General features: G+C 48.5%; 2 protein-coding genes across 3 annotated transcripts; both read right to left on the reverse strand.

Annotated features, from left to right (window-relative positions):
• Positions 1 to 9,792: 9,792 nt before the first annotated feature.
• Positions 9,793 to 35,130, reverse strand: LOC123392529. The gene is made up of 10 exons (XM_045081826.1): positions 35,072 to 35,130; positions 30,159 to 30,228; positions 29,340 to 29,504; positions 24,413 to 24,478; positions 23,597 to 23,761; positions 18,698 to 18,763; positions 17,877 to 18,041; positions 12,999 to 13,064; positions 12,179 to 12,343; positions 9,793 to 10,052 (listed from the first exon to the last, which is right to left on the reverse strand). Exons 1-10 carry the CDS (start codon positions 35,091 to 35,093, stop codon positions 9,794 to 9,796), a joined length of 1,209 nt encoding a protein of 402 aa, XP_044937761.1. The 5' UTR covers positions 35,094 to 35,130; the 3' UTR covers position 9,793.
• A 4-nt stretch (positions 35,131 to 35,134) lies between these two features.
• LOC123392530 lies at positions 35,135 to 53,203 on the reverse strand. Of its 2 annotated transcripts, none has more exons than XR_006607255.1 (7): positions 53,023 to 53,196; positions 52,209 to 52,373; positions 46,485 to 46,649; positions 41,579 to 41,644; positions 40,763 to 40,927; positions 35,838 to 35,956; positions 35,135 to 35,237 (listed from the first exon to the last, which is right to left on the reverse strand). XR_006607255.1 is itself a non-coding variant. In XM_045081827.1 (7 exons), exons 1-7 carry the CDS (start codon positions 53,187 to 53,189, stop codon positions 35,196 to 35,198), a joined length of 885 nt encoding a protein of 294 aa, XP_044937762.1. In that variant the 5' UTR covers positions 53,190 to 53,203; the 3' UTR covers positions 35,140 to 35,195. The 2 variants fall into 2 exon arrangements, 1 of the variants encoding a protein (XP_044937762.1); XM_045081827.1 differs by having other exon boundaries at positions 35,140 to 35,237; positions 35,838 to 35,952; positions 53,023 to 53,203.
• Between the last annotated feature and the right edge of the window lie 17,205 nt (positions 53,204 to 70,408).

A 70,408-nucleotide genomic window follows, 5' to 3' on the forward strand; every position in this document is an offset into this window, starting at 1 on the left:
TAAGTCTCAGAAGGAAAAAATGGGGGGGAAAATTCCAGCATGTAAAGCTAGGTAAAGAATCCTCCAACTGGACATCAAATCATTGTCCATCACGGAAAAGTTGATTAATTGGACATGATCCAACAATCAGAATTGGAAGTCTGTACTGTCTGCAACACCTTGTTAAGGAGAACCAAAAGAAAAGCTACAAACTGGAAGAAAATATGTGTAAAACACATACGTGATGAAGGACTCCCGTCTGAAGTGTAGAAATTCAAAGGTTCACCCCCCAAATAAGCAAGCAATCCAGTCAGCAAAAGGAAAAAAAAAATGGGCGAAAGACCTCAAAACTTCACCAGAGTATACAGATGGAAATCACATAAAAAGCTGCCATTGGTGCAATTCAAATGTAAAGTCCACTGAGCTCTCCCTGCACACCTATCACAAGGATTCAACCCAAACGCACCGGAGAGGGAGAGAGAGACCCCACTACCAGATGCAAGGCAGGATGTGCAATGACTGGATCACTTGTGCATCGCTCGTGACAATGGTAGAGGTTAGAGCTAACTCTTGAAAACAGTTAACAGTTCCTTTGCTTTGTCAAAGCCTTGATTTCAATTCCAGTACAACATGCAGCGTCCTATCAATTTCGGATGCCCAATACAGGGACTCAACCCTTCCTTGCACACAGTTGCTCTGAAAACCAGACTCGCAACCACCATAGGACCCAGTCATTGCACTCTTGGCACTGGTCGGAGAGAAATCAAAACTTACGTTGGCTCAAAAAGCTGTACATGAATGTATCTGTGTCCTGATGGAAGCAGTGGGGCTGCCAAGGGGGTAGAAGGCACTGGAGTGGTTGGATATGGACACTGGACAGGCTTGTAAGAGATGGTCTCATCTTGCTTCTTTGAGGGCCCCTTCCCACTCATGGTGGTCCTGGGGACAAGGAGAAAAGGAATGTCAACGATTTCAAGATGTTCAAACCTGCCAAGCATTAGAACACCATCTCTTCGACACTACTTCATTCTCTTCTGAATCCTCAGTCTCCCAAAGCAGACAGGAGGCATCTGGTCCAAGAGGGGTTCCAGGCAGCGTCCCTTCCACAGGCCATCTCCCCTCTAGCCCACAAGTCCAAAGACCAGGCCCCAGGCTTTCAACTCATCTAATGGCTGTGCCTTCTCTAGGGGCACCAAGGAACTTCTGGGCTCCTTCTCTGCCTTCTAGGAGGCTCTACGGGGCTGGGTCGCGTGCTCTCCGCCGACTTGTGCCACCCGGCCAGTTGTCTCCTCCTACATTTGCCACATATTGGCACGGGAGGACCAAGTGAGGGGACGTCCTCTCGGAGAGATACATGGCGAACAGAATCGAGGTCCTCTGTCTTACATTGTTTCCTCAAATCTCTCAGTACTTTCTAGCTCCGCTTGATTTCCGACCCCAGGAGAGGGGGGTGGGTCCGAAGCCTAACAGTTGGCTTCCCATTTCTGTCTTTCCTGAATGTTTTCCCCACACCAAAGGACCTAAAACAACATTGATAACCTGATATGGTGTCTGTGGGCCAGCCATCCAGGTGCAAGTAGCCAGGTACCTGGGGCCCAGGATCTCTCCCAAGGCTGCTGTCAAGATGTCATCTGGGTCTTGGGTCATCTCCACGCTTCCTGGGCAGAAAAACCTGCTTTGGAGCTCATAATGGTGGCTGTGAGCGGCCAGGGTCCCCCATGACCGTAAGTAGGAAATATTCTTTCTTTGCCACATGGGCCTCTCCAGAATACAGCCCACAAGGAGCAGCCGGCTTCCCTGGGAACAGATGAGGGACGGAGGGAGGGAGGCCGGGCGGGCGGGCAAGCCCAAGGGGAGACCAGGTTCTTTGTAAACTAACCTCAGAAGTGACATCCTATCACTTTTGCCATATTCTGTCCTTTACAAGAGAGTCAGCAGTTCCTGACTCTAATCAAGAGGCAGAGTCGGGGACACAAAACGATGTGTACCAAAGATGGGAATCGTTGGAGACCCTTCAAGGCTGCCCTCCATACTTTGGTGGGACTTGACCTCAGCTAGCCACCGCTAGAATCTTGGCATCCCTACTAGGACGTGAACTAGGAGAACATTTGATCCAGCCTTTCTGGGATCCTTACGGCAGCTTGCCTACAAGTACCTCACACAAGGGTGCCTGTGTGGCTCTGTCAGTCCAGCGTCTGACTCTTGATTTCGGTTCAGGTCGTGATCACATGATCTGGGAAATCCTGCCCAACGTCCCGTTCTGCCCTCGAAGTGGAAGCCTGTCTAGGAATCTCTCTCTCTCTCTCTCTCTCTCTCTCTCTCTGCCCCTCCCCTGCATGCATGTGTGTGTCCCTTTTCCCTCTCTATCTCTCAAAAAAAGAAGAAGAAGAAGAAGTAGTAGTAGTAGTAGTAGTAGTAGTAGTACCAGGAGAAGTTATGTGCAGCCGTTGATAATTAGACAGCCCTGGTTACAATGGGAGCACTGACATTCGCTAGCTGTGTGATCTTGGGGCAAGTTGTTTCCCCTCTCTGAACCTCAGTAATTTAGGGCACACTGGGTTATCGGGACAATTAAGGGACCCACCAAATGCTCTTCAAACCCTTCATTGCTTGGCATAGAATCCCTTAATAAAACCAATTCTGAGGCGCAGTAGGATCAGCAATTTGAGATGTTTATTTCTTTCTTTTTTATTTGATGCTTCACGTTGAAAAAATATTCTCTCACACTCCTATGGCTATAGGGAATGTGTAGCATCAGATAAATAATGGGCTGGGTCTCATAGAAAAGGAGCAATGGGTATGGCTTCAGGGGTAAGCACAGGAGCTTTTTTGTGCTCTGGCTGTGAGTGTTGGTGGCTGCTGGGAAGGGGAATCAGACCAGCAGGGGACCCGAGAACTTGGAGTCTGGCCAGTGCACCCTTGCTCCTTTCTTGGGCTTCTGGGGTTTCAGGGGAGCCTTGGGCCCTTGAGGGTATTTGGAGGCTGTGCCCGGAACAGCAGGAGCAGGAGCAGGAGCAGGAGCAGGAGCAGGAGCAGGAGCAGGAGCAGGAGCAGGAGGTCTCCCGGAGACAGGCTGGACCTTGGGCCCAGAGTGGGCCAGCTTCTGCCTGAGGCAATGGTTTTTTCTGCCTGGAGCCTTCGGAACTCCCTCTGTGCCCACAGGACAGCCTTCTGGCTCTCCTCACATGTGTTCTCCACCAGGAGGCGCTCCCGGTCATGCAAGGAGGAGATCTTCTGCCATTCCCCATGCAGGTCCTGGGCCATGTTCCTGTAGAGGCCTAAGTTCCACAGGGCAGCATCCGTCCTCCTGCGCACCTTGGCAAGGTCGTTCTTCAGTTGCAGGCAGCGTGCCTTCTCCTCCCTCATCTTCCTCTCCACGTGTTTGATGTGCTCCTCGCACAGCTTAGGCTCTGCCTCGAGCTTCAGGCACAACTTGTGAATCTCACTCTCCAGGAGGGTGTTTCGAAGGTGAAAAGATCCTTGCTCAGCATGGTGGATTGCTTTGTTCCCTGTGAGCTCTTCGTTCCGTGGACGTGCCTTCTTCAGTGCCCGGGAAGGCTTTCCTTTGCTCCCGGGGCTCCCGCCTGAGGGCCCATGGTCCGTGGAGGAGGAGCCAGGCCGCACCTGCCTGCTTGAGCCCCGACCTTCCAGATGATGTCTAAGAGGCTCTAGCAGATGCATCATCTTCAGGAGGATCTGGCTGAGGGTGTGGCCTTGGCTCTGGCCCTCAGCCCTGGCCTGCCGCCGCACTCCTCCCTCACCAAGTTCTGGCCTGCCTGCCTCCCCTGCCTCTTCCTGCGCTGTCTGTCCACAGCTGCCAATGTCCGGAACCAGCGGGTCTGCACTTCCCTGCAGATCAGGGCTGTCCTTGATGCCTTCTGGTATTTTCCTCACAGGGGGTTCTCCATCTCCCTGGGCTGCTCCACAGATGGGACTTTCATTAGTCAGCTGCTCAGGGCTCTTCCACAGCCTTTCCCGAACCCCCTTCAGCAATTGCGTAGCGTTGTCCACGGAAAAAATATGCGGCACCTTCATTCAGGGCAGCCAGAGCAAGAATCTGTAATGGGAGAGGACGGGCCGTCTGCTCAGAGGATGCCACGGCTCCACAGGCTTGTGCGCGTCCGCTTCGGTGTTCTCCATGCCTTTTCGAGAGACTGCCTTCTGGGCACAAGGCCCCTTTCTTCTTTGGAAGCTGAGTCCACTCCTTACTAGGGAACATCACCGCTGCAGTGCCCACCAGCATCTCCCAGCCAAATCCAGAGACTCGTGGCACATGTGGCAAACGTTCGTCCATCACCAACCCAGCAGCCCACAGCTGCTCCAGGACAGCCCACAGCGGCTCCAGAACTGTGTGGGGAGACATTTGGATGGCCAACAGCTGGCTCCGAAGAGCCTTGTGGCTTTGTCTGCGATCACCAGTGTCCTCTGGACCGCTAGTAACTGCTTGGAACCCCTAGGAGGGTTCCGTCTCCGACACAAACCAGTGCCTGGCAACAGGAGCTGAAGGGACTAGGGGTGGGGGAGGTGCACCTGAGTCTCCAATGCCAATCAGGGCCTGGCAACAAGCGCCCAAGGTACTTAGGGTAGGGGAGGTGAATCACTATATTGTAGACCCGAAAACAAATACAACCCTTGGAATTAAAAGGTGAAAAATTTAAAAAAATAAAAATAAAAACCATACTAGCCATCAAAGGCAGAAAGATAACAAATACCCAAACACTTAAAAAGGAACATTCAGGATTATCAAAGGGAAAAGATAAAATCTCAACGCATGGAACTGAAGGAAAATGAAAACACAGCATAGTAAAATTTGTGGGACACAGTTGAATCAATGGAGAGCAAAATGTATAACCCTCAGGGCATACATAAGAAAGCAGGAGGAGCATCTGGGTGGCTCAGTCACTTAGTCCCACTACTGAGTTTGACTCGGGTCATGATCAGCCACGGGGCTGTGAGACTGAACCTGCTTTGTACCAGTGCTGTGCATGGAGGCTGCTTAATATCTCTCTCTCTCTCTCTCTCTCTCTCTCTCTCCTCTTTCCCTGTCTAAAAACAAAACGAGTCTCAAAACAATAAGCTCTCAGTTTTAGAACCTAGAAAAAGGAGCGAAGATGAAACTAAAGAATAAAACTGAAAGAATCCTTCTACCCCATTTCAACATCTAGAGCTACAGTATGCAACAGGGTGTGGTGTTGGTGAAGGGATAGACAAGTGGAACAGAAGAAAGATAGGTTATTGAAATTGGATCAAGCACCCAGAATGAGACCTCCTGCCAATATGTCCAATGGGGTTTTGACAAAGGTAAAAAGCCGTTCAATGAAGGAGTGACAGCGTTTTGAATCAATGGTGCTAGAGCCAGTGGACTTCCATAGGCAAAGAAGAAGAAGGAGAAGAAGAAGAGGGAGGGGGAGAGGGAGGAGGACGTGGAGGATGAGGAGGACGAGGACCACAATCTAAGTCTCAAACCCTAGACCAAACGTAACTCAGGGCGCCTGGGTGACTCAGCCGGTGAGGCAGCCAGCTCTTCATTTTGGCTCTTGTCATGCTCTCCGCTCCGCTTCCCGGGACAGAGTCAGCCTCCAAGCGCCCTGAGCAGTCTGCTTGAGGATGCTCATTTCCCTTCTTCCTCCACCCTACTCCCTGCTCATACACAAGATCACGCAAAAAAAGAAAAAAAAAAAAAAACTTAAATATTTACTCAAAATGAACCAACACCTTACATGTAAAATAATAAGTCTCAGAAGGAAAAAATGGGGGGGAAAATTCCAGCATGTAAAGCTAGGTAAAGAATCCTCCAACTGGACATCAAATCATTGTCCATCACGGAAAAGTTGATTAATTGGACATGATCCAACAATCAGAATTGGAAGTCTGTACTGTCTGCAACACCTTGTTAAGGAGAACCAAAAGAAAAGCTACAAACTGGAAGAAAATATGTGTAAAACACATACGTGATGAAGGACTCCCGTCTGAAGTGTAGAAATTCAAAGGTTCACCCCCCAAATAAGCAAGCAATCCAGTCAGCAAAAGGAAAAAAAAAAAAAATGGGCGAAAGACCTCAAAACTTCACCAGAGTATACAGATGGAAATCACATAAAAAGCTGCCATTGGTGCAATTCAAATGTAAAGTCCACTGAGCTCTCCCTGCACACCTATCACAAGGATTCAACCCAAACGCACCGGAGAGGGAGAGAGAGACCCCACTACCAGATGCAAGGCAGGATGTGCAATGACTGGATCACTCGTGCATCGCTCGTGACAATGGTAGAGGTTAGAGCTAACTCTTGAAAACAGTTAACAGTTCCTTTGCTTTGTCAAAGCCTTGATTTCAATTCCAGTTAACATGCAGCGTCCTATCAATTTCGGATGCCCAATACAGGGACTCAACCCTTCCTTGCACACAGTTGCTCTGAAAACCAGACTCGCAACCACCATAGGACCCAGTCATTGCACTCTTGGCACTGGTCGGAGAGAAATCAAAACTTACGTTGGCTCAAAAAGCTGTACATGAATGTATCTGTGTCCTGATGGAAGCAGTGGGGCTGCCAAGGGGGTAGAAGGCACTGGAGTGGTTGGATATGGACACTGGACAGGCTTGTAAGAGATGGTCTCATCTTGCTGCTTCTTTGAGGGCCCCTTCCCACTCATGGTGGTCCTGGGGACAAGGAGAAAAGGAATGTCAACGATTTCAAGATGTTCAAACCTGCCAAGCATTAGAACACCATCTCTTCGACACTACTTCATTCTCTTCTGAATCCTCAGTCTCCCAAAGCAGACAGGAGGCATCTGGTCCAAGAGGGGTTCCAGGCAGCGTCCCTTCCACAGGCCATCTCCCCTCTAGCCCACAAGTCCAAAGACCAGGCCCCAGGCTTTCAACTCATCTAATGGCTGTGCCTTCTCTAGGGGCACCAAGGAACTTCTGGGCTCCTTCTCTGCCTTCTAGGAGGCTCTACGGGGCTGGGTCGCGTGCTCTCCGCCGACTTGTGCCACCCGGCCAGTTGTCTCCTCCTACATTTGCCACATATTGGCACGGGAGGACCAAGTGAGGGGACGTCCTCTCGGAGAGATACATGGCGAACAGAATCGAGGTCCTCTGTCTTACATTGTTTCCTCGAATCTCTCAGTACTTTCTAGCTCCGCTTGATTTCCGACCCCAGGAGAGGGGGGGGTGGGTCCGAAGCCTAACAGTTGGCTTCCCATTTCTGTCTTTCCTGAATGTTTTTCCCCACACCAAAGGACCTAAAACAACATTGATAACCTGATATGGTGTCTGTGGGCCAGCCATCCAGGTGCAAGTAGCCAGGTACCTGGGGCCCAGGATCTCTCCCAAGGCTGCTGTCAAGATGTCATCTGGGTCTTGGGTCATCTCTCCACGCTTCCTGGGCAGAAAAAAACCTGCTTTGGAGCTCATTCTGGTGGCTGTGAGCGGCCAGGGTCCCCCATGACCGTAAGTAGGAAATATTCTTTCTTTGCCACATGGGCCTCTCCAGAATACAGCCCACAAGGAGCAGCCGGCTTCCCTGGGAACAGATGAGGGACGGAGGGAGGGAGGGGCCGGGCGGGCGGGCAAGCCCAAGGGGAGACCAGGTTCTTTGTAAACTAACCTCAGAAGTGACATCCTATCACTTTTGCCATATTCTGTCCTTTACAAGAGAGTCAGCAGTTCCTGACTCTAATCAAGAGGCAGAGTCGGTGACACAAAACGATGTGTACCAAAGATGGGAATCGTTGGAGACCCTTCAAGGCTGCCCTCCATACTTTGGTGGGACTTGACCTCAGCTAGCCACCGCTAGAATCTTGGCATCCCTACTAGGACGTGAACTAGGAGAACATTTGATCCAGCCTTTCTGGGATCCTTACGGCAGCTTGCCTACAAGTACCTCACACAAGGGTGCCTGTGTGGCTCTGTCAGTCCAGCGTCTGACTCTTGATTTCGGTTCAGGTCGTGATCACATGATCTGGGAAATCCTGCCCAACGTCCCGTTCTGCCCTCGAAGTGGAAGCCTGTCTAGGAATCTCTCTCTCTCTCTCTCTCTCTCTCTCTCTGCCCCTCCCCTGCATGCATGTGTGTGTCCCTTTTCCCTCTCTATCTCTCAAAAAGGAAGAAGAAGAAGGACTAGTAGTAGTAGTAGTAGTAGTAGTAGTAGTAGTAGTAGTACCAGGAGAAGTTATGTGCAGCCGTTGATAATTAGACAGCCCTGGTTACAATGGGAGCACTGACATTCGCTAGCTGTGTGATCTTGGGGCAAGTTGTTTCCCCTCTCTGAACCTCAGTAATTTAGGGCACACTGGGTTATCGGGACAATTAAGGGACCCACCAAATGCTCTTCAAACCCTTCATTGCTTGGCATAGAATCCCTTAATAAAACCAATTCTGAGGCGCAGTAGGATCAGCAATTTGAGATGTTTATTTCTTTCTTTTTTATTTGATGCTTCACGTTGAAAAATATTCTCTCACACTCCTATGGCTATAGGGAATGTGTAGCATCAGATAAATAATGGGCTGGGTCTCATAGAAAAGGAGCAATGGGTATGGCTTCAGGGGTAAGCACAGGAGCTTTTGTGCTCTGGCTGTGAGTGTTGGTGGCTGCTGGGAAGGGGAATCAGACCAGCAGGGGACCCGAGAACTTGGAGTCTGGCCAGTGCACCCTTGCTCCTTTCTTGGGCTTCTGGGGTTTCAGGGGAGCCTTGGGCCCTTGAGGGTATTTGGAGGCTGTGCCCGGAACAGCAGGAGCAGGAGCAGGAGCAGGAGCAGGAGCAGGAGCAGGAGCTGGAGCAGGAGGTCTCCCGGAGACAGGCTGGACCTTGGGCCCAGAGTGGGCCAGCTTCTGCCTGAGGCAATGGTTTTCTGCCTGGAGCCTTCGGAACTCCCTCTGTGCCCACAGGACAGCCTTCTGGCTCTCCTCACATGTGTTCTCCACCAGGAGGCGCTCCCGGTCATGCAAGGAGGAGATCTTCTGCCATTCCCCATGCAGGTCCTGGGCCATGTTCCTGTAGAGGCCTAAGTTCCACAGGGCAGCATCCGTCCTCCTGCGCACCTTGGCAAGGTCGTTCTTCAGTTGCAGGCAGCGTGCCTTCTCCTCCCTCATCTTCCTCTCCACGTGTTTGATGTGCTCCTCGCACAGCTTAGGCTCTGCCTCGAGCTTCAGGCACAACTTGTGAATCTCACTCTCCAGGAGGGTGTTTCGAAGGTGAAAAGATCCTTGCTCAGCATGGTGGATTGCTTTGTTCCCTGTGAGCTCTTCGTTCCGTGGACGTGCCTTCTTCAGTGCCCGGGAAGGCTTTCCTTTGCTCCCGGGGCTCCCGCCTGAGGGCCCATGGTCCGTGGAGGAGGAGCCAGGCCGCACCTGCCTGCTTGAGCCCCGACCTTCCAGATGATGTCTAAGAGGCTCTAGCAGATGCATCATCTTCAGGAGGATCTGGCTGAGGGTGTGGCCTTGGCTCTGGCCCTCAGCCCTGGCCTGCCGCCGCACTCCTCCCTCACCAAGTTCTGGCCTGCCTGCCTCCCCTGCCTCTTCCTGCGCTGTCTGTCCACAGCTGCCAATGTCCGGAACCAGCGGGTCTGCACTTCCCTGCAGATCAGGGCTGTCCTTGATGCCTTCTGGTATTTTCCTCCTCACAGGGGGTTCTCCATCTCCCTGGGCTGCTCCACAGATGGGACTTTCATTAGTCAGCTGCTCAGGGCTCTTCCACAGCCTTTCCCGAACCCCCTTCAGCAATTGCGTAGCGTTGTCCACGGAAAAAAAATATGCGGCACCTTCATTCAGGGCAGCCAGAGCAAGAATCTGTAATGGGAGAGGACGGGCCCGTCTGCTCAGAGGATGCCACGGCTCCACAGGCTTGTGCGTCCGCTTCGGTGTTCTCCATGCCTTTTCGAGAGACTGCCTTCTGGGCACAAGGCCCCTTTCTTCTTTGGAAGCTGAGTCCACTCCTTACTAGGAACATCACCGCTGCAGTGCCCACCAGCATCTCCCAGCCAAATCCAGAGACTCGTGGCACATGTGGCAAACGTTCGTCCATCACCAACCCAGCAGCCCACAGCTGCTCCAGGACAGCCCACAGCGGCTCCAGAACTGTGTGGGGAGACATTTGGATGGCCAACAGCTGGCTCCGAAGAGCCTTGTGCCTTGTGGCTTTGTCTGCGATCACCAGTGTCCTCTGGACCGCTAGTAACTGCTTGGAACCCCTAGGAGGGTTCCGTCTCCGACACAAACCAGTGCCTGGCAACAGGAGCTGAAGGGACTAGGGGTGGGGGAGGTGCACCTGAGTCTCCAATGCCAATCAGGGCCTGGCAACAAGCGCCCAAGGTACTTAGGGTAGGGGAGGTGAATCACTATATTGTAGACCCGAAACAAATACAACCCTTGGAATTAAAAGGTCAAAAATTAAAAAAAAATATAAAAACCATACCAGACATCAACGGGAGAAAGATAACAAATACCCAAACACTTACAAATGAACATTCAGGATTATCAAAGGGAAAAGATAAAATCTCAACGCATGGAACTGAAGGAAAATGAAAACACAGCATAGTAAAATTTGTGGGACACAGTTGAATCAATGGAGAGCAAAATGTATAACCCTCAGGGCATACATAAGAAAGCAGGAGGAGCATCTGGGTGGCTCACTTAGTCCCACTACTGAGTTTGACTCGGGTCATGATCAGCCACGGGGCTGTGAGACTGAACCTGCTTTGTACCAGTGCTGTGCATGGAGGCTGCTTAATAATCTCTCTCTCTCTCTCTCTCTCCTCTTTCCCTGTCTAAAAACAAAACGAGTCTCAAAACAATAAGCTCTCAGTTTTAGAACCTAGAAAAAGGAGCGAAGATGAAACCAAAGAATAAAACTGAAAGAATCCTTCTACCCCATTTCAACATCTAGAGCTACAGTATGCAACAGGGTGTGGTGTTGGTGAAGGGATAGACAAGTGGAACAGAAGAAAGATAGGTTATTGAAATTGGATCAAGCACCCAGAATGAGACCTCCTGCCAATATGTCCAATGGGGTTTTGACAAAGGTAAAAAGCCGTTCAATGAAGGAGTGACAGCGTTTTGAATCAATGGTGCTAGAGCCAGTGGACTTCCATAGGCAAAGAAGAAGAAGGAGAAGAAGAAGAGGGAGGGGGAGAGGGAGGAGGACGTGGAGGATGAGGAGGACGAGGACCACAATCTAAGTCTCAAACCCTAGACCAAACGTAACTCAGGGCGCCTGGGTGACTCAGCCGGTGAGGCAGCCAGCTCTTCATTTTGGCTCTTGTCATGCTCTCCGCTTCCCGGGACAGAGTCAGCCTCCAAGCGCCCTGAGCAGTCTGCTTGAGGATGCTCATTTCCCTTCTTCCTCCACCCTACTCCCTGCTCATACACAAGATCACGCTCTCAAAAAGAAAAAAGAAAAAAAAACTTAAATATTTACTCAAAATGAACCAACACCTTACATGTAAAATAATAAGTCTCAGAAGGAAAAAATGGGGGGGGAAAATTCCAGCATGTAAAGCTAGGTAAAGAATCCTCCAACTGGACATCAAATCATTGTCCATCACGGAAAAGTTGATTAATTGGACATGATCCAACAATCAGAATTGGAAGTCTGTACTGTCTGCAACACCTTGTTAAGGAGAACCAAAAGAAAAGCTACAAACTGGAAGAACATATGTGTAAAACACATACGTGATGAAGGACTCCCGTCTGAAGTGTAGAAATTCAAAGGTTCACCCCCCAAATAAGCAAGCAATCCAGTCAGCAAAAGGAAAAAAAAAAATGGGCGAAAGACCTCAAAACTTCACCAGAGTATACAGATGGAAATCACATAAAAAGCTGCCATTGGTGCAATTCAAATGTAAAGTCCACTGAGCTCTCCCTGCACACCTATCACAAGGATTCAACCCAAACGCACCGGAGAGGGAGAGAGAGACCCCACTACCAGATGCAAGGCAGGATGTGCAATGACTGGATCACTCGTGCATCGCTCGTGACAATGGTAGAGGTTAGAGCTAACTCTTGAAAACAGTTAACAGTTCCTTTGCTTTGTCAAAGCCTTGATTTCAATTCCAGTTAACATGCAGCGTCCTATCAATTTCGGATGCCCAATACAGGGACTCAACCCTTCCTTGCACACAGTTGCTGAAAAAACCAGACTCGCAACCACCATAGGACCCAGTCATTGCACTCTTGGCACTGGTCGGAGAGAAATCAAAACTTACGTTGGCTCAAAAAGCTGTACATGAATGTATCTGTGTCCTGATGGAAGCAGTGGGGCTGCCAAGGGGGTAGAAGGCACTGGAGTGGTTGGATATGGACACTGGACAGGCTTGTAAGAGATGGTCTCATCTTGCTTCTTTGAGGGCCCCTTCCCACTCATGGTGGTCCTGGGGACAAGGAGAAAAGGAATGTCAACGATTTCAAGATGTTCAAACCTGCCAAGCATTAGAACACCATCTCTTCGACACTACTTCATTCTCTTCTGAATCCTCAGTCTCCCAAAGCAGACAGGAGGCATCTGGTCCAAGAGGGGGTTCCAGGCAGCGTCCCTTCCACAGGCCATCTCCCCTCTAGCCCACAAGTCCAAAGACCAGGCCCCAGGCTTTCAACTCATCTAATGGCTGTGCCTTCTCTCTAGGGGCACCAAGGAACTTCTGGGCTCCTTCTCTGCCTTCTAGGAGGCTCTACGGGGCTGGGTCGCGTGCTCTCCGCCGACTTGTGTGCCACCCGGCCAGTTGTCTCCTCCTACATTTGCCACATATTGGCACGGGAGGACCAAGTGAGGGGGACGTCCTCTCGGAGAGATACATGGCGAACAGAATCGAGGTCCTCTGTCTTACATTGTTTCCTCGAATCTCTCAGTACTTTCTAGCTCCGCTTGATTTCCGACCCCAGGAGAGGGGGGTGGGTCCGAAGCCTAACAGTTGGCTTCCCATTTCTGTCTTTCCTGAATGTTTTCCCCACACCAAAGGACCTAAAACAACATTGATAACCTGATATGGTGTCTGTGGGCCAGCCATCCAGGTGCAAGTAGCCAGGTACCTGGGGCCCAGGATCTCTCCCAAGGCTGCTGTCAAGATGTCATCTGGGTCTTGGGTCATCTCCACGCTTCCTGGGCAGAAAAACCTGCTTTGGAGCTCATTCTGGTGGCTGTGAGCGGCCAGGGTCCCCCATGACCGTAAGTAGGAAATATTCTTTCTTTGCCACATGGGCCTCTCCAGAATACAGCCCACAAGGAGCAGCCGGCTTCCCTGGGAACAGATGAGGGACGGAGGGAGGGAGGCCGGGCGGGCGGGCAAGCCCAAGGGGAGACCAGGTTCTTTGTAAACTAACCTCAGAAGTGACATCCTATCACTTTTGCCATATTCTGTCCTTTACAAGAGAGTCAGCAGTTCCTGACTCTAATCAAGAGGCAGAGTCGGTGACACAAAACGATGTGTACCAAAGATGGGAATCGTTGGAGACCCTTCAAGGCTGCCCTCCATACTTTGGTGGGACTTGACCTCAGCTAGCCACCGCTAGAATCTTGGCATCCCTACTAGGACGTGAACTAGGAGAACATTTGATCCAGCCTTTCTGGGATCCTTACGGCAGCTTGCCTACAAGTACCTCACACAAGGGTGCCTGTGTGGCTCTCTGTCAGTCCAGCGTCTGACTCTTGATTTCGGTTCAGGTCGTGATCACATGATCTGGGAAATCCTGCCCAACGTCCCGTTCTGCCCTCGAAGTGGAAGCCTGTCTAGGAATCTCTCTCTCTCTCTCTCTCTCTCTCTCTCTCTCTGCCCCTCCCCTGCATGCATGTGTGTGTGTCCCTTTTCCCTCTCTATCTCTCAAAAAGGAAGAAGAAGAAGGACTAGTAGTAGTAGTAGTAGTAGTAGTAGTAGTACCAGGAGAAGTTATGTGCAGCCGTTGATAATTAGACAGCCCTGGTTACAATGGGAGCACTGACATTCGCTAGCTGTGTGATCTTGGGGCAAGTTGTTTCCCCTCTCTGAACCTCAGTAATTTAGGGCACACTGGGTTATCGGGACAATTAAGGGACCCACCAAATGCTCTTCAAACCCTTCATTGCTTGGCATAGAATCCCTTAATAAAACCAATTCTGAGGCGCAGTAGGATCAGCAATTTGAGATGTTTATTTCTTTCTTTTTTATTTGATGCTTCACGTTGAAAAATATTCTCTCACACTCCTATGGCTATAGGGAATGTGTAGCATCAGATAAATAATGGGCTGGGTCTCATAGAAAAGGAGCAATGGGTATGGCTTCAGGGGTAAGCACAGGAGCTTTTGTGCTCTGGCTGTGAGTGTTGGTGGCTGCTGGGAAGGGGAATCAGACCAGCAGGGGACCCGAGAACTTGGAGTCTGGCCAGTGCACCCTTGCTCCTTTCTTGGGCTTCTGGGGTTTCAGGGGAGCCTTGGGCCCTTGAGGGTATTTGGAGGCTGTGCCCGGAACAGCAGGAGCAGGAGCAGGAGCAGGAGCAGGAGCAGGAGCAGGAGCTGGAGCAGGAGGTCTCCCGGAGACAGGCTGGACCTTGGGCCCAGAGTGGGCCAGCTTCTGCCTGAGGCAATGGTTTTCTGCCTGGAGCCTTCGGAACTCCCTCTGTGCCCACAGGACAGCCTTCTGGCTCTCCTCACATGTGTTCTCCACCAGGAGGCGCTCCCGGGCATGCAAGGAGGAGATCTTCTGCCATTCCCCATGCAGGTCCTGGGCCATGTTCCTGTAGAGGCCTAAGTTCCACAGGGCAGCATCCGTCCTCCTGCGCACCTTGGCAAGGTCGTTCTTCAGTTGCAGGCAGCGTGCCTTCTCCTCCCTCATCTTCCTCTCCACGTGTTTGATGTGCTCCTCGCACAGCTTAGGCTCTGCCTCGAGCTTCAGGCACAACTTGTGAATCTCACTCTCCAGGAGGGTGTTTCGAAGGTGAAAAGATCCTTGCTCAGCATGGTGGATTGCTTTGTTCCCTGTGAGCTCTTCGTTCCGTGGACGTGCCTTCTTCAGTGCCCGGGAAGGCTTTCCTTTGCTCCCGGGGCTCCCGCCTGAGGGCCCATGGTCCGTGGAGGAGGAGCCAGGCCGCACCTGCCTGCTTGAGCCCCGACCTTCCAGATGATGTCTAAGAGGCTCTAGCAGATGCATCATCTTTCAGGAGGATCTGGCTGAGGGTGTGGCCTTGGCTCTGGCCCTCAGCCCTGGCCTGCCGCCGCACTCCTCCCTCACCAAGTTCTGGCCTGCCTGCCTCCCCTGCCTCTTCCTGCGCTGTCTGTCCACAGCTGCCAATGTCCGGAACCAGCGGGTCTGCACTTCCCTGCAGATCAGGGCTGTCCTTGATGCCTTCTGGTATTTTCCTCACAGGGGGTTCTCCATCTCCCTGGGCTGCTCCACAGATGGGACTTTCATTAGTCAGCTGCTCAGGGCTCTTCCACAGCCTTTCCCGAACCCCCTTCAGCAATTGCGTAGCGTTGTCCACGGAAAAAATATGCGGCACCTTCATTCAGGGCAGCCAGAGCAAGAATCTGTAATGGGAGAGGACGGGCCGTCTGCTCAGAGGATGCCACGGCTCCACAGGCTTGTGCGTCCGCTTCGGTGTTCTCCATGCCTTTTCGAGAGACTGCCTTCTGGGCACAAGGCCCCTTTCTTCTTGAAGCTGAGTCCACTCCTTACTAGGAACATCACCGCTGCAGTGCCCACCAGCATCTCCCAGCCAAATCCAGAGACTCGTGGCACATGTGGCAAACGTTCGTCCATCACCAACCCAGCAGCCCACAGCTGCTCCAGGACAGCCCACAGCGGCTCCAGAACTGTGTGGGGAGACATTTGGATGGCCAACAGCTGGCTCCGAAGAGCCTTGTGGCTTTGTCTGCGATCACCAGTGTCCTCTGGACCGCTAGTAACTGCTTGGAACCCCTAGGAGGGTTCCGTCTCCGACACAAACCAGTGCCTGGCAACAGGAGCTGAAGGGACTAGGGGTGGGGGAGGTGCACCTGAGTCTCCAATGCCAATCAGGGCCTGGCAACAAGCGCCCAAGGTACTTAGGGTAGGGGAGGTGAATCACTATATTGTAGACCCGAAACAAATACAACCCTTGGAATTAAAAGGTGAAAAATTAAAAAAAATAAAAATAAAAACCATACTAGCCATCAAAGGCAGAAAGATAACAAATACCCAAACACTTAAAAAGGAACATTCAGGATTATCAAAGGGAAAAGATAAAATCTCAACGCATGGAACTGAAGGAAAATGAAAACACAGCATAGTAAAATTTGTGGGACACAGTTGAATCAATGGAGAGCAAAATGTATAACCCTCAGGGCATACATAAGAAAGCAGGAGGAGCATCTGGGTGGCTCAGTCACTTAGTCCCACTACTGAGTTTGACTCGGGTCATGATCAGCCACGGGGCTGTGAGACTGAACCTGCTTTGTACCAGTGCTGTGCATGGAGGCTGCTTAATAATCTCTCTCTCTCTCTCCTCTTTCCCTGTCTAAAAACAAAACGAGTCTCAAAACAATAAGCTCTCAGTTTTAGAACCTAGAAAAAGGAGCGAAGATGAAACTAAAGAATAAAACTGAAAGAATCCTTCTACCCCATTTCAACATCTAGAGCTACAGTATGCAACAGGGTGTGGTGTTGGTGAAGGGATAGACAACTGGAACAGAAGAAAGATAGGTTATTGAAATTGGATCAAGCACCCAGAATGAGACCTCCTGCCAATATGTCCAATGGGGTTTTGACAAAGGTAAAAAGCCGTTCAATGAAGGAGTGACAGCGTTTTGAATCAATGGTGCTAGAGCCAGTGGACTTCCATAGGCAAAGAAGAAGAAGGAGAAGAAGAAGAGGGAGGGGGAGAGGGAGGAGGACGTGGAGGATGAGGAGGACGAGGACCACAATCTAAGTCTCAAACCCTAGACCAAACGTAACTCAGGGCGCCTGGGTGACTCAGCCGGTGAGGCAGCCAGCTCTTCATTTTGGCTCTTGTCATGCTCTCCGCTTCCCGGGACAGAGTCAGCCTCCAAGCGCCCTGAGCAGTCTGCTTGAGGATGCTCATTTCCCTTCTTCCTCCACCCTACTCCCTGCTCATGCACAAGATCACGCTCTCAAAAAGAAAAAAAAAAAAAAAACTTAAATATTTTTACTCAAAATGAATCAACACCTTACATGTAAAATAATAAGTCTCAGAAGGAAAAAATGGGGGGGGGGGAAAATTCCAGCATGCAAAGCTAGGTAAAGAATCCTCCAACTGGACATCAAATCATTGTCCATCACGGAAAAGTTGATTAATTGGACATGATCCAACAATCAGAATTGGAAGTCTGTACTGTCTGCAACACCTTGTTAAGGAGAACCAAAAGAAAAGCTACAAACTGGAAGAAAATATGTGTAAAACACATACGTGATGAAGGACTCCCGTCTGAAGTGTAGAAATTCAAAGGTTCACCCCCCAAATAAGCAAGCAATCCAGTCAGCAAAAGGAAAAAATAAAAATGGGCGAAAGACCTCAAAACTTCACCAGAGTATACAGATGGAAATCACATAAAAAGCTGCCATTGGTGCAATTCAAATGTAAAGTCCACTGAGCTCTCCCGCACACCTATCACAAGGATTCAACCCAAACGCACCGGAGAGGGGAGAGAGACCCCCCACTACCAGATGCAAGGCAGGATGTGCAATGACTGGATCACTCGTGCATCGCTCGTGACAATGGTAGAGGTTAGAGCTAACTCTTGAAAACAGTTAACAGTTCCTTTGCTTTGTCAAAGCCTTGATTTCAATTCCAGTTAACATGCAGCGTCCTATCAATTTCGGATGCCCAATACAGGGACTCAACCCTTCCTTGCACACAGTTGCTCTGAAAACCAGACTCGCAACCACCATAGGACCCAGTCATTGCACTCTTGGCACTGGTCGGAGAGAAATCAAAACTTACGTTGGCTCAAAAAGCTGTACATGAATGTATCTGTGTCCTGATGGAAGCAGTGGGGCTGCCAAGGGGGTAGAAGGCACTGGAGTGGTTGGATATGGACACTGGACAGGCTTGTAAGAGATGGTCTCATCTTGCTTCTTTGAGGGCCCCTTCCCACTCATGGTGGTCCTGGGGACAAGGAGAAAAGGAATGTCAACGATTTCAAAAGATGTTCAAACCTGCCAAGCTTTAGAACACCATCTCTTCGACACTACTTCATTCTCTTCTGAATCCTCAGTCTCCCAAAGCAGACAGGAGGCATCTGGTCCAAGAGGGGTTCCAGGCAGCGTCCCTTCCACAGGCCATCTCCCCTCTAGCCCACAAGTCCAAAGACCAGGCCCCAGGCTTTCAACTCATCTAATGGCTGTGCCTTCTCTAGGGGCACCAAGGAACTTCTGGGCTCCTTCTCTGCCTTCTAGGAGGCTCTACGGGGCTGGGTCGCGTGCTCTCCGCCGACTTGTGCCACCCGGCCAGTTGTCTCCTCCTACATTTGCCACATATTGGCACGGGAGGACCAAGTGAGGGCACGTCCTCTCGGGAGAGATACATGGCGAACAGAATCGAGGTCCTCTGTCTTACATTGTTTCCTCGAATCTCTCAGTACTTTCTAGCTCCGCTTGATTTCCGACCCCAGGAGAGGGGGGTGGGTCCGAAGCCTAACAGTTTTGGCTTCCCATTTCTGTCTTTCCTGAATGTTTTTTCCCCACACCAAAGGACCTAAAACAACATTGATAACCTGATATGGTGTCTGTGGGCCAGCCATCCAGGTGCAAGTAGCCAGGTACCTGGGGCCCAGGATCTCTCCCAAGGCTGCTGTCAAGATGTCATCTGGGTCTTGGGTCATCTCCACGCTTCCTGGGCAGAAAAACCTGCTTTGGAGCTCATTCTGGTGGCTGTGAGCGGCCAGGGTCCCCCATGACCGTAAGTAGGAAATATTCTTTCTTTGCCACATGGGCCTCTCCAGAATACAGCCCACAAGGAGCAGCCGGCTTCCCTGGGAACAGATGAGGGACGGAGGGAGGGGAGGCCGGGCGGGCGGGCAAGCCCAAGGGGAGACCAGGTTCTTTGTAAACTAACCTCAGAAGTGACATCCTATCACTTTTGCCATATTCTGTCCTTTACAAGAGAGTCAGCAGTTCCTGACTCTAATCAAGAGGCAGAGTCGGTGACACAAAACGATGTGTACCAAAGATGGGAATCGTTGGAGACCCTTCAAGGCTGCCCTCCATACTTTGGTGGGACTTGACCTCAGCTAGCCACCGCTAGAATCTTGGCATCCCTACTAGGACGTGAACTAGGAGAACATTTGATCCAGCCTTTCTGGGATCCTTACGGCAGCTTGCCTACAAGTACCTCACACAAGGGTGCCTGTGTGGCTCTGTCAGTCCAGCGTCTGACTCTTGATTTCGGTTCAGGTCGTGATCACATGATCTGGGAAATCCTGCCCAACGTCCCGTTCTGCCCTCGAAGTGGAAGCCTGTCTAGGATCTCTCTCTCTCTCTCTCTCTCTCTCTCTCTCTCTGCCCCTCCCCTGCATGCATGTGTGTGTGTCCCTTTTCCCTCTCTATCTCTCAAAAAGGAAGAAGAAGAAGGACTAGTAGTAGTAGTAGTAGTAGTAGTAGTAGTAGTACCAGGAGAAGTTATGTGCAGCCGTTGATAATTAGACAGCCTGGTTACAATGGGAGCACTGACATTCGCTAGCTGTGTGATCTTGGGGCAAGTTGTTTCCCCTCTCTGAACCTCAGTAATTTAGGGCACACTGGGTTATCGGGACAATTAAGGGACCCACCAAATGCTCTTCAAACCCTTCATTGCTTGGCATAGAATCCCTTAATAAAACCAATTCTGAGGCGCAGTAGGATCAGCAATTTGAGATGTTTATTTCTTTCTTTTTTATTTGATGCTTCACGTTGAAAAATATTCTCTCACACTCCTATGGCTATAGGGAATGTGTAGCATCAGATAAATAATGGGCTGGGTCTCATAGAAAAGGAGCAATGGGTATGGCTTCAGGGGTAAGCACAGGAGCTTTTGTGCTCTGGCTGTGAGTGTTGGTGGCTGCTGGGAAGGGGAATCAGACCAGCAGGGGACCCGAGAACTTGGAGTCTGGCCAGTGCACCCTTGCTCCTTTCTTGGGCTTCTGGGGTTTCAGGGGAGCCTTGGGCCCTTGAGGGTATTTGGAGGCTGTGCCCGGAACAGCAGGAGCAGGAGCAGGAGCAGGAGCAGGAGCAGGAGCAGGAGCAGGAGCAGGAGCAGGAGGTCTCCCGGAGACAGGCTGGACCTTGGGCCCAGAGTGGGCCAGCTTCTGCCTGAGGCAATGGTTTTCTGCCTGGAGCCTTCGGAACTCCCTCTGTGCCCACAGGACAGCCTTCTGGCTCTCCTCACATGTGTTCTCCACCAGGAGGCGCTCCCGGGCATGCAAGGAGGAGATCTTCTGCCATTCCCCATGCAGGTCCTGGGCCATGTTCCTGTAGAGGCCTAAGTTCCACAGGGCAGCATCCGTCCTCCTGCGCACCTTGGCAAGGTCGTTCTTCAGTTGCAGGCAGCGTGCCTTCTCCTCCCTCATCTTCCTCTCCACGTGTTTGATGTGCTCCTCGCACAGCTTAGGCTCTGCCTCGAGCTTCAGGCACAACTTGTGAATCTCACTCTCCAGGAGGGTGTTTCGAAAGGTGAAAAGATCCTTGCTCAGCATGGTGGATTGCTTTGTTCCCTGTGAGCTCTTCGTTCCGTGGACGTGCCTTCTTCAGTGCCCGGGAAGGCTTTCCTTTGCTCCCGGGGCTCCCGCCTGAGGGCCCATGGTCCGTGGAGGAGGAGCCAGGCCGCACCTGCCTGCTTGAGCCCCGACCTTCCAGATGATGTCTAAGAGGCTCTAGCAGATGCATCATCTTCAGGAGGATCTGGCTGAGGGTGTGGCCTTGGCTCTGGCCCTCAGCCCTGGCCTGCCGCCGCACTCCTCCCTCACCAAGTTCTGGCCCTGCCTGCCTCCCCTGCCTCTTCCTGCGCTGTCTGTCCACAGCTGCCAATGTCCGGAACCAGCGGGTCTGCACTTCCCTGCAGATCAGGGCTGTCCTTGATGCCTTCTGGTATTTTCCTCACAGGGGGTTCTCCATCTCCCTGGGCTGCTCCACAGATGGGACTTTCATTAGTCAGCTGCTCAGGGCTCTTCCACAGCCTTTCCCGAACCCCCTTCAGCAATTGCGTAGCGTTGTCCACGGAAAAATATGCGGCACCTTCATTCAGGGCAGCCAGAGCAAGAATCTGTAATGGGAGAGGACGGGCCGTCTGCTCAGAGGATGCCACGGCTCCACAGGCTTGTGCGTCCGCTTCGGTGTTCTCCATGCCTTTTCGAGAGACTGCCTTCTGGGCACAAGGCCCCTTTCTTCTTTGGAAGCTGAGTCCACTCCTTACTAGGAACATCACCGCTGCAGTGCCCACCAGCATCTCCCAGCCAAATCCAGAGACTCGTGGCACATGTGGCAAACGTTCGTCCATCACCAACCCAGCAGCCCACAGCTGCTCCAGGACAGCCCACAGCGGCTCCAGAACTGTGTGGGGAGACATTTGGATGGCCAACAGCTGGCTCCGAAGAGCCTTGTGGCTTTGTCTGCGATCACCAGTGTCCTCTGGACCGCTAGTAACTGCTTGGAACCCCTAGGAGGGTTCCGTCTCCGACACAAACCAGTGCCTGGCAACAGGAGCTGAAGGGACTAGGGGTGGGGGAGGTGCACCTGAGTCTCCAATGCCAATCAGGGCCTGGCAACAAGCGCCCAAGGTACTTAGGGTAGGGGAGGTGAATCACTATATTGTAGACCCGAAACAAATACAACCCTTGGAATTAAAAGGTGAAAAATTTAAAAAAATAAAAATAAAAACCATACTAGCCATCAAAGGCAGAAAGATAACAAATACCCAAACACTTAAAAAGGAACATTCAGGATTATCAAAGGGAAAAGATAAAATCTCAACGCATGGAACTGAAGGAAAATGAAAACACAGCATAGTAAAATTTGTGGGACACAGTTGAATCAATGGAGAGCAAAATGTATAACCCTCAGGGCATACATAAGAAAGCAGGAGGAGCATCTGGGTGGCTCAGTCACTTAGTCCCACTACTGAGTTTGACTCGGGTCATGATCAGCCACGGGGCTGTGAGACTGAACCTGCTTTGTACCAGTGCTGTGCATGGAGGCTGCTTAATAATCTCTCTCTCTCTCTCTCTCTCTCTCTCTCCTCTTTCCCTGTCTAAAAACAAAACGAGTCTCAAAACAATAAGCTCTCAGTTTTAGAACCTAGAAAAAGGAGCGAAGATGAAACTAAAGAATAAAACTGAAAGAATCCTTCTACCCCATTTCAACATCTAGAGCTACAGTATGCAACAGGGTGTGGTGTTGGTGAAGGGATAGACAACTGGAACAGAAGAAAGATAGGTTATTGAAATTGGATCAAGCACCCAGAATGAGACCTCCTGCCAATATGTCCAATGGGGTTTTGACAAAGGTAAAAAGCCGTTCAATGAAGGAGTGACAGCGTTTTGAATCAATGGTGCTAGAGCCAGTGGACTTCCATAGGCAAAGAAGAAGAAGAAGGAGAAGAAGAAGAGGGAGGGGGAGAGGGAGGAGGACGTGGAGGATGAGGAGGACGAGGACCACAATCTAAGTCTCAAACCCTAGACCAAACGTAACTCAGGGCGCCTGGGTGACTCAGCCGGTGAGGCAGCCAGCTCTTCATTTTGGCTCTTGTCATGCTCTCCGCTTCCCGGGACAGAGTCAGCCTCCAAGCGCCCCCTGAGCAGTCTGCTTGAGGATGCTCATTTCCCTTCTTCCTCCACCCTACTCCCTGCTCATGCACAAGATCACGCTCTCAAAGAGAAAAAAAAAAAAACTTAAATATTTACTCAAAATGAATCAACACCTTACATGTAAAATAATAAGTCTCAGAAGGAAAAATGGGGGGGGGGGAAAATTCCAGCATGTAAAGCTAGGTAAAGAATCCTCCAACTGGACATCAAATCATTGTCCATCACGGAAAAGTTGATTAATTGGACATGATCCAACAATCAGAATTGGAAGTCTGTACTGTCTGCAACACCTTGTTAAGGAGAACCAAAAGAAAAGCTACAAACTGGAAGAAAATATGTGTAAAACACATACGTGATGAAGGACTCCCGTCTGAAGTGTAGAAATTCAAAGGTTCACCCCCCAAATAAGCAAGCAATCCAGTCAGCAAAAGGAAAAAAAAAAAAAGGGCGAAAGACCTCAAAACTTCACCAGAGTATACAGATGGAAATCACATAAAAAGCTGCCATTGGTGCAATTCAAATGTAAAGTCCACTGAGCTCTCCCTGCACACCTATCACAAGGATTCAACCCAAACGCACCGGAGAGGGAGAGAGAGACCCCACTACCAGATGCAAGGCAGGATGTGCAATGACTGGATCACTCGTGCATCGCTCGTGACAATGGTAGAGGTTAGAGCTAACTCTTGAAAACAGTTAACAGTTCCTTTGCTTTGTCAAAGCCTTGATTTCAATTCCAGTTAACATGCAGCGTCCTATCAATTTCGGATGCCCAATACAGGGACTCAACCCTTCCTTGCACACAGTTGCTCTGAAAACCAGACTCGCAACCACCATAGGACCCAGTCATTGCACTCTTGGCACTGGTCGGAGAGAAATCAAAACTTACGTTGGCTCAAAAAGCTGTACATGAATGTATCTGTGTCCTGATGGAAGCAGTGGGGCTGCCAAGGGGGTAGAAGGCACTGGAGTGGTTGGATATGGACACTGGACAGGCTTGTAAGAGATGGTCTCATCTTGCTTCTTTGAGGGCCCCTTCCCACTCATGGTGGTCCTGGGGACAAGGAGAAAAGGAATGTCAACGATTTCAAGATGTTCAAACCTGCCAAGCTTTAGAACACCATCTCTTCGACACTACTTCATTCTCTTCTGAATCCTCAGTCTCCCAAAGCAGACAGGAGGCATCTGGTCCAAGAGGGGTTCCAGGCAGCGTCCCTTCCACAGGCCATCTCCCCTCTAGCCCACAAGTCCAAAGACCAGGCCCCAGGCTTTCAACTCATCTAATGGCTGTGCCTTCTCTAGGGGCACCAAGGAACTTCTGGGCTCCTTCTCTGCCTTCTAGGAGGCTCTACGGGGCTGGGTCGCGTGCTCTCCGCCGACTTGTGCCACCCGGCCAGTTGTCTCCTCCTACATTTGCCACATATTGGCACGGGAGGACCAAGTGAGGGGACGTCCTCTCGGAGAGATACATGGCGAACAGAATCGAGGTCCTCTGTCTTACATTGTTTCCTCGAATCTCTCAGTACTTTCTAGCTCCGCTTGATTTCCGACCCCAGGAGAGGGGGGTGGGTCCGAAGCCTAACAGTTGGCTTCCCATTTCTGTCTTTCCTGAATGTTTTCCCCCCACACCAAAGGACCTAAAACAACATTGATAACCTGATATGGTGTCTGTGGGCCAGCCATCCAGGTGCAAGTAGCCAGGTACCTGGGGCCCAGGATCTCTCCCAAGGCTGCTGTCAAGATGTCATCTGGGTCTTGGGTCATCTCCACGCTTCCTGGGCAGAAAAAAAAACCTGCTTTGGAGCTCATTCTGGTGGCTGTGAGCGGCCAGGGTCCCCCATGACCGTAAGTAGGAAATATTCTTTCTTTGCCACATGGGCCTCTCCAGAATACAGCCCACAAGGAGCAGCCGGCTTCCCTGGGAACAGATGAGGGACGGAGGGGGGGAGGAGGCCGGGCGGGCGGGCGGGCAAGCCCAAGGGGAGACCAGGTTCTTTGTAAACTAACCTCAGAAGTGACATCCTATCACTTTTGCCATATTCTGTCCTTTACAAGAGAGTCAGCAGTTCCTGACTCTAATCAAGAGGCAGAGTCGGTGACACAAAACGATGTGTACCAAAGATGGGAATCGTTGGAGACCCTTCAAGGCTGCCCTCCATACTTTGGTGGGACTTGACCTCAGCTAGCCACCGCTAGAATCTTGGCATCCCTACTAGGACGTGAACTAGGAGAACATTTGATCCAGCCTTTCTGGGATCCTTACGGCAGCTTGCCTACAAGTACCTCACACAAGGGTGCCTGTGTGGCTCTGTCAGTCCAGCGTCTGACTCTTGATTTCGGTTCAGGTCGTGATCACATGATCTGGGAAATCCTGCCCCAACGTCCCGTTCTGCCCTCGAAGTGGAAGCCTGTCTAGGATCTCTCTCTCTCTCTCTCTCTCTCTCTCTCTCTGCCCCTCCCCTGCATGCATGTGTGTGTGTCCCTTTTCCCTCTCTATCTCTCAAAAAGGAAGAAGAAGAAGGACTAGTAGTAGTAGTAGTAGTAGTAGTAGTAGTAGTACCAGGAGAAGTTATGTGCAGCCGTTGATAATTAGACAGCCCTGGTTACAATGGGAGCACTGACATTCGCTAGCTGTGTGATCTTGGGGCAAGTTGTTTCCCCTCTCTGAACCTCAGTAATTTAGGGCACACTGGGTTATCGGGACAATTAAGGGACCCACCAAATGCTCTTCAAACCCTTCATTGCTTGGCATAGAATCCCTTAATAAAACCAATTCTGAGGCGCAGTAGGATCAGCAATTTGAGATGTTTATTTCTTTTCTTTTTTTTATTTGATGCTTCACGTTGAAAAATATTCTCTCACACTCCTATGGCTATAGGGAATGTGTAGCATCAGATAAATAATGGGCTGGGTCTCATAGAAAAGGAGCAATGGGTATGGCTTCAGGGGTAAGCACAGGAGCTTTTTGTGCTCTGGCTGTGAGTGTTGGTGGCTGCTGGGAAGGGGAATCAGACCAGCAGGGGACCCGAGAACTTGGAGTCTGGCCAGTGCACCCTTGCTCCTTTCTTGGGCTTCTGGGGTTTCAGGGGAGCCTTGGGCCCTTGAGGGTATTTGGAGGCTGTGCCCGGAACAGCAGGAGCAGGAGCAGGAGCAGGAGCAGGAGCAGAGAGCAGAGAGCAGGAGCTGGAGCAGGAGGTCTCCCGGAGACAGGCTGGACCTTGGGCCCAGAGTGGGCCAGCTTCTGCCTGAGGCAATGGTTTTCTGCCTGGAGCCTTCGGAACTCCCTCTGTGCCCACAGGACAGCCTTCTGGCTCTCCTCACATGTGTTCTCCACCAGGAGGCGCTCCCGGGCATGCAAGGAGGAGATCTTCTGCCATTCCCCATGCAGGTCCTGGGCCATGTTCCTGTAGAGGCCTAAGTTCCACAGGGCAGCATCCGTCCTCCTGCGCACCTTGGCAAGGTCGTTCTTCAGTTGCAGGCAGCGTGCCTTCTCCTCCCTCATCTTCCTCTCCACGTGTTTGATGTGCTCCTCGCACAGCTTAGGCTCTGCCTCGAGCTTCAGGCACAACTTGTGAATCTCACTCTCCAGGAGGGTGTTTCGAAGGTGAAAAGATCCTTGCTCAGCATGGTGGATTGCTTTGTTCCCTGTGAGCTCTTCGTTCCGTGGACGTGCCTTCTTCAGTGCCCGGGAAGGCTTTCCTTTGCTCCCGGGGCTCCCGCCTGAGGGCCCATGGTCCGTGGAGGAGGAGCCAGGCCGCACCTGCCTGCTTGAGCCCCGACCTTCCAGATGATGTCTAAGAGGCTCTAGCAGATGCATCATCTTCAGGAGGATCTGGCTGAGGGGTGTGGCCTTGGCTCTGGCCCTCAGCCCTGGCCTGCCGCCGCACTCCTCCCTCACCAAGTTCTGGGCCTGCCTGCCTCCCCTGCCTCTTCCTGCGCTGTCTGTCCACAGCTGCCAATGTCCGGAACCAGCGGGTCTGCACTTCCCTGCAGATCAGGGCTGTCCTTGATGCCTTCTGGTATTTTCCTCACAGGGGGTTCTCCATCTCCCTGGGCTGCTCCACAGATGGGACTTTCATTAGTCAGCTGCTCAGGGCTCTTCCACAGCCTTTCCCGAACCCCCTTCAGCAATTGCGTAGCGTTGTCCCACGGAAAAATATGCGGCACCTTCATTCAGGGCAGCCAGAGCAAGAATCTGTAATGGGAGAGGACGGGCCGTCTGCTCAGAGGATGCCACGGCTCCACAGGCTTGTGCGTCCGCTTCGGTGTTCTCCATGCCTTTTCGAGAGACTGCCTTCTGGGCACAAGGCCCCTTTCTTCTTTGGAAGCTGAGTCCACTCCTTACTAGGAACATCACCGCTGCAGTGCCCACCAGCATCTCCCAGCCAAATCCAGAGACTCGTGGCACATGTGGCAAACGTTCGTCCATCACCAACCCAGCAGCCCACAGCTGCTCCAGGACAGCCCACAGCGGCTCCAGAACTGTGTGGGGAGACATCTGGATGGCCAACAGCTGGCTCCGAAGAGCCTTGTGGCTTTGTCTGCGATCACCAGTGTCCTCTGGACCGCTAGTAACTGCTTGGAACCCCTAGGAGGGTTCCGTCTCCGACACAAACCAGTGCCTGGCAACAGGAGCTGAAGGGACTAGGGGTGGGGGAGGTGCACCTGAGTCTCCAATGCCAATCAGGGCCTGGCAACAAGCGCCCAAGGTACTTAGGGTAGGGGAGGTGAATCACTATATTGTAGACCCGAAACAAATACAACCCTTGGAATTAAAAGGTGAAAAATTTAAAAAAATAAAAATAAAAACCATACTAGCCATCAAAGGCAGAAAGATAACAAATACCCAAACACTTAAAAAGGAACATTCAGGATTATCAAAGGGAAAAGATAAAATCTCAACGCATGGAACTGAAGGAAAATGAAAACACAGCATAGTAAAATTTGTGGGACACAGTTGAATCAATGGAGAGCAAAATGTATAACCCTCAGGGCATACATAAGAACGCAGGAGGAGCATCTGGGTGGCTCAGTCACTTAGTCCCACTACTGAGTTTGACTCGGGTCATGATCAGCCACGGGGCTGTGAGACTGAACCTGCTTTGTACCAGTGCTGTGCATGGAGGCTGCTTAATAATCTCTCTCTCTCTCTCTCTCTCTCTCTCTCTCTCTCTCTCCTCTTTCCCTGTCTAAAAACAAAACGAGTCTCAAAACAATAAGCTCTCAGTTTTAGAACCTAGAAAAAGGAGCGAAGATGAAACTAAAGAATAAAACTGAAAGAATCCTTGTACCCCATTTCAACATCTAGAGCTACAGTATGCAACAGGGTGTGGTGTTGGTGAAGGGATAGACAAGTGGAACAGAAGAAAGATAGGTTATTGAAATTGGATCAAGCACCCAGAATGAGACCTCCTGCCAATATGTCCAATGGGGTTTTGACAAAGGTAAAAAGCCGTTCAATGAAGGAGTGACAGCGTTTTGAATCAATGGTGCTAGAGCCAGTGGACTTCCATAGGCAAAGAAGAAGAAGAAGAAGAGAAGAAGAAGAGGGGGGGGGAGAGGGAGGAGGACGTGGAGGATGAGGAGGACGAGGACCACAATCTAAGTCTCAAACCCTAGACCAAACGTAACTCAGGGCGCCTGGGTGACTCAGCCGGTGAGGCAGCCAGCTCTTCATTTTGGCTCTTGTCATGCTCTCCGCTTCCCGGGACAGAGTCAGCCTCCAAGCGCCCTGAGCAGTCTGCTTGAGGATGCTCATTTCCCTTCTTCCTCCACCCTACTCCCTGCTCATACACAAGATCACGCTCTCAAAAAGAAAAAAGAAAAAAAAACTTAAATATTTACTCAAAATGAAATCAACACCTTACATGTAAAATAATAAGTCTCAGAAGGAAAAATGGGGGGGGAAAATTCCAGCATGTAAAGCTAGGTAAAGAATCCTCCAACTGGACATCAAATCATTGTCCATCACGGAAAAGTTGATTAATTGGACATGATCCAACAATCAGAATTGGAAGTCTGTACTGTCTGCAACACCTTGTTAAGGAGAACCAAAAGAAAAGCTACAAACTGGAAGAAAATATGTGTAAAACACATACGTGATGAAGGACTCCCGTCTGAAGTGTAGAAATTCAAAGTTTCACCCCCCCAAATAAGCAAGCAATCCAGTCAGCAAAAGGAAAAAAAAAAATGGGCGAAAGACCTCAAAACTTCACCAGAGTATACAGATGGAAATCACATAAAAAGCTGCCATTGGTGCAATTCAAATGTAAAGTCCACTGAGCTCTCCCTGCACACCTATCACAAGGATTCAACCCAAACGCACCGGAGAGGGAGAGAGAGACCCCACTACCAGATGCAAGGCAGGATGTGCAATGACTGGATCACTCGTGCATCGCTCGTGACAATGGTAGAGGTTAGAGCTAACTCTTGAAAACAGTTAACAGTTCCTTTGCTTTGTCAAAGCCTTGATTTCAATTCCAGTTAACATGCAGCGTCCTATCAATTTCGGATGCCCAATACAGGGACTCAACCCTTCCTTGCACACAGTTGCTCTGAAAACCAGACTCGCAACCACCATAGGACCCAGTCATTGCACTCTTGGCACTGGTCGGAGAGAAATCAAAACTTACGTTGGCTCAAAAAGCTGTACATGAATGTATCTGTGTCCTGATGGAAGCAGTGGGGCTGCCAAGGGGGTAGAAGGCACTGGAGTGGTTGGATATGGACACTGGACAGGCTTGTAAGAGATGGTCTCATCTTGCTTCTTTGAGGGCCCCTTCCCACTCATGGTGGTCCTGGGGACAAGGAGAAAAGGAATGTCAACGATTTCAAGATGTTCAAACCTGCCAAGCTTTAGAACACCATCTCTTCGACACTACTTCATTCTCTTCTGAATCCTCAGTCTCCCAAAGCAGACAGGAGGCATCTGGTCCAAGAGGGGTTCCAGGCAGCGTCCCTTCCACAGGCCATCTCCCCTCTAGCCCACAAGTCCAAAGACCAGGCCCCAGGCTTTCAACTCATCTAATGGCTGTGCCTTCTCTAGGGGCACCAAGGAACTTCTGGGCTCCTTCTCTGCCTTCTAGGAGGCTCTACGGGGCTGGGTCGCGTGCTCTCCGCCGACTTGTGCCACCCGGCCAGTTGTCTCCTCCTACATTTGCCACATATTGGCACGGGAGGACCAAGTGAGGGGACGTCCTCTCGGAGAGATACATGGCGAACAGAATCGAGGTCCTCTGTCTTACATTGTTTCCTCGAATCTCTCAGTACTTTCTAGCTCCGCTTGATTTCCGACCCCAGGAGAGGGGGGTGGGTCCGAAGCCTAACAGTTGGCTTCCCATTTCTGTCTTTCCTGAATGTTTTTTCCCCACACCAAAGGACCTAAAACAACATTGATGATAACCTGATATGGTGTCTGTGGGCCAGCCATCCAGGTGCAAGTAGCCAGGTACCTGGGGCCCAGGATCTCTCCCAAGGCTGCTGTCAAGATGTCATCTGGGTCTTGGGTCATCTCCACGCTTCCTGGGCAGAAAAACCTGCTTTGGAGCTCATTCTGGTGGCTGTGAGCGGCCAGGGTCCCCCATGACCGTAAGTAGGAAATATTCTTTCTTTGCCACATGGGCCTCTCCAGAATACAGCCCACAAGGAGCAGCCGGCTTCCCTGGGAACAGATGAGGGACGGAGGGAGGGAGGCCGGGCGGGCGGGCAAGCCCAAGGGGAGACCAGGTTCTTTGTAAACTAACCTCAGAAGTGACATCCTATCACTTTTGCCATATTCTGTCCTTTACAAGAGAGTCAGCAGTTCCTGACTCTAATCAAGAGGCAGAGTCGGTGACACAAAACGATGTGTACCAAAGATGGGAATCGTTGGAGACCCTTCAAGGCTGCCCTCCATACTTTGGTGGGACTTGACCTCAGCTAGCCACCGCTAGAATCTTGGCATCCCTACTAGGACGTGAACTAGGAGAACATTTGATCCAGCCTTTCTGGGATCCTTACGGCAGCTTGCCTACAAGTACCTCACACAAGGGTGCCTGTGTGGCTCTGTCAGTCCAGCGTCTGACTCTTGATTTCGGTTCAGGTCGTGATCACATGATCTGGGAAATCCTGCCCAACGTCCCGTTCTGCCCTCGAAGTGGAAGCCTGTCTAGGAATCTCTCTCTCTCTCTCTCTCTCTCTCTCTCTCTCTCTCTGCCCCTCCCCTGCATGCATGTGTGTGTGTCCCTTTTCCCTCTCTATCTCTCAAAAAGGAAGAAGAAGAAGGACTAGACTAGTAGTAGTAGTAGTAGTAGTAGTAGTAGTAGTACCAGGAGAAGTTATGTGCAGCCGTTGATAATTAGACAGCCCTGGTTACAATGGGAGCACTGACATTCGCTAGCTGTGTGATCTTGGGGCAAGTTGTTTCCCCTCTCTGAACCTCAGTAATTTAGGGCACACTGGGTTATCGGGACAATTAAGGGACCCACCAAATGCTCTTCAAACCCTTCATTGCTTGGCATAGAATCCCTTAATAAAACCAATTCTGAGGCGCAGTAGGATCAGCAATTTGAGATGTTTATTTCTTTCTTTTTTATTTGATGCTTCACGTTGAAAAATATTCTCTCACACTCCTATGGCTATAGGGAATGTGTAGCATCAGATAAATAATGGGCTGGGTCTCATAGAAAAGGAGCAATGGGTATGGCTTCAGGGGTAAGCACAGGAGCTTTTGTGCTCTGGCTGTGAGTGTTGGTGGCTGCTGGGAAGGGGAATCAGACCAGCAGGGGACCCGAGAACTTGGAGTCTGGCCAGTGCACCCTTGCTCCTTTCTTGGGCTTCTGGGGTTTCAGGGGAGCCTTGGGCCCTTGAGGGTATTTGGAGGCTGTGCCCGGAACACAGCAGGAGCAGGAGCAGGAGCAGGAGCAGGAGCAGGAGCAGGAGCTGGAGCAGGAGGTCTCCCGGAGACAGGCTGGACCTTGGGCCCAGAGTGGGCCAGCTTCTGCCTGAGGCAATGGTTTTCTGCCTGGAGCCTTCGGAACTCCCTCTGTGCCCACAGGACAGCCTTCTGGCTCTCCTCACATGTGTTCTCCACCAGGAGGCGCTCCCGGGCATGCAAGGAGGAGATCTTCTGCCATTCCCCATGCAGGTCCTGGGCCATGTTCCTGTAGAGGCCTAAGTTCCACAGGGCAGCATCCGTCCTCCTGCGCACCTTGGCAAGGTCGTTCTTCAGTTGCAGGCAGCGTGCCTTCTCCTCCCTCATCTTCCTCTCCACGTGTTTGATGTGCTCCTCGCACAGCTTAGGCTCTGCCTCGAGCTTCAGGCACAACTTGTGAATCTCACTCTCCAGGAGGGTGTTTCGAAGGTGAAAAGATCCTTGCTCAGCATGGTGGATTGCTTTGTTCCCTGTGAGCTCTTCGTTCCGTGGACGTGCCTTCTTCAGTGCCCGGGAAGGCTTTCCTTTGCTCCCGGGGCTCCCGCCTGAGGGCCCATGGTCCGTGGAGGAGGAGCCAGGCCGCACCTGCCTGCTTGAGCCCCGACCTTCCAGATGATGTCTAAGAGGCTCTAGCAGATGCATCATCTTCAGGAGGATCTGGCTGAGGGTGTGGCCTTGGCTCTGGCCCTCAGCCCTGGCCTGCCGCCGCACTCCTCCCTCACCAAGTTCTGGCCTGCCTGCCTCCCCTGCCTCTTCCTGCGCTGTCTGTCCACAGCTGCCAATGTCCGGAACCAGCGGGTCTGCACTTCCCTGCAGATCAGGGCTGTCCTTGATGCCTTCTGGTATTTTCCTCACAGGGGGTTCTCCATCTCCCTGGGCTGCTCCACAGATGGGACTTTCATTAGTCAGCTGCTCAGGGCTCTTCCACAGCCTTTCCCGAACCCCCTTCAGCAACTGCGTAGCGTTGTCCACGGAAAAATATGCGGCACCTTCATTCACGGCAGCCAGAGCAAGAATCTGTAATGGGAGAGGACGGGCCGTCTGCTCAGAGGATGCCACGGCTCCACAGGCTTGTGCGTCCGCTTCGGTGTTCTCCATGCCTTTTCGAGAGACTGCCTTCTGGGCACAAGGCCCCTTTCTTCTTTGGAAGCTGAGTCCACTCCTTACTAGGAACATCACCGCTGCAGTGCCCACCAGCATCTCCCAGCCAAATCCAGAGACTCGTGGCACATGTGGCAAACGTTCGTCCATCACCAACCCAGCAGCCCACAGCTGCTCCAGGACAGCCCACAGCGGCTCCAGAACTGTGTGGGGAGACATCTGGATGGCCAACAGCTGGCTCCGAAGAGCCTTGTGGCTTTGTCTGCGATCACCAGTGTCCTCTGGACTGCTAGTAACTGCTTGGAACCCCTAGGAGGGTTCCATCTCCGACACAAACCAGTGCCTGGCAACAGGAGCTGAAGGGACTAGGGGTGGGGGAGGTGCACCTGAGTCTCCAATGCCAATCAGGGCCTGGCAACAAGCGCCCAAGGTACTTAGGGTAGGGGAGGTGAATCACTATATTGTAGACCCGAAACAAATACAACCCTTGGAATTAAAAGGTGAAAAATTTAAAAAAATAAAAATAAAAACCATACTAGCCATCAAAGGCAGAAAGATAACAAATACCCAAACACTTAAAAAGGAACATTCAGGATTATCAAAGGGAAAAGATAAAATCTCAACGCATGGAACTGAAGGAAAATGAAAACACAGCATAGTAAAATTTGTGGGACACAGTTGAATCAATGGAGAGCAAAATGTATAACCCTCAGGGCATACATAAGAACGCAGGAGGAGCATCTGGGTGGCTCAGTCACTTAGTCCCACTACTGAGTTTGACTCAGGTCATGATCAGCCACGGGGCTGTGAGACTGAACCTGCTTTGTACCAGTGCTGTGCATGGAGGCTGCTTAATAATCTCTCTCTCTCTCTCTCTCTCTCTCTCTCCTCTTTCCCTGTCTAAAAACAAAACGAGTCTCAAAACAATAAGCTCTCAGTTTTAGAACCTAGAAAAAGGAGCGAAGATGAAACTAAAGAATAAAACTGAAAGAATCCTTGTACCCCATTTCAACATCTAGAGCTACAGTATGCAACAGGGTGTGGTGTTGGTGAAGGGATAGACAAGTGGAACAGAAGAAAGATAGGTTATTGAAATTGGATCAAGCACCCAGAATGAGACCTCCTGCCAATATGTCCAATGGGGTTTTGACAAAGGTAAAAAGCCGTTCAATGAAGGAGTGACAGCGTTTTGAATCAATGGTGCTAGAGCCAGTGGACTTCCATAGGCAAAGAAGAAGAAGGAGAAGAAGAAGAGGGAGGGGGAGAGGGAGGAGGACGTGGAGGATGAGGAGGACGAGGACCACAATCTAAGTCTCAAACCCTAGACCAAACGTAACTCAGGGCGCCTGGGTGACTCAGCCGGTGAGGCAGCCAGCTCTTCATTTTGGCTCTTGTCATGCTCTCCGCTTCCCGGGACAGAGTCAGCCTCCAAGCGCCCTGAGCAGTCTGCTTGAGGATGCTCATTTCCCTTCTTCCTCCACCCTACTCCCTGCTCATACACAAGATCACGCTCTCAAAAAGAAAAAAGAAAAAAAAACTTAAATATTTACTCAAAATGAACCAACACCTTACATGTAAAATAATAAGTCTCAGAAGGAAAAAATGGGGGGGAAAATTCCAGCATGTAAAGCTAGGTAAAGAATCCTCCAACTGGACATCAAATCATTGTCCATCACGGAAAAGTTGATTAATTGGACATGATCCAACAATCAGAATTGGAAGTCTGTACTGTCTGTCTGCAACACCTTGTTAAGGAGAACCAAAAGAAAAGCTACAAACTGGAAGAAAATATGTGTAAAACACATACGTGATGAAGGACTCCCGTCTGAAGTGTAGAAATTCAAAGGTTCACCCCCCCAAATAAGCAAGCAATCCAGTCAGCAAAAGGAAAAAAAAAAAATGGGGGCGAAAGGGCGAAAGACCTCAAAACTTCACCAGAGTATACAGATGGAAATCACATAAAAAGCTGCCATTGGTGCAATTCAAATGTAAAGTCCACTGAGCTCTCCCTGCACACCTATCACAAGGATTCAACCCAAACGCACCGGAGAGGGAGAGAGAGACCCCACTACCAGATGCAAGGCAGGATGTGCAATGACTGGATCACTCGTGCATCGCTCGTGACAATGGTAGAGGTTAGAGCTAACTCTTGAAAACAGTTAACAGTTCCTTTGCTTTGTCAAAGCCTTGATTTCAATTCCAGTTAACATGCAGCGTCCTATCAATTTCGGATGCCCAATACAGGGACTCAACCCTTCCTTGCACACAGTTGCTCTGAAAACCAGACTCGCAACCACCATAGGACCCAGTCATTGCACTCTTGGCACTGGTCGGAGAGAAATCAAAACTTACGTTGGCTCAAAAAGCTGTACATGAATGTATCTGTGTCCTGATGGAAGCAGTGGGGCTGCCAAGGGGGGTAGAAGGCACTGGAGTGGTTGGATATGGACACTGGACAGGCTTGTAAGAGATGGTCTCATCTTGCTTCTTTGAGGGCCCCTTCCCACTCATGGTGGTCCTGGGGACAAGGAGAAAAGGAATGTCAACGATTTCAAGATGTTCAAACCTGCCAAGCATTAGAACACCATCTCTTCGACACTACTTCATTCTCTTCTGAATCCTCAGTCTCCCAAAGCAGACAGGAGGCATCTGGTCCAAGAGGGGTTCCAGGCAGCGTCCCTTCCACAGGCCATCTCCCCTCTAGCCCACAAGTCCAAAGACCAGGCCCCAGGCTTTCAACTCATCTAATGGCTGTGCCTTCTCTAGGGGCACCAAGGAACTTCTGGGCTCCTTCTCTGCCTTCTAGGAGGCTCTACGGGGCTGGGTCGCGTGCTCTCCGCCGACTTGTGCCACCCGGCCAGTTGTCTCCTCCTACATTTGCCACATATTGGCACGGGAGGACCAAGTGAGGGGACGTCCTCTCGGAGAGATACATGGCGAACAGAATCGAGGTCCTCTGTCTTACATTGTTTCCTCGAATCTCTCAGTACTTTCTAGCTCCGCTTGATTTCCGACCCCAGGAGAGGGGGGTGGGTCCGAAGCCTAACAGTTGGCTTCCCATTTCTGTCTTTCCTGAATGTTTTCCCCACACCAAAGGACCTAAAACAACATTGATAACCTGATATGGTGTCTGTGGGCCAGCCATCCAGGTGCAAGTAGCCAGGTACCTGGGGCCCAGGATCTCTCCCAAGGCTGCTGTCAAGATGTCATCTGGGTCTTGGGTCATCTCCACGCTTCCTGGGCAGAAAAACCTGCTTTGGAGCTCATTCTGGTGGCTGTGAGCGGCCAGGGTCCCCCATGACCGTAAGTAGGAAATATTCTTTCTTTGCCACATGGGCCTCTCCAGAATACAGCCCACAAGGAGCAGCCGGCTTCCCTGGGAACAGATGAGGGACGGAGGGAGGGAGGCCGGGCGGGCGGGCAAGCCCAAGGGGAGACCAGGTTCTTTGTAAACTAACCTCAGAAGTGACATCCTATCACTTTTGCCATATTCTGTCCTTTACAAGAGAGTCAGCAGTTCCTGACTCTAATCAAGAGGCAGAGTCGGTGACACAAAACGATGTGTACCAAAGATGGGAATCGTTGGAGACCCTTCAAGGCTGCCCTCCATACTTTGGTGGGACTTGACCTCAGCTAGCCACCGCTAGAATCTTGGCATCCCTACTAGGACGTGAACTAGGAGAACATTTGATCCAGCCTTTCTGGGATCCTTACGGCAGCTTGCCTACAAGTACCTCACACAAGGGTGCCTGTGTGGCTCTGTCAGTCCAGCGTCTGACTCTTGATTTCGGTTCAGGTCGTGATCACATGATCTGGGAAATCCTGCCCAACGTCCCGTTCTGCCCTCGAAGTGGAAGCCTGTCTAGGAATCTCTCTCTCTCTCTCTCTCTCTCTCTCTCTCTCCCCCCCCAGCATGCATGTGTGTGTCCCTTTTCCCTCTCTATCTCTCAAAAAGGAAGAAGAAGAAGGACTAGTAGTAGTAGTAGTAGTAGTAGTAGTAGTAGTACCAGGAGAAGTTATGTGCAGCCGTTGATAATTAGACAGCCCTGGTTACAATGGGAGCACTGACATTCGCTAGCTGTGTGATCTTGGGGCAAGTTGTTTCCCCTCTCTGAACCTCAGTAATTTAGGGCACACTGGGTTATCGGGACAATTAAGGGACCCACCAAATGCTCTTCAAACCCTTCATTGCTTGGCATAGAATCCCTTAATAAAACCAATTCTGAGGCGCAGTAGGATCAGCAATTTGAGATGTTTATTTCTTTCTTTTTTATTTGATGCTTCACGTTGAAAAATATTCTCTCACACTCCTATGGCTATAGGGAATGTGTAGCATCAGATAAATAATGGGCTGGGTCTCATAGAAAAGGAGCAATGGGTATGGCTTCAGGGGTAAGCACAGGAGCTTTTGTGCTCTGGCTGTGAGTGTTGGTGGCTGCTGGGAAGGGGAATCAGACCAGCAGGGGACCCGAGAACTTGGAGTCTGGCCAGTGCACCCTTGCTCCTTTCTTGGGCTTCTGGGGTTTCAGGGGAGCCTTGGGCCCTTGAGGGTATTTGGAGGCTGTGCCCGGAACAGCAGGAGCAGGAGCAGGAGCAGGAGCAGGAGCAGGAGCTGGAGCAGGAGGTCTCCCGGAGACAGGCTGGACCTTGGGCCCAGAGTGGGCCAGCTTCTGCCTGAGGCAATGGTTTTCTGCCTGGAGCCTTCGGAACTCCCTCTGTGCCCACAGGACAGCCTTCTGGCTCTCCTCACATGTGTTCTCCACCAGGAGGCGCTCCCGGTCATGCAAGGAGGAGATCTTCTGCCATTCCCCATGCAGGTCCTGGGCCATGTTCCTGTAGAGGCCTAAGTTCCACAGGGCAGCATCCGTCCTCCTGCGCACCTTGGCAAGGTCGTTCTTCAGTTGCAGGCAGCGTGCCTTCTCCTCCCTCATCTTCCTCTCCACGTGTTTGATGTGCTCCTCGCACAGCTTAGGCTCTGCCTCGAGCTTCAGGCACAACTTGTGAATCTCACTCTCCAGGAGGGTGTTTCGAAGGTGAAAAGATCCTTGCTCAGCATGGTGGATTGCTTTGTTCCCTGTGAGCTCTTCGTTCCGTGGACGTGCCTTCTTCAGTGCCCGGGAAGGCTTTCCTTTGCTCCCGGGGCTCCCGCCTGAGGGCCCATGGTCCGTGGAGGAGGAGCCAGGCCGCACCTGCCTGCTTGAGCCCCGACCTTCCAGATGATGTCTAAGAGGCTCTAGCAGATGCATCATCTTCAGGAGGATCTGGCTGAGGGTGTGGCCTTGGCTCTGGCCCTCAGCCCTGGCCTGCCGCCGCACTCCTCCCTCACCAAGTTCTGGCCTGCCTGCCTCCCCTGCCTCTTCCTGCGCTGTCTGTCCACAGCTGCCAATGTCCGGAACCAGCGGGTCTGCACTTCCCTGCAGATCAGGGCTGTCCTTGATGCCTTCTGGTATTTTCCTCACAGGGGGTTCTCCATCTCCCTGGGCTGCTCCACAGATGGGACTTTCATTAGTCAGCTGCTCAGGGCTCTTCCACAGCCTTTCCCGAACCCCCTTCAGCAATTGCGTAGCGTTGTCCACGAAAAAAAATATGCGGCACCTTCATTCAGGGCAGCCAGAGCAAGAATCTGTAATGGGAGAGGACGGGCCGTCTGCTCAGAGGATGCCACGGCTCCACAGGCTTGTGCGTCCGCTTCGGTGTTCTCCATGCCTTTTCGAGAGACTGCCTTCTGGGCACAAGGCCCCTTTCTTCTTTGGAAGCTGAGTCCACTCCTTACTAGGAACATCACCGCTGCAGTGCCCACCAGCATCTCCCAGCCAAATCCAGAGACTCGTGGCACATGTGGCAAACGTTCGTCCATCACCAACCCAGCAGCCCACAGCTGCTCCAGGACAGCCCACAGCGGCTCCAGAACTGTGTGGGGAGACATTTGGATGGCCAACAGCTGGCTCCGAAGAGCCTTGTGGCTTTGTCTGCGATCACCAGTGTCCTCTGGACCGCTAGTAACTGCTTGGAACCCCTAGGAGGGTTCCGTCTCCGACACAAACCAGTGCCTGGCAACAGGAGCTGAAGGGACTAGGGGTGGGGGAGGTGCACCTGAGTCTCCAATGCCAATCAGGGCCTGGCAACAAGCGCCCAAGGTACTTAGGGTAGGGGAGGTGAATCACTATATTGTAGACCCGAAACAAATACAACCCTTGGAATTAAAAGGTGAAAAATTTAAAAAAAATAAAAATAAAAACCATACTAGCCATCAAAGGCAGAAAGATAACAAATACCCAAACACTTAAAAAGGAACATTCAGGATTATCAAAGGGAAAAGATAAAATCTCAACGCATGGAACTGAAGGAAAATGAAAACACAGCATAGTAAAATTTGTGGGACACAGTTGAATCAATGGAGAGCAAAATGTATAACCCTCAGGGCATACATAAGAAAGCAGGAGGAGCATCTGGGTGGCTCAGTCACTTAGTCCCACTACTGAGTTTGACTCGGGTCATGATCAGCCACGGGGCTGTGAGACTGAACCTGCTTTGTACCAGTGCTGTGCATGGAGGCTGCTGCTCTCTCTCTCTCTCTCTCTCTCTCTCCTCTTTCCCTGTCTAAAAACAAAACGAGTCTCAAAACAATAAGCTCTCAGTTTTAGAACCTAGAAAAAGGAGCGAAGATGAAACTAAAGAATAAAACTGAAAGAATCCTTCTACCCCATTTCAACATCTAGAGCTACAGTATGCAACAGGGTGTGGTGTTGGTGAAGGGATAGACAACTGGAACAGAAGAAAGATAGGTTATTGAAATTGGATCAAGCACCCAGAATGAGACCTCCTGCCAATATGTCCAATGGGGTTTTGACAAAGGTAAAAAGCCGTTCAATGAAGGAGTGACAGCGTTTTGAATCAATGGTGCTAGAGCCAGTGGACTTCCATAGGCAAAGAAGAAGAAGGAGAAGAAGAAGAGGGAGGGGGAGAGGGAGGAGGACGTGGAGGATGAGGAGGACGAGGACCACAATCTAAGTCTCAAACCCTAGACCAAACGTAACTCAGGGCGCCTGGGTGACTCAGCCGGTGAGGCAGCCAGCTCTTCATTTTGGCTCTTGTCATGCTCTCCGCTTCCCGGGACAGAGTCAGCCTCCAAGCGCCCTGAGCAGTCTGCTTGAGGATGCTCATTTCCCTTCTTCCTCCACCCTACTCCCTGCTCATACACAAGATCACGCTCTCAAAAAGAAAAAAAAAAAAAAAAAAAACTTAAATATTTACTCAAAATGAATCAACACCTTACATGTAAAATAATAAGTCTCAGAAGGAAAAAATGGGGGGGGGGAAAATTCCAGCATGCAAAGCTAGGTAAAGAATCCTCCAACTGGACATCAAATCATTGTCCATCACGGAAAAGTTGATTAATTGGACATGATCCAACAATCAGAATTGGAAGTCTGTACTGTCTGCAACACCTTGTTAAGGAGAACCAAAAGAAAAGCTACAAACTGGAAGAAAATATGTGTAAAACACATACGTGATGAAGGACTCCCGTCTGAAGTGTAGAAATTCAAAGGTTCACCCCCCAAATAAGCAAGCAATCCAGTCAGCAAAAGGAAAAAAAAAAATGGGCGAAAGACCTCAAAACTTCACCAGAGTATACAGATGGAAATCACATAAAAAGCTGCCATTGGTGCAATTCAAATGTAAAGTCCACTGAGCTCTCCCTGCACACCTATCACAAGGATTCAACCCAAACGCACCGGAGAGGGAGAGAGAGACCCCACTACCAGATGCAAGGCAGGATGTGCAATGACTGGATCACTCGTGCATCGCTCGTGACAATGGTAGAGGTTAGAGCTAACTCTTGAAAACAGTTAACAGTTCCTTTGCTTTGTCAAAGCCTTGATTTCAATTCCAGTTAACATGCAGCGTCCTATCAATTTCGGATGCCCAATACAGGGACTCAACCCTTCCTTGCACACAGTTGCTCTGAAAACCAGACTCGCAACCACCATAGGACCCAGTCATTGCACTCTTGGCACTGGTCGGAGAGAAATCAAAACTTACGTTGGCTCAAAAAGCTGTACATGAATGTATCTGTGTCCTGATGGAAGCAGTGGGGCTGCCAAGGGGGTAGAAGGCACTGGAGTGGTTGGATATGGACACTGGACAGGCTTGTAAGAGATGGTCTCATCTTGCTTCTTTGAGGGCCCCTTCCCACTCATGGTGGTCCTGGGGACAAGGAGAAAAGGAATGTCAACGATTTCAAGATGTTCAAACCTGCCAAGCTTTAGAACACCATCTCTTCGACACTACTTCATTCTCTTCTGAATCCTCAGTCTCCCAAAGCAGACAGGAGGCATCTGGTCCAAGAGGGGTTCCAGGCAGCGTCCCTTCCACAGGCCATCTCCCCTCTAGCCCACAAGTCCAAAGACCAGGCCCCAGGCTTTCAACTCATCTAATGGCTGTGCCTTCTCTAGGGGCACCAAGGAACTTCTGGGCTCCTTCTCTGCCTTCTAGGAGGCTCTACGGGGCTGGGTCGCGTGCTCTCCGCCGACTTGTGCCACCCGGCCAGTTGTCTCCTCCTACATTTGCCACATATTGGCACGGGAGGACCAAGTGAGGGGACGTCCTCTCGGAGAGATACATGGCGAACAGAATCGAGGTCCTCTGTCTTACATTGTTTCCTCGAATCTCTCAGTACTTTCTAGCTCCGCTTGATTTCCGACCCCAGGAGAGGGGGGGGTGGGTCCGAAGCCTAACAGTTGGCTTCCCATTTCTGTCTTTCCTGAATGTTTTCCCCACACCAAAGGACCTAAAACAACATTGATAACCTGATATGGTGTCTGTGGGCCAGCCATCCAGGTGCAAGTAGCCAGGTACCTGGGGCCCAGGATCTCTCCCAAGGCTGCTGTCAAGATGTCATCTGGGTCTTGGGTCATCTCCACGCTTCCTGGGCAGAAAAACCTGCTTTGGAGCTCATTCTGGTGGCTGTGAGCGGCCAGGGTCCCCCATGACCGTAAGTAGGAAATATTCTTTCTTTGCCACATGGGCCTCTCCAGAATACAGCCCACAAGGAGCAGCCGGCTTCCCTGGGAACAGATGAGGGACGGAGGGAGGGAGGCCGGGCGGGCGGGCAAGCCCAAGGGGAGACCAGGTTCTTTGTAAACTAACCTCAGAAGTGACATCCTATCACTTTTGCCATATTCTGTCCTTTACAAGAGAGTCAGCAGTTCCTGACTCTAATCAAGAGGCAGAGTCGGTGACACAAAACGATGTGTACCAAAGATGGGAATCGTTGGAGACCCTTCAAGGCTGCCCTCCATACTTTGGTGGGACTTGACCTCAGCTAGCCACCGCTAGAATCTTGGCATCCCTACTAGGACGTGAACTAGGAGAACATTTGATCCAGCCTTTCTGGGATCCTTACGGCAGCTTGCCTACAAGTACCTCACACAAGGGTGCCTGTGTGGCTCTGTCAGTCCAGCGTCTGACTCTTGATTTCGGTTCAGGTCGTGATCACATGATCTGGGAAATCCTGCCCAACGTCCCGTTCTGCCCTCGAAGTGGAAGCCTGTCTAGGAATCTCTCTCTCTCTCTCTCTCTCTCTCTCTCTCTCTCTGCCCCTCCCCTGCATGCATGTGTGTGTGTCCCTTTTCCCTCTCTATCTCTCAAAAAGGAAGAAGAAGAAGGACTAGTAGTAGTAGTAGTAGTAGTAGTAGTAGTACCAGGAGAAGTTATGTGCAGCCGTTGATAATTAGACAGCCCTGGTTACAATGGGAGCACTGACATTCGCTAGCTGTGTGATCTTGGGGCAAGTTGTTTCCCCTCTCTGAACCTCAGTAATTTAGGGCACACTGGGTTATCGGGACAATTAAGGGACCCACCAAATGCTCTTCAAACCCTTCATTGCTTGGCATAGAATCCCTTAATAAAACCAATTCTGAGGCGCAGTAGGATCAGCAATTTGAGATGTTTATTTCTTTCTTTTTTTATTTGATGCTTCACGTTGAAAAATATTCTCTCACACTCCTATGGCTATAGGGAATGTGTAGCATCAGATAAATAATGGGCTGGGTCTCATAGAAAAGGAGCAATGGGTATGGCTTCAGGGGTAAGCACAGGAGCTTTTGTGCTCTGGCTGTGAGTGTTGGTGGCTGCTGGGAAGGGGAATCAGACCAGCAGGGGACCCGAGAACTTGGAGTCTGGCCAGTGCACCCTTGCTCCTTTCTTGGGCTTCTGGGGTTTCAGGGGAGCCTTGGGCCCTTGAGGGTATTTGGAGGCTGTGCCCGGAACAGCACAGCAGGAGCAGGAGCAGGAGCAGGAGCAGGAGCAGGAGCAGGAGCTGGAGCAGGAGGTCTCCCGGAGACAGGCTGGACCTTGGGCCCAGAGTGGGCCAGCTTCTGCCTGAGGCAATGGTTTTCTGCCTGGAGCCTTCGGAACTCCCTCTGTGCCCACAGGACAGCCTTCTGGCTCTCCTCACATGTGTTCTCCACCAGGAGGCGCTCCCGGTCATGCAAGGAGGAGATCTTCTGCCATTCCCCATGCAGGTCCTGGGCCATGTTCCTGTAGAGGCCTAAGTTCCACAGGGCAGCATCCGTCCTCCTGCGCACCTTGGCAAGGTCGTTCTTCAGTTGCAGGCAGCGTGCCTTCTCCTCCCTCATCATCTTCCTCTCCACGTGTTTGATGTGCTCCTCGCACAGCTTAGGCTCTGCCTCGAGCTTCAGGCACAACTTGTGAATCTCACTCTCCAGGAGGGTGTTTCGAAGGTGAAAAGATCCTTGCTCAGCATGGTGGATTGCTTTGTTCCCTGTGAGCTCTTCGTTCCGTGGACGTGCCTTCTTCAGTGCCCGGGAAGGCTTTCCTTTGCTCCCGGGGCTCCCGCCTGAGGGCCCATGGTCCGTGGAGGAGGAGCCAGGCCGCACCTGCCTGCTTGAGCCCCGACCTTCCAGATGATGTCTAAGAGGCTCTAGCAGATGCATCATCTTCAGGAGGATCTGGCTGAGGGTGTGGCCTTGGCTCTGGCCCTCAGCCCTGGCCCTGCCGCCGCACTCCTCCCTCACCAAGTTCTGGCCTGCCTGCCTCCCCTGCCTCTTCCTGCGCTGTCTGTCCACAGCTGCCAATGTCCGGAACCAGCGGGTCTGCACTTCCCTGCAGATCAGGGCTGTCCTTGATGCCTTCTGGTATTTTCCTCACAGGGGGTTCTCCATCTCCCTGGGCTGCTCCACAGATGGGACTTTCATTAGTCAGCTGCTCAGGGCTCTTCCACAGCCTTTCCCGAACCCCCTTCAGCAATTGCGTAGCGTTGTCCACGGAAAAAAAATATGCGGCACCTTCATTCAGGGCAGCCAGAGCAAGAATCTGTAATGGGAGAGGACGGGCCGTCTGCTCAGAGGATGCCACGGCTCCACAGGCTTGTGCGTCCGCTTCGGTGTTCTCCATGCCTTTTCGAGAGACTGCCTTCTGGGCACAAGGCCCCTTTCTTCTTTGGAAGCTGAGTCCACTCCTTACTAGGAACATCACCGCTGCAGTGCCCACCAGCATCTCCCAGCCAAATCCAGAGACTCGTGGCACATGTGGCAAACGTTCGTCCATCACCAACCCAGCAGCCCACAGCTGCTCCAGGACAGCCCACAGCGGCTCCAGAACTGTGTGGGGAGACATTTGGATGGCCAACAGCTGGCTCCGAAGAGCCTTGTGGCTTTGTCTGCGATCACCAGTGTCCTCTGGACCGCTAGTAACTGCTTGGAACCCCTAGGAGGGTTCCGTCTCCGACACAAACCAGTGCCTGGCAACAGGAGCTGAAGGGACTAGGGGTGGGGGAGGTGCACCTGAGTCTCCAATGCCAATCAGGGCCTGGCAACAAGCGCCCAAGGTACTTAGGGTAGGGGAGGTGAATCACTATATTGTAGACCCGAAACAAATACAACCCTTGGAATTAAAAGGTGAAAAATTTAAAAAAAATAAAAAAATAAAAACCATACTAGCCATCAAAGGCAGAAAGATAACAAATACCCAAACACTTAAAAAGGAACATTCAGGATTATCAAAGGGAAAAGATAAAATCTCAACGCATGGAACTGAAGGAAAATGAAAACACAGCATAGTAAAATTTGTGGGACACAGTTGAATCAATGGAGAGCAAAATGTATAACCCTCAGGGCATACATAAGAAAGCAGGAGGAGCATCTGGGTGGCTCAGTCACTTAGTCCCACTACTGAGTTTGACTCGGGTCATGATCAGCCACGGGGCTGTGAGACTGAACCTGCTTTGTACCAGTGCTGTGCATGGAGGCTGCTTAATAATCTCTCTCTCTCTCTCTCTCTCTCTCTCTCTCTCTCCCCTTTCCCTGTCTAAAAACAAAACGAGTCTCAAAACAATAAGCTCTCAGTTTTAGAACCTAGAAAAAGGAGCGAAGATGAAACTAAAGAATAAAACTGAAAGAATCCTTCTACCCCATTTCAACATCTAGAGCTACAGTATGCAACAGGGTGTGGTGTTGGTGAAGGGATAGACAAGTGGAACAGAAGAAAGATAGGTTATTGAAATTGGATCAAGCACCCAGAATGAGACCTCCTGCCAATATGTCCAATGGGGTTTTGACAAAGGTAAAAAGCCGTTCAATGAAGGAGTGACAGCGTTTTGAATCAATGGTGCTAGAGCCAGTGGACTTCCATAGGCAAAGAAGAAGAAGGAGAAGAAGAAGAGGGAGGGGGAGAGGGAGGAGGACGTGGAGGATGAGGAGGACGAGGACCACAATCTAAGTCTCAAACCCTAGACCAAACGTAACTCAGGGCGCCTGGGTGACTCAGCCGGTGAGGCAGCCAGCTCTTCATTTTGGCTCTTGTCATGCTCTCCGCTTCCCGGGACAGAGTCAGCCTCCAAGCGCCCTGAGCAGTCTGCTTGAGGATGCTCATTTCCCTTCTTCCTCCACCCTACTCCCTGCTCATGCACAAGATCACGCTCTCAAAGAGAAAAAAAAAAAAACTTAAATATTTACTCAAAATGAATCAACACCTTACATGTAAAATAATAAGTCTCAGAAGGAAAAAATGGGGGGGGAAAATTCCAGCATGCAAAGCTAGGTAAAGAATCCTCCAACTGGACATCAAATCATTGTCCATCACGGAAAAGTTGATTAATTGGACATGATCCAACAATCAGAATTGGAAGTCTGTACTGTCTGCAACACCTTGTTAAGGAGAACCAAAAGAAAAGCTACAAACTGGAAGAAAATATGTGTAAAACACATACGTGATGAAGGACTCCCGTCTGAAGTGTAGAAATTCAAAGGTTCACCCCCCAAATAAGCAAGCAATCCAGTCAGCAAAAGGAAAAAATAAAAATGGGCGAAAGACCTCAAAACTTCACCAGAGTATACAGATGGAAATCACATAAAAAGCTGCCATTGGTGCAATTCAAATGTAAAGTCCACTGAGCTCTCCCTGCACACCTATCACAAGGATTCAACCCAAACGCACCGGAGAGGGAGAGAGAGACCCCACTACCAGATGCAAGGCAGGATGTGCAATGACTGGATCACTCGTGCATCGCTCGTGACAATGGTAGAGGTTAGAGCTAACTCTTGAAAACAGTTAACAGTTCCTTTGCTTTGTCAAAGCCTTGATTTCAATTCCAGTTAACATGCAGCGTCCTATCAATTTCGGATGCCCAATACAGGGACTCAACCCTTCCTTGCACACAGTTGCTCTGAAAACCAGACTCGCAACCACCATAGGACCCAGTCATTGCACTCTTGGCACTGGTCGGAGAGAAATCAAAACTTACGTTGGCTCAAAAAGCTGTACATGAATGTATCTGTGTCCTGATGGAAGCAGTGGGGCTGCCAAGGGGGTAGAAGGCACTGGAGTGGTTGGATATGGACACTGGACAGGCTTGTAAGAGATGGTCTCATCTTGCTTCTTTGAGGGCCCCTTCCCACTCATGGTGGTCCTGGGGACAAGGAGAAAAGGAATGTCAACGATTTCAAGATGTTCAAACCTGCCAAGCTTTAGAACACCATCTCTTCGACACTACTTCATTCTCTTCTGAATCCTCAGTCTCCCAAAGCAGACAGGAGGCATCTGGTCCAAGAGGGGTTCCAGGCAGCGTCCCTTCCACAGGCCATCTCCCCTCTAGCCCACAAGTCCAAAGACCAGGCCCCAGGCTTTCAACTCATCTAATGGCTGTGCCTTCTCTAGGGGCACCAAGGAACTTCTGGGCTCCTTCTCTGCCTTCTAGGAGGCTCTACGGGGCTGGGGGTCGCGTGCTCTCCGCCGACTTGTGCCACCCGGCCAGTTGTCTCCTCCTACATTTGCCACATATTGGCACGGGAGGACCAAGTGAGGGGACGTCCTCTCGGAGAGATACATGGCGAACAGAATCGAGGTCCTCTGTCTTACATTGTTTCCTCGAATCTCTCAGTACTTTCTAGCTCCGCTTGATTTCCGACCCCAGGAGAGGGGGGGGGTGGGTCCGAAGCCTAACAGTTGGCTTCCCATTTCTGTCTTTCCTGAATGTTTTCCCCACACCAAAGGACCTAAAACAACATTGATAACCTGATATGGTGTCTGTGGGCCAGCCATCCAGGTGCAAGTAGCCAGGTACCTGGGGCCCAGGATCTCTCCCAAGGCTGCTGTCAAGATGTCATCTGGGTCTTGGGTCATCTCTCCACGCTTCCTGGGCAGAAAAACCTGCTTTGGAGCTCATTCTGGTGGCTGTGAGCGGCCAGGGTCCCCCATGACCGTAAGTAGGAAATATATTTTCTTTGCCACATGGGCCTCTCCAGAATACAGCCCACAAGGAGCAGCCGGCTTCCCTGGGAACAGATGAGGGACGGAGGGAGGGAGGCCGGGCGGGCGGGCAAGCCCAAGGGGAGACCAGGTTCTTTGTAAACTAACCTCTCAGAAGTGACATCCTATCACTTTTGCCATATTCTGTCCTTTACAAGAGAGTCAGCAGTTCCTGACTCTAATCAAGAGGCAGAGTCGGTGACACAAAACGATGTGTACCAAAGATGGGAATCGTTGGAGACCCTTCAAGGCTGCCCTCCATACTTTGGTGGGACTTGACCTCAGCTAGCCACCGCTAGAATCTTGGCATCCCTACTAGGACGTGAACTAGGAGAACATTTGATCCAGCCTTTCTGGGATCCTTACGGCAGCTTGCCTACAAGTACCTCACACAAGGGTGCCTGTGTGGCTCTGTCAGTCCAGCGTCTGACTCTTGATTTCGGTTCAGGTCGTGATCACATGATCTGGGAAATCCTGCCCAACGTCCCGTTCTGCCCTCGAAGTGGAAGCCTGTCTAGGAATCTCTCTCTCTCTCTCTCTCTCTCTCTCTCTCTCTGCCCCTCCCCTGCATGCATGTGTGTGTGTCCCTTTTCCCTCTCTATCTCTCAAAAAGGAAAGAAGAAGAAGACTAGTAGTAGTAGTAGTAGTAGTAGTAGTAGTAGTACCAGGAGAAGTTATGTGCAGCCGTTGATAATTAGACAGCCCTGGTTACAATGGGAGCACTGACATTCGCTAGCTGTGTGATCTTGGGGCAAGTTGTTTCCCCTCTCTGAACCTCAGTAATTTAGGGCACACTGGGTTATCGGGACAATTAAGGGACCCACCAAATGCTCTTCAAACCCTTCATTGCTTGGCATAGAATCCCTTAATAAAACCAATTCTGAGGCGCAGTAGGATCAGCAATTTGAGATGTTTATTTCTTTCTTTTTTATTTGATGCTTCACGTTGAAAAATATTCTCTCACACTCCTATGGCTATAGGGAATGTGTAGCATCAGATAAATAATGGGCTGGGTCTCATAGAAAAGGAGCAATGGGTATGGCTTCAGGGGTAAGCACAGGAGCTTTTGTGCTCTGGCTGTGAGTGTTGGTGGCTGCTGGGAAGGGGAATCAGACCAGCAGGGGACCCGAGAACTTGGAGTCTGGCCAGTGCACCCTTGCTCCTTTCTTGGGCTTCTGGGGTTTCAGGGGAGCCTTGGGCCCTTGAGGGTATTTGGAGGCTGTGCCCGGAAACAGCAGGAGCAGGAGCAGGAGCAGAGAGCAGGAGGAGCAGGAGCAGGAGCAGGAGCAGGAGGTCTCCCGGAGACAGGCTGGACCTTGGGCCCAGAGTGGGCCAGCTTCTGCCTGAGGCAATGGTTTTCTGCCTGGAGCCTTCGGAACTCCCTCTGTGCCCACAGGACAGCCTTCTGGCTCTCCTCACATGTGTTCTCCACCAGGAGGCGCTCCCGGTCATGCAAGGAGGAGATCTTCTGCCATTCCCCATGCAGGTCCTGGGCCATGTTCCTGTAGAGGCCTAAGTTCCACAGGGCAGCATCCGTCCTCCTGCGCACCTTGGCAAGGTCGTTCTTCAGTTGCAGGCAGCGTGCCTTCTCCTCCCTCATCTTCCTCTCCACGTGTTTGATGTGCTCCTCGCACAGCTTAGGCTCTGCCTCGAGCTTCAGGCACAACTTGTGAATCTCACTCTCCAGGAGGGTGTTTCGAAGGTGAAAAGATCCTTGCTCAGCATGGTGGATTGCTTTGTTCCCTGTGAGCTCTTCGTTCCGTGGACGTGCCTTCTTCAGTGCCCGGGAAGGCTTTCCTTTGCTCCCGGGGCTCCCGCCTGAGGGCCCATGGTCCGTGGAGGAGGAGCCAGGCCGCACCTGCCTGCTTGAGCCCCGACCTTCCAGATGATGTCTAAGAGGCTCTAGCAGATGCATCATCTTCAGGAGGATCTGGCTGAGGGTGTGGCCTTGGCTCTGGCCCTCAGCCCTGGCCTGCCGCCGCACTCCTCCCTCACCAAGTTCTGGCCTGCCTGCCTCCCCTGCCTCTTCCTGCGCTGTCTGTCCACAGCTGCCAATGTCCGGAACCAGCGGGTCTGCACTTCCCTGCAGATCAGGGCTGTCCTTGATGCCTTCTGGTATTTTCCTCACAGGGGGTTCTCCATCTCCCTGGGCTGCTCCACAGATGGGACTTTCATTAGTCAGCTGCTCAGGGCTCTTCCACAGCCTTTCCCGAACCCCCTTCAGCAATTGCGTAGCGTTGTGTCCACGGAAAAATATGCGGCACCTTCATTCAGGGCAGCCAGAGCAAGAATCTGTAATGGGAGAGGACGGGCCGTCTGCTCAGAGGATGCCACGGCTCCACAGGCTTGTGCGTCCGCTTCGGTGTTCTCCATGCCTTTTCGAGAGACTGCCTTCTGGGCACAAGGCCCCTTTCTTCTTTGGAAGCTGAGTCCACTCCTTACTAGGAACATCACCGCTGCAGTGCCCACCAGCATCTCCCAGCCAAATCCAGAGACTCGTGGCACATGTGGCAAACGTTCGTCCATCACCAACCCAGCAGCCCACAGCTGCTCCAGGACAGCCCACAGCGGCTCCAGAACTGTGTGGGGAGACATTTGGATGGCCAACAGCTGGCTCCGAAGAGCCTTGTGGCTTTGTCTGCGATCACCAGTGTCCTCTGGACCGCTAGTAACTGCTTGGAACCCCTAGGAGGGTTCCGTCTCCGACACAAACCAGTGCCTGGCAACAGGAGCTGAAGGGACTAGGGGTGGGGGAGGTGCACCTGAGTCTCCAATGCCAATCAGGGCCTGGCAACAAGCGCCCAAGGTACTTAGGGTAGGGGAGGTGAATCACTATATTGTAGACCCGAAACAAATACAACCCTTGGAATTAAAAGGTGAAAAATTTAAAAAAATAAAAATAAAAACCATACTAGCCATCAAAGGCAGAAAGATAACAAATACCCAAACACTTAAAAAGGAACATTCAGGATTATCAAAGGGAAAAGATAAAATCTCAACGCATGGAACTGAAGGAAAATGAAAACACAGCATAGTAAAATTTGTGGGACACAGTTGAATCAATGGAGAGCAAAATGTATAACCCTCAGGGCATACATAAGAAAGCAGGAGGAGCATCTGGGTGGCTCAGTCACTTAGTCCCACTACTGAGTTTGACTCGGGTCATGATCAGCCACGGGGCTGTGAGACTGAACCTGCTTTGTACCAGTGCTGTGCATGGAGGCTGCTTAATCTCTCTCTCTCTCTCTCTCTCTCTCTCTCTCCTCTTTCCCTGTCTAAAAACAAAACGAGTCTCAAAACAATAAGCTCTCAGTTTTAGAACCTAGAAAAAAGGAGCGAAGATGAAACTAAAGAATAAAACTGAAAGAATCCTTCTACCCCATTTCAACATCTAGAGCTACAGTATGCAACAGGGTGTGGTGTTGGTGAAGGGATAGACAACTGGAACAGAAGAAAGATAGGTTATTGAAATTGGATCAAGCACCCAGAATGAGACCTCCTGCCAATATGTCCAATGGGGTTTTGACAAAGGTAAAAAGCCGTTCAATGAAGGAGTGACAGCGTTTTGAATCAATGGTGCTAGAGCCAGTGGACTTCCATAGGCAAAGAAGAAGAAGGAGAAGAAGAAGAGGGAGGGGGAGAGGGAGGAGGACGTGGAGGATGAGGAGGACGAGGACCACAATCTAAGTCTCAAACCCTAGACCAAACGTAACTCAGGGCGCCTGGGTGACTCAGCCGGTGAGGCAGCCAGCTCTTCATTTTGGCTCTTGTCATGCTCTCCGCTTCCCGGGACAGAGTCAGCCTCCAAGCGCCCTGAGCAGTCTGCTTGAGGATGCTCATTTCCCTTCTTCCTCCACCCTACTCCCTGCTCATGCACAAGATCACGCTCTCAAAGAGAAAAAAAAAAAAACTTAAATATTTACTCAAAATGAATCAACACCTTACATGTAAAATAATAAGTCTCAGAAGGAAAAAATGGGGGGGGAAAATTCCAGCATGCAAAGCTAGGTAAAGAATCCTCCAACTGGACATCAAATCATTGTCCATCACGGAAAAGTTGATTAATTGGACATGATCCAACAATCAGAATTGGAAGTCTGTACTGTCTGCAACACCTTGTTAAGGAGAACCAAAAGAAAAGCTACAAACTGGAAGAAAATATGTGTGTAAAACACATACGTGATGAAGGACTCCCGTCTGAAGTGTAGAAATTCAAAGGTTCACCCCCCAAATAAGCAAGCAATCCAGTCAGCAAAAGGAAAAAAAAAAAAAAAAAATGGGCGAAAGACCTCAAAACTTCACCAGAGTATACAGATGGAAATCACATAAAAAGCTGCCATTGGTGCAATTCAAATGTAAAGTCCACTGAGCTCTCCCTGCACACCTATCACAAGGATTCAAACCCAAACGCACCGGAGAGGGAGAGAGAGACCCCACTACCAGATGCAAGGCAGGATGTGCAATGACTGGATCACTCGTGCATCGCTCGTGACAATGGTAGAGGTTAGAGCTAACTCTTGAAAACAGTTAACAGTTCCTTTGCTTTGTCAAAGCCTTGATTTCAATTCCAGTTAACATGCAGCGTCCTATCAATTTCGGATGCCCAATACAGGGACTCAACCCTTCCTTGCACACAGTTGCTCTGAAAACCAGACTCGCAACCACCATAGGACCCAGTCATTGCACTCTTGGCACTGGTCGGAGAGAAATCAAAACTTACGTTGGCTCAAAAAGCTGTACATGAATGTATCTGTGTCCTGATGGAAGCAGTGGGGCTGCCAAGGGGGTAGAAGGCACTGGAGTGGTTGGATATGGACACTGGACAGGCTTGTAAGAGATGGTCTCATCTTGCTTCTTTGAGGGCCCCTTCCCACTCATGGTGGTCCTGGGGACAAGGAGAAAAGGAATGTCAACGATTTCAAGATGTTCAAACCTGCCAAGCTTTAGAACACCATCTCTTCGACACTACTTCATTCTCTTCTGAATCCTCAGTCTCCCAAAGCAGACAGGAGGCATCTGGTCCAAGAGGGGTTCCAGGCAGCGTCCCTTCCACAGGCCATCTCCCCTCTAGCCCACAAGTCCAAAGACCAGGCCCCAGGCTTTCAACTCATCTAATGGCTGTGCCTTCTCTAGGGGCACCAAGGAACTTCTGGGCTCCTTCTCTGCCTTCTAGGAGGCTCTACGGGGCTGGGTCGCGTGCTCTCCGCCGACTTGTGCCACCCGGCCAGTTGTCTCCTCCTACATTTGCCACATATTGGCACGGGAGGACCAAGTGAGGGCACGTCCTCTCGGAGAGATACATGGCGAACAGAATCGAGGTCCTCTGTCTTACATTGTTTCCTCGAATCTCTCAGTACTTTCTAGCTCCGCTTGATTTCCGACCCCAGGAGAGGGGGGTGGGTCCGAAGCCTAACAGTTGGCTTCCCATTTCTGTCTTTCCTGAATGTTTTCCCCACACCAAAGGACCTAAAACAACATTGATAACCTGATATGGTGTCTGTGGGCCAGCCATCCAGGTGCAAGTAGCCAGGTACCTGGGGCCCAGGATCTCTCCCAAGGCTGCTGTCAAGATGTCATCTGGGTCTTGGGTCATCTCCACGCTTCCTGGGCAGAAAAACCTGCTTTGGAGCTCATTCTGGTGGCTGTGAGCGGCCAGGGTCCCCCATGACCGTAAGTAGGAAATATTCTTTCTTTGCCACATGGGCCTCTCCAGAATACAGCCCACAAGGAGCAGCCGGCTTCCCTGGGAACAGATGAGGGACGGAGGGAGGGAGGGAGGCCGGCGGGCGGGCAAGCCCAAGGGGAGACCAGGTTCTTTGTAAACTAACCTCAGAAGTGACATCCTATCACTTTTGCCATATTCTGTCCTTTACAAGAGAGTCAGCAGTTCCTGACTCTAATCAAGAGGCAGAGTCGGTGACACAAAACGATGTGTACCAAAGATGGGAATCGTTGGAGACCCTTCAAGGCTGCCCTCCATACTTTGGTGGGACTTGACCTCAGCTAGCCACCGCTAGAATCTTGGCATCCCTACTAGGACGTGAACTAGGAGAACATTTGATCCAGCCTTTCTGGGATCCTTACGGCAGCTTGCCTACAAGTACCTCACACAAGGGTGCCTGTGGGGCTCTGTCAGTCCAGCGTCTGACTCTTGATTTCGGTTCAGGTCGTGATCACATGATCTGGGAAATCCTGCCCAACGTCCCGTTCTGCCCTCGAAGTGGAAGCCTGTCTAGGAATCTCTCTCTCTCTCTCTCTCTCTCTCTCTCTCTCTGCTCCTCCCATGCATGCATGTGTGTGTCCCTTTTCCCTCTCTATCTCTCAAAAAGGAAGAAGAAGAAGGACTAGTAGTAATAGTAGTAGTAGTAGTAGTAGTACCAGGAGAAGTTATGTGCAGCCGTTGATAATTAGACAGCCCTGGTTACAATGGGAGCACTGACATTCGCTAGCTGTGTGATCTTGGGGCAAGTTGTTTCCCCTCTCTGAACCTCAGTAATTTAGGGCACACTGGGTTATCGGGACAATTAAGGGACCCACCAAATGCTCTTCAAACCCTTCATTGCTTGGCATAGAATCCCTTAATAAAACCAATTCTGAGGCGCAGTAGGATCAGCAATTTGGGATGTTTATTTCTTTCTTTTTTATTTGATGCTTCACGTTGAAAAATATTCTCTCACACTCCTATGGCTATAGGGAATGTGTAGCATCAGATAAATAATGGGCTGGGTCTCATAGAAAAGGAGCAATGGGTATGGCTTCAGGGGTAAGCACAGGAGCTTTTGTGCTCTGGCTGTGAGTGTTGGTGGCTGCTGGGAAGGGGAATCAGACCAGCAGGGGACCCGAGAACTTGGAGTCTGGCCAGTGCACCCTTGCTCCTTTCTTGGGCTTCTGGGGTTTCAGGGGAGCCTTGGGCCCTTGAGGGTATTTGGAGGCTGTGCCCGGAACAGCAGGAGCAGGAGCAGGAGCAGGAGCAGGAGCAGGCAGAGCAGGAGCAGGAGCAGGAGGTCTCCCGGAGACAGGCTGGACCTTGGGCCCAGAGTGGGCCAGCTTCTGCCTGAGGCAATGGTTTTCTGCCTGGAGCCTTCGGAACTCCCTCTGTGCCCACAGGACAGCCTTCTGGCTCTCCTCACATGTGTTCTCCACCAGGAGGCGCTCCCGGGCATGCAAGGAGGAGATCTTCTGCCATTCCCCATGCAGGTCCTGGGCCATGTTCCTGTAGAGGCCTAAGTTCCACAGGGCAGCATCCGTCCTCCTGCGCACCTTGGCAAGGTCGTTCTTCAGTTGCAGGCAGCGTGCCTTCTCCTCCCTCATCTTCCTCTCCACGTGTTTGATGTGCTCCTCGCACAGCTTAGGCTCTGCCTCGAGCTTCAGGCACAACTTGTGAATCTCACTCTCCAGGAGGGTGTTTCGAAGGTGAAAAGATCCTTGCTCAGCATGGTGGATTGCTTTGTTCCCTGTGAGCTCTTCGTTCCGTGGACGTGCCTTCTTCAGTGCCCGGGAAGGCTTTCCTTTGCTCCCGGGGCTCCCGCCTGAGGGCCCATGGTCCGTGGAGGAGGAGCCAGGCCGCACCTGCCTGCTTGAGCCCCGACCTTCCAGATGATGTCTAAGAGGCTCTAGCAGATGCATCATCTTCAGGAGGATCTGGCTGAGGGTGTGGCCTTGGCTCTGGCCCTCAGCCCTGGCCTGCCGCCGCACTCCTCCCTCACCAAGTTCTGGCCTGCCTGCCTCCCCTGCCTCTTCCTGCGCTGTCTGTCCACAGCTGCCAATGTCCGGAACCAGCGGGTCTGCACTTCCCTGCAGATCAGGGCTGTCCTTGATGCCTTCTGGTATTTTCCTCACAGGGGGTTCTCCATCTCCCTGGGCTGCTCCACAGATGGGACTTTCATTAGTCAGCTGCTCAGGGCTCTTCCACAGCCTTTCCCGAACCCCCTTCAGCAATTGCGTAGCGTTGTCCACGGAAAAATATGCGGCACCTTCATTCAGGGCAGCCAGAGCAAGAATCTGTAATGGGAGAGGACGGGCCGTCTGCTCAGAGGATGCCACGGCTCCACAGGCTTGTGCGTCCGCTTCGGTGTTCTCCATGCCTTTTCGAGAGACTGCCTTCTGGGCACAAGGCCCCTTTCTTCTTTGGAAGCTGAGTCCACTCCTTACTAGGAACATCACCGCTGCAGTGCCCACCAGCATCTCCCAGCCAAACCCAGAGACTCGTGGCACATGTGGCAAACGTTCGTCCATCACCAACCCAGCAGCCCACAGCTGCTCCAGGACAGCCCACAGCGGCTCCAGAACTGTGTGGGGAGACATTTGGATGGCCAACAGCTGGCTCCGAAGAGCCTTGTGGCTTTGTCTGCGATCACCAGTGTCCTCTGGACCGCTAGTAACTGCTTGGAACCCCTAGGAGGGTTCCGTCTCCAACACAAACCAGTGCCTGGCAACAGGAGCTGAAGGGACTAGGGGTGGGGGAGGTGCACCTGAGTCTCCAATGCCAATCAGGGCCTGGCAACAGGTGCCCACATCATATAGGGTAGGGGAGGTGAATCACTATATTGTAGACCCGAAACAAATACAACCCTTGGAATTAAAAGGTCAAAAATTAAAAAAAAATATAAAAACCATACCAGACATCAACGGGAGAAAGATAACAAATACCCAAACACTTACAAATGAACATTCAGGATTATCAAAGGGAAAAGATAAAATCTCAACGCATGGAACTGAACGAAAATGAAAACACAGCATAATAAAATTTGTGGGACACAGTTGAATCAATGGAGAGCAAAATGTATAGCCCTCAGGGCATACATAAGAAAGGAGGAGGAGCATCTGGGTGGCTCAGTCACTTAGTCCCACTATTGATTTTGACTCGGGTCATGATCAGCCACGGGGCTGTGAGACTGAACCTGCTTTGTACCAGTGCTGTGCATGGAGTCTGCTTAATAATCTCTCTCTCTCTCTCTGCAATCCTTCCCGGCCTCTCTCTTTCTCTCTCTCTCTCCTCTTTCCCTGTCTAAAAACAAAACGAGTCTCAAAACAATAAGCTCTCAGTTTCAGAACCTAGAAAAAGGAGCACAAATGAAACTAAAGAATAAAACTAAAAGAATCCTTCTATCCCATTTCAACATCTATAGCTACAGTATGCAAGAGCAAGAATGACACATTGGACCAGATGGACCTCATAGATATATACAGAACATTCTACCCTAAAACAACAGAACACTCATTCTTCTCAAGTTCACATGGAACCTTCTCTAGAATAGACCACATAGTGGGTCACAAGTTAGGACTCAACCAATACCAACAGACTGAGATTATTCCCTTTATATTCTCAGATCTCAATGCTTTGAAACTGGAGTTCCATCACAAGGAAAAGTTCAGAAGGAACTCAAACACCTGGAAGCTACAGACCACCTTGCTTAAGAATGCTTGGATCAACCAGGAGATCAAAGAAGAACTGAAACAATTCATGGAAACCAATTAGAATGAAGACACTTTGATCCAAAACCTATGCGATACAGCAAAGGCGGTCCTAATGGGGAAATACATAGCCATCCAAGCATCCCTCAAAAAAAAAAAAAATGAAAAATCCAGAACACACCAGCTGTCTCTACATCCTAAAGAACTGGAGAATCAACGAAAAATCAAACCAACTCCACACATAAGAAGGGAAATCATCAAGATTAGAGCTGAGATGTGAGGTAGAAACCAGAGATACAGTATAATGTATCAATGAAACTAGAAGCTGGTTTTTGAAAGAATCAATAAGATCAATAAACCATTGGCCACACTAATCCAAAAAAAAAGAGAGAACGCCCAAATTCATAAAATTATGAATGAAAAGGGAGAGATCATATCTAAACCAAGGATAGTGAAACATGATCAGAATTATTATCACAATTATATACGTGATTGAAGGACTTCCCGTCTGAAGTGTAGAAATTCAAAGGTTCACCCCCAAATATAAGCAAGCAATCCAGTCAGCAAAAGGAAAAAATAAAACATGGGCGAAAGACCCCCAGAACTCTTTCAAACTACTCACCATGTATACAGGATGGAAATCACATAACAAAGCGTGCCATTGGTGCAATTCACAATGTAAAGTCCCATGCGCTCTCCCGCCACACCTATCACAAGGATGCACCCCAAACGAACCGGGGAGGAGGGAGAGAGAGGACCCCCATCCCAAGATGCAAGGCTTAGGATGTGCAATGACTGGTTCACGTCGTTCATCGCTCGTGACAACGGTAGAGGTTTAGAGCTAACTCATTGAAAACAGTTAACAGTTCCTTGATCCTGCATCCCCAGGGTCTGCAACTTGGAACCTGCTCTGGCAGCGGTCAAGGGGGAACTTATTTCGGCTCTGCACCCAGACTGAGGCTTCTCTCTGAGAGGGAGGTCAGGGTGCGGTTTTTTTTCCTCTAAAACTACAAAAACCATCAAAGGTGGTCAAGGTGAGAGAAAAAAAAGTGAACATAAAAACCGCCAGAGAACAAACCCTGAAAATAACCAGTTTCCATGCTCTTGGATTGGAAGAATAAACATTGTTAAAATGTCTATACCTCCTAGAGCAATCTATACTTTTAATGCTATTCCGATCAAAATTCCACCAGTATTCTTCAAAGAGCTGGAGCAAATAATCCAGAAATTTGTATGGAATCAGAAGAGACCCCGAATCGCTAAAGAAATGTTGAAAAACAAAAATAAAACTGGGGGCATCACGTTACCTGATTTCAAGCTTTATTACAAAGCTGTGATCACCATGACAGCATGGTACTGGCATAAAAACAGACACATAGACCAGTGGAACAGAGTAGAGAGCCCAGATATGGACCCTCAACTCTATGGTCAAATAATCTTCGACAAAACAGGAAAAAATATACAGTGGAAAAAAGACAGTATCTTCAATAAATGGTGATGGGAAAACTGGGCAGCTCTATGTAGAAGAATGAAACTCGACCATTCTCTTACACCGTACACAAAGTTAAACTCAAAATGGATAAAAGACCTCAACGTGAGACAGGAATCCATCAGAACCCTAGAGGAGAACATAGGCAGTAATCTCTTCGATATCAGCCACAGCAACTTCTTTCAAGGAAACAAAATCAAAGATGAACTTTTGGGACTTCATCAAAATCAAAAGCTTCTGCACAGCAAAAAAAACAGTCAAAAAAAAAACAAAGAAGCAACCCACAGAATGGGAGAAGATATTTGCAAATGACAGTACAGACAAAAGGTTTATACCCAGGATCTATAAAGAACTCCTCAAACTCAACACACACGAAACAGGCAAACATATCAAAAAATGGGCAGAAGATATGAGCAGACACTTCTCCAATCAAGACATACAAATGGCTATCAGACACATGAAAAAATGTTCATCATCACTAGCCCTCAGGGAGATTCAAATTAAAATCACATTGAGATATCACCTTACACCAGTTAGAATGGCCAAAATTAACAAAACAGGAAACAACATGTGTTGGAGAGGATGTGGAGAAAGGGAAACCCTCTTCCACTGTTGGTGAGAATGCAAGTTGGTGCAGCCACTTTGGAGAACAGTGTGGAAATTCCTCAGGAAATTAAAAATAGAACTTCCCTATGACCCTGCCATTGCACTCCTGGGTTTTTACCCCAAAGATACAGATGTCATGAAAAGAAGAGCCATCTCTACCCCAATGTTTATAGCAGCAATGGCCATGGTCGCCAAACTGTGGAAAGAACCAAGATGCCTTCAACTGACGAATGGATAAGGAAGATATGGGCCATATACACTATGGAGTATTATGCCCCCATCAGAAAGGAAGAACACCCAACTTTTGTAGCAACATGGACGGGGCTGGAAGAGATTATGCTGAGTGAAATAAGTCAAGCAGAGAGTCAATTATAATATGGTTTCACTTATTTGTGGAGCATAACAAATAGCATGGAGGACAAGGGGTGTTAGAAAGGAGAAGGGAGTTGGGGTAAATTGGAAGGGCAGGTGAATCATGAGAGCAATCTGAGGGGTTTGAAGTAGCGGGGGGGTGGGAGGTTGGGGTACCAGGTGGTGGGTATTATAGAGGGCATGGATTGCATGGAGCACTGGGTGTGGTGAAAAAATAATGAATACTGTTTTTCTGAAAATAAATAAATTAATTTAATTAAAAACAAAAACACAGTAAGATACCACCCCATACCAATGAGAATGGCTAAAATTAACAAGTCAGGAAACAATAGATGTTGGAGAGGATGCAGAGAAAGGTGAACCCTCCTACACTGTTGGTGGGAACGCAAGCTGGTGCAGCCACTCTGGAAAACAGTATAGAGGTTCCTCAAAAAGTTTAAAATAGAGCTACCCTAAGACTCAGCACTCTCACTACTGGGTATTTACCCTAACGATACAAATGTAGTAATCTGAAGGGGTACATGCACCCAAATGTCTTTAGCAGTAATGTCCACAATAGCCAAACTATGGAAAGATCTGCAAGATCCCTGAAGATCTCTTCTGAACCTTCTCCAGTTTGTGAGGGTTTCCCTTCATACAGAACATCTCTACAAATGAACACTACCACTCAGATGCAAGCTGGTGAATAAATCATGTAGTGATATCAGTATTTCTCCAGAACCCTACAATATATATCTTGATTCTATAAGATTGTATTAACACATCTATGGCAATCCCACCTTATAACTAATTCAAAGTGCTCCATTAGTCAACAATGCCTCTAGATCATTTTCCTCTATTGTATGCTTTAATAGTTAGACTTTTGATTTAATCTAGATTGGTATCATAGCAAACTCTCAAACCCCTTACTAATATACAAATATATTATGTTTGGGGGCACCTGGGTGGCTCAGTTGGTTAACTGTCTGTTTTCAGCTCAGGTTATGATCCCAAGGTCCTAGAATGGAGCCCTGTGTCAAGTTGCCTGCTTAGCAGGGAGCCTGCTTCTCTCTCTCCCTGTCCCTCCACTTGTGCTCTCTCTCTCTCTCTTTCAAATAAATAAAATTTTTAAAAAATCTTTAAAAACTAGATTATGTTTAAGTTATTACCATAAGTTCCCATTAGCTCCTAGGTCCTGATCAAAAATCAGAATAATATTAATTGACCTCTGTGAGGTAAAACACTTCTTTTCAAAAACAGCCCAAGGCATCTGTTTAATAATCTATTAATGAAATTTTGTGGGGTAATGACATCAAGTCCAACAATCTTGTTATGTTTTAAAGTATATCTCACAATATAAACATAACATCACTCATATTATATTTGACTAAATCCTACTGAGACATTTCTATCACTGTAGTGATTTGTCTTTAATATTTAATAGCAAGTTTTAAGAATCAGTACAGTAGGTACCTTTACCACCTTCTACCAGAGTAGAATAGTAATAGTAATAGATAATAGTAATCTACTATTATCACATGAAATGTCCATTAAATAATTCCCAGAGGATTGCTTATGCACTTAAAGGAATCTATACAAAGATTGCTTATGCATTTAAAGGAATCTTTACAAAGACAAACATACACATTTGTCTAAAAATACTCCTTCTAAATGAATGGCCTATAGCATTTCTCTTTATACCATGTGTATAAGTCGTAAATGGTAAAGAAGAACCATTGTGCTCTTGATTTACCATGATTGAATCTGTACATTATTACTAGGACAATGGCAACTCGAAATCATTAAGAATCTTTTAGCTAAAGAGTTGTACAATGCTAGAAATATTAAAAATTTGACCAAGTGTATATACAGTCTTCGGTATAGTCATGATATGCCTCTCACTTAAAATCCATCCCATGTACAAGTAGACAATAAGCATCTCTTTTTAAATAATGTTGTGGTTATTTTCCCCTCGCTACATGATAAATCTACCTTTCTCTGTAGCTAAGAGAAAAGAAAACAAAACAAAAACCTCACAACTTTATCTTTAAAGTAAATGAAATTTATGATATTTTGAAATTACATGCATTTTTTTTCATTTACCTAGAAATCCCAGGAAGAGTTTGGGGTTAGAAATAAAGAAGTCAAGCTACAAAATTCACAGAAGAAATTGAAATAAATATGGCAATGAACATCAGATTACTAGATAAGATTCAGGAGCACTAAAGCCTATCAAAATGACAACGTCAGGCAAGTGAACTAGAATATAAAAAATGTGGAAGCAGTAAAACCAGCCAGGCAGATCATCAGAAGAGAGCAATGTCTCTAGGGCAATGGTTCTCAAAGTTTAGAGTTTGGGAGACACACACGCTTCTTGAAATTCCCAGATTCCCTGGTCCTACCTTCCGAGACTGAAATGGAGTAAAGCTGGGGTAGGTCCCAGGTCATTCCAGTAAATGCTGATGCATGTGGAACACTCTAAGTAACATTGCCTTGGAGGGTTTAAGTACCTGAATCCAGGTGCTCAAGTGCATCATATGGCAACCCTGCTGACAGGGAGACAGAGGTGAGCACAGGTCTCTGCCTGAGCTAGTCCTGACTGCTTCCTAGTCCGAGGGCAGATAGGCATTGATCGTGTTACCACGGTTGCAAATATACCACATGGTCACCTCTGGTATATTTCATCACTGGTGAATATTCACTTACACCTAAATAATGTTACATAACTTGGTTAGTGTTTTATCTTCATTTTGAAAATTGATGCTAATTTTTAAATCTAGAAATCTGTTCTTTGACAATTCCATATTTAGTCACTGAACAATCGTGTGATAAACACTTTTCTCTAGATGAATGCTAAAGTCAGGGTTTTAACATTTCTATAACATGCCAAACAATGTGTTAAACCTTTCTTCCTGGTATAAATCTCTAGCAAGTTGGTTTCTCTGTTTGTGAAGTTTTAGGAAGCAAGAAGGAGAGAGGGAGACGGGAGGGAGGGAGAAAAGGAGGAAGGGAGGAAGGAAGGAAGGAAGGAAAGAAGGAAGGAAGATGGGAAGAAAGATGGAGGGGGGACAGGAGGAAGGAAGATAAAAGAACGGGAAAGATGTTTGGTTAGATCAGTTTTGTACATTCTTTCATGGGTCACCAAGTAGATATTGATGGCAGCAGATTATTAAACTATGGGGGAAAAAGAAAACCTATAGAAATACTTTTACAAAGATGGAATTTCATATGGCTGTGAAAAAAATATTGCCCATGAAAATAAGCTATTTTAAGAGTACAGTAATATATCATAAGAGTCATAAACCAACATTTGAGAGACAAAGTATAAAAGAATTATTTTAAAAAAAATAAGAAGGCTTGTATAAATCATTAATTTTGAACTATCCTAAAGCCATTACCCATAATGTAATGTGTATATGTACATATCCAATACAGATTTTTTTTTAAAGATTTTACTTATTTATTTGACACAGAGAGAGAGAGAGATCACAAGCTGGCAGAGAGGCAAGCAGAGAGAGAGAGGGGAAGAAGGCTCCCTGCTGAGCAGAGAGCCCGATGCGGGGCTCGATCCCAGGACCCTGAGACCATGACCTGAGCCGAAGGCAGACGCTTTAACCAACTGAGCCACCCAGATGCTCCAATACAGAATTTTTTTTAAGATTTTATTTACTTATTTGACAGATGGGGGATCACAAGTAGGCAGAGAAGCAGACAGAGAGAGAGAGAGAGAGGAAGAAGCAGGCTCCCTGCTGAGCAGAGAGCCCGATGTGGGGCTCCATCCCAGGACCCTGGGATCATGACCCGAGCCAAAGGCAGAGGCTTTAACCCACTGAGCCACCCAGGTGCCCCAACACAGATATTTTTAAATAGTGTGTTTACCCATATGATTCAGAGTTTTGCTGTCTCAGCAATCCCTTAAACAATAAATAACCAAAATAATGTACTTTTTTCATCTAGATGATTTATCCTTTTTAACATTCATTTCCCTTTAAGAAGCAATACTTTTCATGTAAAATCACACCTGTGATGAATTATATATATAGAACTCAAAACAGCAAAGCCCCAGCAAGGAAGTTCCATGGATGGTTCTAATCCTGACCGCTTTTATTAAATCAGGAAAGGAAGGCTGAGTAGCAGTTCAAGGGGAAAAGTAACCATCCATTAATAACTGCACCCTGGGTGGGAATCTACTCATCCAGTGCCTCTCCTTCCAAAAGCTTCTCTTTCTAGTCTAGTCTGTGGAAACCTATGTCATCTCTCCTCCTTCAACTTGGTCCCAGCATGTGCAAAGGCTTGGGACATGACCCCTGTTCCTGATACTAGTGGAAGAAACAGATATGAAAGCAGAGAATTAAATGCAGTGTGATCACTGCAGTAACAGAGTATCAACAAAATGAGAGCTGGCATGAATTAACACTATCAGAGATAGCTGTGTGTATATGATTATTTGTTTATCATTAGCTATATAGTTTGTTCCATGTTGTGGTTTTGGGTTTCAATCATTCTTTAGGGATTTTCTTTGTCAGACTTACAAAGTACACCATTTCAATATCACTTTCTGATAGGGTGAAAAGATCAGTCTGAAATGGTGAAGCAAACCATGACTTCAGTCACTAAAGCCAGGACCCAGAGGCAGTCCATGTTAGCAAAACTCTTCACCAATGGCTCCCCTCCCCACTGTGGGTGTCTCATGGTCAAGGTCCAGCCAGAAAATGGTGACAATTCAGAATCTAATTTGTTAAGAAGCTGAATAATAATTTTGATTCTATAATTTGAGGTATAACCAGGTGTGAATTATATAGTCAGCATACATGAAAGACTAGTAAATTCAAAGTGCCATTACGGAATGTAATGTAATGTAATGTAATGTGGAATATGATGCATTTCCATAGGTGAACACTAGTTAGGTGCCAAAGTATGCTTTCAGAAAATGACAACACAAAGAAAAGAAAGTCAGGGGCGTGTGTATTTATGTTATGGCTCCTTTTCTAATTTCCAGTGTGTCTTCAAACATTAAAATGATTTATGAAACACTGTAACAATAGAACAAAGCCCCATCTCTGAAAAAGACCCAATGAAAATAATATTGCTTCTTCTACCCACTTAAGCCCCCATGTTGCATCACCACTTCCTCATATCAGGGAAATCATATGATAGTTGTCTTTCTCTGCTTGACTTATTTCGCTAAGCATGATACGCTCTAGTTCCATCCATGTTGTCGCAAATGGCAAGATTTCATTTCTTTTTTTTTTTTTTTTTTTTTTTTTACTTTCAACCTTCCTAAGTTCTTTTCTTTTTTTTTTTTTTTTTTTTAAATTTTTTTATATAAACATATATTTTTATCCCCAGGGGTACAGGTCTGTGAATCACCAGGTTTACACACTTCACAGCACTCACCAAACAATGAAACAAGGTGGGATTGGGAGGGAGACAAACCATAAGTGACTCTTAATCTCACAAAACAAACTGAGGGTTGCTGGGGGGAGGGGGTTTGGGAGAAGGGGGTGGGATTATGAACATTGGGGAGGGTATGTGCTTTGGTGAGTGCTGTGAAGTGTGTAAACCTGGTGATTCACAGACCTGTACCCCTGGGGATAAAAATATATGTTTATAAAAAATAAAAAATTAAAAAAAAAAAAGACAGAAGGACCAAGCTGGACAGACAGAATCCCTGCATGAAGACACTAGGGAGAGTTACCTGGGGGAGATCTCGTGCAGATCAATGCTGGAGGACAGATGGATTTCACAAGGAACTCTAAGGTCTCAAGGCTGATGCAAGCCAGGAAAAGGACAGCTCAGGGCTGGGATGCCTCAGGGGTATGATGAGGACAGGTGAACCTGCAGAGGGACCGAGACTAAAGAGAGGGTGCCAGGGCTCTCCCAACTGAGGCATTGAGATGAACCCGACAGGCCTGGGGGGCTTTTGCCAATGCTCACGCCTGTCATCCCCAGCCCTGCTCCGGGCACCCAATCAGCGCTCAATAAAATGTCCTTTTGTCAATCAGAAAAAAAAAAAAAAAAAAAAGTTCCTACCTGTGTCTCCTGCATCCTCAGTGTCCCCAAGAACCAGGTTTCACTTTTGGTTTTGAGTCTTATTACCATTATTACCAGTGAATAAGAATAATGCCTTGTATTTATAAAAAAAAAAAAAAAAAAAAAAAAAAAAGAAAATAATATTGCTAAACCGCATCTGGATTATTTGAAAGGTTAAATCTTTTTATGTTAAGTTCTCTTACTATGTTATGTAAGGGTTCATTACTGATTCTTTGCAGCTATGAGGATGCAAAAAATCACTATAATAGGAAACTAGTCACTAATTATCTGACCCCATTGTGAGCGCTCCCTGCTTAACACCAGAGTCTACCCCATTCATCTTGTCAACTAAATGTTGAATGTCAATATCAGAAAAAGGCAGACTGCAGAGAGAAGACATAATCTTGACAAAGAAGAAGGATGACAGGAGGCCCTGAAACTTCCCCCAATCATATACAAAGCACTGACAGATGAAGATCTAACAAGAGCTGGAACCACTCACTATGGAAGAAAAGAAAATTGACAAGAATGACAACTAGGTGGGCGTCTCATAAGAGAATGGTTTCAATATCAAAGGAGTGTCTCGAGAAAATGAATGAAGCATTTGAATATTCTCTCTCAAAAAATCTTTTAAAACTACTAGAAAAGTTAAACATGAAATGAAGAATATCACATCATTTTATCACATAATGTCATAAAATGTATGCCCCCCAGCAAGATTCAGCATTTGGTTCACTCTTTTTGAGATTCAATTTATTGACTGATGTTTTAACCTAGATTCTGTCATATATTAGATAAAACTAATAACATAAATGTTCATTTTATAGAAATAAAGTCCCAAACAAGCTTCCCCCCTCCCAGTTAGGAAATTCTGCTCCCTTTCCACATAGATTGACTTTCAGTAGCCTTCTTCCCAAACCACCTATCCTTAAGTAAAAAGGGCCATCTATAAATCAATTCTGTCTTAAGGCAGTAGACAAATTTGTAACTACAAATCGCCTTGTAGAAAGGAAAAAAAAATTCCCATCACAACCTCTGTTAAACTCACACTCATAAAGTAAGAGAACATGACTTGAAGACAATATACTGTCAGACACAAACTTAATCTTATGGAAAGCAGGAAATGGATGTTAAAATGCTTTTGTGCCATTACATTTCTCCACGTAGAAGACTAAGAGGTGTCAAATTTCTATTCTGTTTCTATTTCGTAAAATGCAGTAACTATTTTCATCTTATTTTTTCCAGCACCTTCATATATTAATAATTCTCCCTATTATCTTTTAATATGATTGTTTGCAGATTTGAGAGATCTATTTGAGAGATTTATATCCATGATAAGGCTATCACGGATATAAAGCTGAATTTACCAAGTGATATAATGCTTTTTGATACTCCCATATTGATAGAGTTCATTAGGACTCCAAAGATTAGAGTTACCATTACGATACTATCAATCAGCCAAAGAGCAAACCAAGATGGCGGCTGGTCCTGTTCTATGAAATGAATCAGTGACTCTGATTAAACAACTAATGAACTTCCTTTCTGAGCACACTGATTATTATCCTACAATTACCTTTGGTAGAATATCCTGTGCAATGCTCTGAATGTTGGATAAGACATAAAACTGAGATATGATAAATTATAATAATAAAAGGCAGAACTTCAAATATGAGCAATTAAACTACAGATCTTCTGTAATGACAGTCACTATATAAATGATGACAAAAACCTAATTTCTATAGTCAATTTACTTCTAAATGGCAAGCAATCAACTTAATCTAAAGAATAAACTAAATTTTTTTCTGAGTAGATACAATATTATACAATGACAAGGAATATAGGTTTAAACTCTGCCATCCATTAGCTGTAAGCATTTGGGGTAAAGTATATTGCCCTTATTTTTTAAATCTGTGTAATAGGGATTATAATACCTCAGCAAACTCTTAAGGACTCACCAGGATTGCATACACTGGAAGATCAGCCTTTCCTCAAAAGGAAGGTGGCATACTGGCCAACAAGGACCTCTGTCCTCCCCTAGGAAAGACTACAGGAATCTTAGATTTTGATCTTGAATCTTGAGTGATGTAATAGAATGGTAGAAAAAATTATTAGAGTCTATTTATTTTAGTCAGGGCACTGATGAACCTACCTACCAGCTTTGGCGGCCTAGACACCCTTAAGAGTGTAGCTTTTCTACTGATTCTGTGAGCCACCCCACATCTTTTTAAATTAATTCTTCTTTTAGTTTCTGTGACTTGGAGCTATCTAACCTTAACTGAAGAGATAGAACACCTTCAGTAGTCAGGAGCATGCATTAGACAAATAGGAATTTCTCAAGGGTAAAATCCTACCATTGAACCAGAGCTTTAAAATACTTCTCATTTGCATAGGATTTTACAGTATGCAAAGCACCTCCACTTATTTCGTTTGACTCCTGTAATAACCCACACAGTATGTGGGAGAGGTCTGATGCATCATCCCCAGAGTAAGGGTTAGATTTCAGACTAGAGATGAAGTCTCCTTGAAAATCAGGCTTCAGCTCTATGTCATCTAATTTGGGACCATAGATTTCAATCACTTGTTTACCTAAATTCAACATAAAGGAATGTAATGATAATTTATAGCACAAAATAATAGACAGGCAAGATACCTGACAGATTTTACTATAAAAAAAACCTTCATATGATTAATGGAAAAATAAGACTAGATAATTAAGTGACTTACTTAAAATAAATAATCCACCTAAGGTGAAAGTAATGCTAATTCATGGTGTATCAGATTCAGATCCCATTCAAGAAATTTTAGTTACTGGAGCAAGGGTGTCATCCCTCAGGTGGTCCTCAAGGGTCTGCAGGAGCTTGGGGAAAGAACTAGACAGGGAGTTGTTTCCCAACCTTATTAGCTCAAGACTTCTCACCTCAAAGGCTTTTGAAGGAACTCTCCATTCTTGGCCAGCATGCCACCTGACATCTGCCCTTGGCCATGTCCTTGGCCATGACCTAAACCCACCAGAGCCACTCTAAACATACACAAAGCTGTCTGCAAGCTGAGTAGTAATCTTTGTTAGCAATTCAAAGAAAGTTCTGTAACTATCCCCCTTCCCTCCCAGGGCCTGCATTCATCCTGTAAGACTACCTCTCTCTCCTGGACAAATCAGAGTCCTATCAGCAGTTTCTCCAAAGCTTCCAGGAACAGACCAGGTATGAATATTATAAGAGCTTTCCCCGCTCTCTCCAAGCTGGTGGACTGAGATGAGGGATCATGTTCTCATCAAAAGCTGCCAACCAGTTAGCTGGGCCTTCCTCCAAGCTGCGTTCCCTCCATGTCCCAAAACCCCCCAAAGTGGCCTGGCTGTGTCTTATGCAATTATATTCAAATCCTACTCAAATAGAATCTGCCTTGCTGCCCTTTTTTGGGACCCGACGCTCATATGATCTCCTCTGTATCTGCTGGAACTATAGTTCCTATCTGATTTCCTATAGCCAGTTTCCTCTGTCCTAATGCTGCATTCTCCTCTTGTGCTTCAACTGTTAGTTGTAAACACAAAGAGCTGGTGAGATTGAGGCACCCCCTGTTAGGGGCTGTAAGTAATGGAACATGATCCACACACATTCTTCCTTTGAGTAACTGGCATGCCCATAGCAAAAAATATCAACTTTTTAAAGAATCTCTTAATTCTGCAGTAGATACAATTTTTTTAAAAATATACATGAGGAGGAACAAAATTATGAAAGATTCCACTGTCCTAGAGTACCGAGAATCTGTGAGGTTTTGTTTTGGGAAAAGGCCTGGCAGATATCAATGAGAAACCCTGCAATTTAAAGCATGTTCAGTTTTTCTTCCAATGCTCGAGTGACAACAGAACAACAAAAGCAAACTTCAGTCCATTTTTCTCAACCCAGCAGGACAATCGCTCCCCAGGAAAGGAATTATCATCATGAATCAACTGCAAAACACACAACCCTTTTAACTGACTGAAATAAGTAGCATTCATACTGATATGCGAGGTCACCCTGGACACTTGAAATGAAAGAATATAGACAAAGAGAAAGCTTCGATCCCAGCTGGATTTGAAAAGTTTCATGGTGAAGAGTGGATAAACTGGGGAATCCAGAGCTCAAGGTTTGAGGTTTCTTTGCAAATCTGAGTGGATATAATTTTAGATCTAAATGGAAACCAACATATTGAAGATTCAAAACAAATCAGTCAATTATAAGGTCCTAAAGATAAAAAGCAATCCACTCAAATTTGTGTGATACATTATTTGGTTGGAAACATTTTAAATCTTCTCTATACCTCTAAAAAATGTCTTAATTGCTTTACTTTATAAAAATAAATGATCCCAGTTGAAAGCTCATCTCATCTCAATTAAGTCAATTTAAAGACAAAATTTTAGTTTATGCTTTATATAGCACTAAAATAACATAGGGCAACTATCATATGATCTCCCTGATATGAGGAAGTGGTGATGCAACATGGAGGCTTAAGTGGGTAGAAGAAGAATAAATGAAACAAGATGGGATTGGGAGGGAGACAAACCATAAGTGACTCTTAATCTCACAAAACAAACTGAGGGTTGCCGGGGGGAGGGGGTTTGGGAGAAGGGGGTGGGATTATGGACATTGGGGAGGGTATGTGATTTGGTGAGTGCTGTGAAGTGTGTAAACCTGGTGATTCACAGACCTGTACCCCTGGGGATAAAAATATATGTTTATAAAAATAAAAAATTTAAAAAAAAAAAAAATAACATAGGGCTCTAGCCCCATGAAGTAACAGGGATTCAAAGTTACCATGGATGAAAACATATAACAGAGTCTGAATATCACTCTTTGTTTGCTTTATCGTTTAAAAAAATCTTTCTTTAATGATTCATAAATCCATAAGACTTTTCATCTTGAATGGACCTTAAAAATTACATCATAGACAGTTTCTTCATTTAGAAATGATGAAATAATTGCAATGAAATGCAATTTAAGAGATTAAGTGACCTTAAAATGAAATTCATCATCACACCTAATTTAGAATCT

Source organism: Mustela putorius, unplaced genomic scaffold (genome assembly GCF_011764305.1).
Source record: "Mustela putorius furo isolate JIRA1106 unplaced genomic scaffold, ASM1176430v1.1 tig00000585_pilon_pilon_pilon, whole genome shotgun sequence".
NCBI classification, from domain to species: Eukaryota; Metazoa; Chordata; class Mammalia; order Carnivora; family Mustelidae; genus Mustela; species Mustela putorius.

Bases quoted from the DNA above. Each gene is read 5' to 3' on its own strand.
- LOC123392530 (XM_045081827.1), bottom strand. From the start codon at position 53,189: ATGTGGCAAAGAAAGAATATTTCCTACTTACGGTCATGGGGGACCCTG. The intron at 52,374-53,022 runs GTACCTGGCTAC...CCTTGTCCCCAG, and splicing joins GGAGAGATCCTGGGCCCCAG to GACCACCATGAGTGGGAAGG. The intron at 41,645-46,484 runs GTAAGTTTTGAT...CTGCCCAGGAAG, and splicing joins GTACAGCTTTTTGAGCCAAC to CGTGGAGATGACCCAAGACC.
- LOC123392529 (XM_045081826.1), bottom strand. From the start codon at position 35,093: ATGTACAGCTTTTTGAGCCAAC. The intron at 24,479-29,339 runs GTAAGTTTTGAT...CTGCCCAGGAAG, and splicing joins GTACAGCTTTTTGAGCCAAC to CGTGGAGATGACCCAAGACC. The intron at 23,762-24,412 runs GTACCTGGCTAC...CCTTGTCCCCAG, and splicing joins GGAGAGATCCTGGGCCCCAG to GACCACCATGAGTGGGAAGG.